The following is a 67,757-nucleotide window of genomic DNA, read 5'->3' as shown; positions in this document are numbered from 1 at the left end:
AGATAGTTCAAAATGTGACACAAGTTCCTTTGCCTAGACTAATTTCGGATCATTCTCCAATTATGTTAGATGAAAGTAGAAGCAGCCACATGAAACCCCCTTCTAGATTCTAGAACACGTACTGAAAACAATAAATTTTGGAGACAGAGTGACATGATGGGTTGAACATTTACTCCATCACAGGAAAACCTTCATTTTGCCTAGCAAAAATCAAGAACCAACACCAAACTTTTAGAAAAATAGAACCGTTACAGAATCGAAGAACCGTATCCATAGAACTGAAGAATTCAGTCTTTTTTTTTTACATTTATGCCCAGCCTTAGCTCGCACTATGAAGAGAGGTGATAGGGAAAAATATGGAATTATGGAAGGGTGGTGGAGAGGTAGAAACATTACTTCTTTTTTTTTGAGAATGTAACGATTTGTATTCTGTTTCCACAAAAACAGAACCTGCCACGACAAGTTAAGGTTTCCTAATTACAATTGAGGAGAAGTATCTAGAAGATCTTCAACCCTTTTAACAAAACAATAATCCTAAGACATCCCTTATTGATTCTAGATCTTCCCTATACTCCTGTTTACACCAAAAATGTAAAATTGAACAAATCAAAACACTTCATCTTCATCTTCTGGATATTGTTGCTCTTGTTCTGATGGCACCTGAGGTTACTACTCCTTTTGGGTGTGGGCTTTGTGGAAATATCTTGCAGGGGTGTGAGGAATTTAGTGGTAACAAATTCAGAAGATACCAGAAGGAAATGTTCGTTGGGATCTTCAGTTGAGGAGAAATCTTCAAGATCGAGAGAAGGAGAAATCGTAAGAATTGCTTGAGACGCTGTACAAACAAACTCCTTCCTTAGAAATATGTTTCTTGGAGATGAAAGTTAGGGAATGGTGTTTGCTTTGCAGTAAAGTCTCTTTATGCTAAGATGCTAGGAATGGTGTTTGCTTTGCAGTAAAGTCTCTTTATGCTAAGATGCTCACAAGAGACGAGACAATTATCCCACACGATACAATATGGATTCCATGGATTCCCAGTGCACTAAGAAAGGTATTTTTTATTTGGCAACCAGAGGAGTGATTTTGGCAGCCGAGAATATGAGGAAATGGAGGATTAGATATGTTAGTTGGTGCTTTATGTGCAAAAACTCGAGAGAGGATATGGATCACCTTCTACTAGATTGTCAGGTTGCTTGAAGGTTATGGTGAGTGATTCTGAGATTGTTTGGACTACTGTGGTACAGAGCATGAGACATCACTCCTTTAGCTCCTATCTAGGTAGTGTGGAGAGAGAAATAAGAGAGCTTTTGTGTAGCTTCTCTTTTTTGGTATATACTACTTGTATACAGGAGTTTTCCCCTATTGTTAATGAAATTATTGCTTCCTTGATTAATAAAAACAACACCAAGTTGACTGTCAATTAAGTAACTTCTTATCTTATTGATATGGACAAACAAACTTCGATTGTTTGTTCCCATGCCAAAAAGATCTTTCTAAGTTTATCTATTTGCTTTAGGACGAAAGCTGGGCAGGAGAAAGGCATAGTGTTCCTTCTCTATAAAATGAATATTACTTTTGAAACATGTGGTACATGAGGATACCCCAACCAAACACATATATAACTTATCAAAAGGAAAAAGCACAGAAACACAAAATACAACGAATTGTTCTCTTTTTGATAAAATACAGAACGACATGTTCTAGTTAGACAGCAAAAGGTGTGGTCTAATCAAGAGAACAACAACTCTGTATATGTGCCTCTTCAGTGTCACCTGATCGATATCCGTCTTGAAGTCTAATATTTGGTAAACATGTATTGGTTCTCAACAATTAGAGATGTTGGGGTGTTACTATGTAAGAATGCCATGTAGTTAGACCCGGAAAGTCTGATGTCTCCAAAAAGAAGACTGAGAGCTAATAAGGATAAAATGAGAGGTGGCAATGACCAGAACCTGTTTCGATACTCAAACAAGATGAGAAGTTACTTGACTAACAGTCAACTTAAACAGAGAACAAAACAGTAGCTTCGAAGTTCTTATTGTAGTATCTTTAATTTTGATTTTTTCCCTTTTAGGATAATCATTCTTCTCTTTCAGGACTTGCACAACTGTGTCCTGGACATTCCGCATTTTCTATGAGAAGGTAATAAACCCAAGAACCCTTTGGTAGCTATTAGTATATTTTTATCATTTTTGTCCATTAAGTGTAGCTTGTAAAATGATTTTTTGGCACCTTGAATAATCTTTCCAATGTGGATTGTTTGTGAAGAGCTTGGTAAAATTACACAGTGGCAGTAATGATATTCTTTTTTCCTGTTGATGGTCTGTAAATGCCGCTACCTCCCTCCACAATATTGTTTTGCTTCTCGGGCCTTCTTTAAACGGAAACCTTTACTATTGACTCTATTATTTTTAATATTGCTCTGCATCAAGAGTTACCCAGAATCCAATTTCATTCTTATATAATTTTTTTGAAATTAGTAATGTTAATTTCATTCTTATATAATTTCTAACCTGTTAATAACCTTTTCATTCCGGTTTGGACTCACTTATCTTTAGTCTATTATCCAACTTTAAACTAATGATAAGATGCATGCTTACTCAAAGTAATAGAGGCAAAATGGAGAAATAATGTGGTATATTATTCCTATTTCTATTTATGTGGAGAATAGTTGGTGATAAGGCAGCTGAATCTTCTTTGGCTTCCTTGCAATTTAATCACTAGCTAGCATATCACCATTCTACTGTCTAGCCAATTTAAACCAAATTCAGATTTTTAAGCCTGATTTAACAACACCTTTTGCTCTGCATATTTGGTTGTTTTTCTTCTCATAGTTCTATTATCTGGAAAACCTATTCATCCTTACTTTAACTTTCTATACCTTCTTTTGTTATGCAATGTTTTCTGCATTATAGGCTCTTTTAGAATATGAAAGGCATAAGATGCAAAGCGGCAAGCTTCAACTTCCTATTGCTGCTCTTCCTGAAGCAGGTGTTGATAATGAGGTAAGCTTGAGTTTACATTCAGCTCCTCATTTGTACTAACTATGTATCTTCTAATAATTGAAACACTAGTCAAGTCAACTGGCAATTGACTCTATCGCCAAAAAAAAAAACCAGCACCACTTAAGCACTAATCTGTACAAAGATTGAATGACTACAGATTCTATCTATTGGAAGGACATACGGTTAAGCCATGTATTAAAATGATACATTTAAAATTTCACCACAAAGCCCAAAAGCTCTAGCCTTTTGAACTTCATGCAAGAAATGCCGTTTTTCCTTCAATACATCCAGAATTTGCTTTTCTCACATTGTCCTCCGTCCGGCCTGGAGCTGCTTTTCATTCTTTGTCCTTGCAAACTGCTAATAGCCTCTTTTAAGCTTCTTGGCACTACCCATTTTACTCCAAAAGGGCAAGTAAATATGAACCAAGTCATAGGGGATGCAAAAATTATAAGTTAGGTACATTGGGACTTCTTCTCTTGAAGATTCACACATGTAACATTACTACTGATTGCTAATGGAGCCTCTTTTTTTTTTCCTCCTTCTACTCTAAAGATAAATCTGGTTGGTTTTTTAGTTGATAGCTGAGAATAATAGATTGCAGTATCAAAGTGAATACATGTTGGCTTGTGATCAACAGGGGAATTAGAAAGCACATTTTTTGGAGTGACATTAATGTCTAGGCATTAACATACCATACTGAGATGTTTACTTTTATTTTATTAAATCTTGAGCCAATAGAAAATGCAATATTTTGGAATGAATGAAATACAATTATGAAGTATTAAGATATAAATTCCTTTGCCCCAGCAACATCATGCCCCACAGCTTAATGTCAAACTCACTAGAAAGATCACAGGACCTGTATGAAAACAAATATTTTTCCTTTTATTATCTAACTTGAATATCAAGTAATTGTTTTCCAATTTCCTAGAAAGAGCATCTTGCCTAAGCTATTCATTATTCCCATACATAATTTCTTTAAAGGTCTTACTCTTGGTATAAATATCTAATTTATTCTCTACTAATTTATTCCACGTATTTGTGACTGAAGAAGTTTTTGAAGTTTTGATGTCTTTAGTTCTCAGCAGCTTTTGATAAAGTCTGCTTCACCCCTAACCCCCCAAAACGCTTCGGTGAGTCTTATAAATAGATTTGTGTCTCGAGTTCTCTACATCTTTTAATAATTCTGCTTCACCCTTACCCCCTAAAAATGCTTTGGTGAGAGTTATAAATAGAGTCTTGTCTGCTTTGATGGACATAGGTTCATGTAGATCATCTTTCCTTTATATTAATCAACTAGTTGACCTCTTAGGCATATAAAGATGTATAAAATAAACCATCTTGAAATAATTCTGTAGGGAAATGGTAATCAAACTCCTGGATCAGGCAGGGCGAGAAGAGATGCTGCTGCTCGTGCCATGCAAGGATGGCATGAGCAACGTCTTCTTGGTTGTGGCGAGGTTGGGGAGCCAATTGTAAAGGTCTGCTGAAATTATAGAACTCAACAAACATTTATTGGTTGTGTTTACCTTTGACCAATGTCTCTTGACATGTATTACTATTTTTGTTATGGATCTCTTGATAGGACAAGAATGCCAAACATACGCCAAAGCGTGAGAAGAATTTCAAAAGCATTGGTAATTGTTATTTCTGTTTTTTTTTTTACCAACCTTAACCTTTATATTTCTTTAGATTATTCGTCTCTGGTTATGATTTTTAAATTTGAAGTATCATATCCAGCAAATCGCTGGTTGGTTTGTGGGCCTAGTGGCTATCAAGGAGATGATAGTATGATACGGGACACGATAGAACGGATGATATCTGTTTCCTTAAGAAGTCAGATAATTTTGATCTTGTACTTGCATTCAGGTTCTATAAAACACAAGAGACCAAATGAAATGGAACATCCTTCGAAAGTGGCACGAACAGAAACATCTAAGCAGTTAAGTCGTTCTTTGTGTTGATTCTCTCATGTAACAATTTTCTTTGTCAAAATTAGTGCATCTTGTCATAAGGCGCTTGGTTTAAAAATCTTAGTTCAATGTAGCTACTCAAACTCCACAATTTGCAATGTTGGTTTCATCTCCATGCCTGTTTTTATTGTTTATTTTTTTCATTTGTAAAAACATGTCAATTTTCAATTTTGTCCTTGCAGCATCCAGACATGTTCATTTTTGAGTAGTCATATCATTTCACCGGATGTGTTGATCCCACATAGTTTCTTTTCTGGAAAAACTAATTATCATAGGCTTCTGAGATTTGATCTTTTAGTTTGAGATATATATGCCTTTACTGCTACTTTGGAGCGTGGGTTGTAAATTGATGTTGCTGTATGATTGAGCAGTATTGCTCTGCCATTTCTTTTCTTCTTTCCTCTTGCCCAGTTGTGAAAACTAAATTAATTTTATTTGCCAGGTTGGTTACAACAGTTGTTGATTTGGGACCTCCAGCTGATTGGGTAAAAATCAACGTGCGAGAAACAGTAAGTTCCTCTAAGATTCCAAGTATTTCTACTTTATGTTTACTCGCTCTTCCGTTGACTCGTAATGTTTCTTCACAAACAGAAAGATTGTTTTGAGATCTATGCTCTGGTGCCTGGGCTTTTGAGAGAGGAGGTATGTACCTCTCGCACCGCGTGTTCTGTTGCTATGTTTTATTGTACACAAATTCCCCTCCCCCCAAACCCCCCACCCACCACCCACCCCCAGGTAAAAGTGGAAGTGTACAAATGTCATCTTTATGATAGTTTTCTAAAACATATGGATTTCCGAATTAGACTACATACCGTCTGTGTTATGTAAATCACATATCATTTGGAAGCACTTTAAAGGAATCCATGCGAACATTGTGCTTCTGTTTCATATGGGTGCTTGACCTTCACCGCAAGCTTTGTCTAGGTAAAAAAGCAAAGCGGCCTCCTTAAAATGATAAAACCCAGGGGAGGAAAATTGTTCATTTTGGAAAGGAATGAGGTTCTGAACAAAGACGGTAGTCTATGCACTTCGGCCTATGCTATACACAAAATAAGGACTTATTTGTGAACCATATTTTTCATATCCTCCACACATCATATTTAAGCGAATGCTGTTTTTATTGTTGCTATTTTTGGGCATAGAACTGTTTCCATTTTATCTGATTGCTTCAAGGGATGGATTAACTAAGTGAGCGGGAAAGACACGTGCATATCATCGATAAAATCCTCGTTTTCACATTTGCAGTTGTGAAGTAGTGAAAGAAAATATTTTCAAGCTTCATTGAAGCTGGCCACCTTTTTAAAAGAGATTTTCCTTTATGCACCGGTAGTTTTGTAGAATATGATATATGGCTGATGCAATTCTTAGTGCTTACTATTCAAACTCTGACAAGTATAAGATGTTCATTTTCGTTAAATCATCCATGTTATATTTCCGAGGACAAAAATGTAGTGGCTATTGATTGATCTGAGTCATTATTATTTAGCATATTCTTGCAGTGAATTCTGGTGTATATTGATCCAAAAGTTTTCATTCCTTATTTCTTGGGTGACCAGGTGCGCGTTCAATCTGATCCTGCTGGCCGTCTGGTCATAACTGGTCAGCCGGAACAACTTGACAACCCTTGGGGTATTACCGCCTTCAAAAAGGTAAGTTTGGTTATTTTATTGATCTACTTCAATATGAATTCTTGTTCTACAACTATCGTGATTTTGCATCATCTGTGCCTTTCTGCTGGAAGTTTAAGACTGATGATATCTAAGGAAAAGAGAAACTAGTGCGTGTTTGTGCCAAGAGAAGACAGAAAAAAAGTTCTTTGTTGAAGTTCCTCCATTATTATTTCTTGGAATGGAGTCTAATTTTTTTCAGAATAGGAGAGCTATTTACTTTTCTGAGATAACGGATATAATCTAAATGCTGTTCCAATTTATAAATGGCTTGCCAACTGGTGTGCATGTCATGTTCACAGTCCTTTTCTATTTTACTATCCCTTTTATTGGCATGGGATAAAATATTAAAGGTTATATAACCAACAAGTGCCCATGAGGTTTCTGGTTGTTCAGTTGCTATATGTTTGATCTAACCAAATAATGTAATCTTGGTCTTCTGATATCCAAACTATACATAGAGATGTAAATACTTGAATTATGACTTGCATTGGTTTTCTCAGGTAGTAAGCCTGCCAGCTAGAATCGATCCACTTCAGACTTCTGCTGTTGTTACCCTCCATGGACAGCTCTTTGTTCGTGTACCATTTGCGTAGTGAAATATTTGACTCAAGAGGGAGTTTTGAACGTTTGGATGAACTTAATTGACAAAGCATGGATGCTGATAGTTGACCAACATTGATAGTCAGATTGTGAATGCTAGGGCCTTAGATTGTGGATCTGTGTATGATGATTAGTTTGATCAAATTAGTTTTTGACGTTCTGTGGGTCAAAATTTTAAAGCAAAAGGAGGCATGTCCTGCTGCTGACACATTTTTTTACTCTGGGAATTTAGCTAGAACCTTTTTGTTTCTGAGATAAATATTTATACTCAATTATTTCTAGTTAGCATTTGACTGTACATCTGATGTCCAGCTTGACCTGAGGTCACACATTTGCTAGTGTGTGTGTGTGTGTGTGTGGAAGAGAGAGAGATATATCACGGGGAGGGGACTAGCATTTTTTGTCGAAAAAACAGTTCATTGTACGTAAGATGAGTTAATGGTGTATAGATAAGTGAGGGATGCTCTCGTGATTGATCACTCCACCATGAGGTGATAAAGCTGAGGGTATCCATTGAGGTTTCAAGTCCCCAGAAAAATAAAAAATTGTGGAGTGTTAATAATGTCCAAGTAAATAGTGGTTGATTGTGGAGGTGCTCAAGTGTTTGTCCTGTGTCTTGTGAAATCAGTAAAGACTGGAGTGTTTTTGAGTATGTGTGTTGAATTTCCGTTGCAGATGTAGTCAGAAAATTGCAGATATTCTCATCACTTTCTCTTTCTCAATAACAAAACCCAAATGTTGTTTTGGTTTTGCCTCGCTATTCTCCGTTCAACACATTGAATATAAACATAAATTTAGTATAATACTTCTCGTCTCCCAACTCATAGACTAATACCTTTTTATTATTCCATTTTGCAATTAATTTATTTTATACATACAAATACAATGCATGCAGTCAATATTATATTGGTTCCTCGATGCCTGGTTTCTTCTTTCTTTACTTAACTTACTTTATCATCTCAATATTGATCTCAGTTTGATTTTCAGTTTCTCCAACGCAACTCTGATTAATTAATGAATTGATATCACAAGAGTAGATCTACTCTTTATGCTTGCCAGTTGCCAGCCGTTAGCTTCCACTTACAATATGATAAGCATATTACAATACATAGCATAATATACATACATGTATGTCTAATTAATCACTCAAAATAAATTAATCAACGCAACCTCTATTGTCATAGAAGCATGATTGTTCATTATCTTCAACAGAAATTACGTATTGGTATACACCGAACTCCAGTGACAAAAGAATTAGGGAGGAGCAACAAACACCACATATAACGAAGATGTTCTTCACAGCAATATGATAAAAATCAGTATGTCAAGTTCAATCCCAGACAAGGGATCAGTCAATATCTGAAAACTCACACTCAAAGCTCTAGTTTATCTTGTAAAAGATACTAGTAATTTGCATACTTAAGTAGTAGTACCTAGTAATCTAAGATTACAAAATTTATCACAAGTTTAGACAATGAAGATGAGCATTGTTATATAGTACTTGTACAAACACTATATATATTTATATATATACATGAAACTCACCTTGCTTTCAAGTTTTCTTCCGTTGGTGGAATTGGTGTTTGTTAACCACAACTGGCTATTTTCTGCACCAGTTACTCTCTAACATTTTGAGTAATTTGAAAATCTCATGATCACGATGGTATATACTAGCTAAAATGGGGGCCTTTCATTTGCAGCATTGCCACCCCATCCAAGCAACTCAGCTGAGAATGAGTAATTATTCCCAAAAGCCATATTTCCTTGGGCAGGATGGGCAGTACCGGCCTCTCCACCACCGGTTACTCCTGATGACTGTGAGGCAGCTGGCTGTACCTATTCAAATTCATACTAAGGCTCTTTGGTAAAATATATTTATTTATTATTGGCGTACTAATTTACAAACAATAGGTTCCATTTTTTTGGTAACAGGTAGTGATATTCATTGAAAATTAATTCATTCACTATACCTGTGTAGTAGGAACATTAGCAGGAGCAGTAGCCTCATCATCTTCCTCCAAGGGAAGTCGTTCAAATACAGCATTAGCAAAAGAGGCAGCCATTAAGACGACTGGACCTGATGCGATCAAAGGCCCTACAACGGATCCTCCAACCACTTGTCCTTGTCCACCTGATAAAAATATAGAGATCCCACTGGAGGCGGGCGGTGCAGGCGGAGGAAGCACCGTACCTGAGAGGCTAAGTATTTCGAAACGTCCGTGGAGTGTGACTACACTTGCAGCAGGCTGACGAAGGTTGACGTTGGTAACTGTGCCGCTACCACTAAGAATACAAACACCTCTCCCTCTCCGCCTTGCGTAATTGGAGATACTTTCCATGATATCAACATCGGTCGAAACTTCAAGCACGTGAGATCGGAGTGCGTTAGGCGTATCTCTCGTCACGATGATTGGAGGCTTGGGCTTATTTTTAGATCCAGGCGGACGGCCTCTAGGACGCCGATTTGGAGCTCCGCCTCCCGAACTTGCACCAGCATCACTGTCAGATTCACCGCGCATCAATCCCAAACTATAATTATTAAAATCCATTCTATTCTAAATTCCGTTCAAATGCTTACTAAATTACTTACAAATTAAAAAGAAGAGAGAGAGAGAGAGAGTAATTTTATTATTTTTTTTTGAAAAAGAAACAAAGGAGAGAAATATTAGTAAAAAATTAAAGGAGATATGACGGGCGGGTCAATATATTAAACAAATAGACAAAATGTGATGCGATTGAGTATAATTTAATTCTTCCCGGCCGTAGCTATACTAATGAGACATTCTAGAGAGTGTGTTGAATGGGTGCCATGCCACGTGCGGTCAAAATAGGCGACGTGGTGTCACCCACGTCGATTTATGGGTACTTGTTCTTTACTCGAACCCCTCCTTTTTCTTATTTTTTTTATATAATAAATTAAATAGTTTAACGAAAGAATGTGTTAGCTTTAGTAGTTAAATGGAATAATAATTAACTAGTCGGATTCTTGTATATATAATATAATAACAAAAGAAAGAAATGAATGGATAGGGTCTTCTCAGAAAGGAAAAAAAAAACATATAATTAATATAAATAAACCAGAAAAATAAAAGACTAGCACTTGAGGAGGGTAATGATGCATGCCAGCACATAATTTGAAACATGCACATAATTATTTTTCAAAAAAAAAAAAACAACCATTTTTTATATGCGTTAATTTGAGTTGAAGTGAGAAAAATTAATATCTGTAAGTTGAAATTACGAAATCTGCTCCTCATGAAACGAATGGTACGGTTTATTTTATTTTGTTTTCAGGAGAAAAAAACGATCCTATTATGATTCATGACTTTTTATATAAGAAGTAACGGTTACAATATTATTAAGAACTAATGATGTCCTATTATTAGTGCAGACGACAAGTAGTGGTTTAATAAAGTATATTACATATAATACTAAGGACTAATTATAATAATTTAATAATATATGTTTGGTATATATCCATATTCACTTAGTAGATTATATTTAAAAACTAAGTTGGGAGTAGTATATGCTTATGTGCAGTGCCCTTGTTTATAAAAAAAAATGGAATTGTTTGAGTTCCAGGCCAATCACGAAACCTCAAACTTGTTCTTTTCTCACTTAGAAAATGTACTAATAAGAAATGTGCATTAGGCCTTCACCAACTATAATAGCTTAGGCAAGCAATCACAGATTGCCATTTCACTCAATATATATATAGTAGTTATAATAATGCTCTAACTATATTAAACTATGGAAATTAATTTTTCTGCATATTGAATTATTTATTTATTCATGCAATCACGTCCACCTCTTCCGTTCAGACCTCAGAAGCTCTTTTTTTTTATTGTTTTAAAACCTTATTACGAAGAAAGCCACAAATCATGTCAAATATATATATACCTCAAAAAGATACTCTATACTGTATTACGTGCTAAATGGTATATTCTTTAACAAAAGAAAAGATACATGCTATAATTAAACATTAAAATACGTTGATTTTTTTAATAATTTTTTTCAAAAAGAAACACTTGTATTTATATATGAACTTCAATATATATATAAAAATATATACTATTCTCGTTCAACCAAATCAATCCTTTAAAGAAAATCTATATATGATTCACTACATTTGAATAATGTTGGGAAACCAAATAAGATGATATGACAGCAATATATGTTATGGAATTGGGAAGTGACGTTTGCTAGGCTAGCTAAGAAGAAAAGAATTAACATTCTTTCTCAATATAAAATTAAAAAAAAGGATAAAGCAAGTTGCACTTGATATATTTTTGTTTCTTGTCGGCTTGTTTTCTCAAATATTTATTCCTCTCCTTTTACCTTTTTTTTCTTTTCCATAAGTAAAATTTTAGGTTATTCTTTCCTATAGAAACATGTTTTAGGTCATTAACATAATACAACTTAGGACATTATTATTTGCTTTACATCTTCTTTCAATTGTTATGATGGGTTTACGATCGCTCCCTAGGATTCCATTTTATTATCAATTCAACCTCCAATCCCTATACTGTCTCGTATATTATATTTCATCATGTCAATCGCAGTTTTGTTTCCACCCCAGACTAGCATCGATACATCTTATTAAAAGACAACTTTGCTTCATGTGACATCTTTATATTACATCCAATGATCCATCTCAATTCTCATTTTGTAAACTTCAATCATCACATCTATGGATATAAAATATAGTGTTTTGAAACAAACATAACTAAGCCATTCAAAACACAACCATACTAACTTCGAACAAAAATTGTGACAACTTGTACGAATTTCTTTCATACAAAGTTGCTCTTTTGTTGAGCGGGAGCTCAGTGAATGAGGCTTCCATTTCATATTTATTTTTTTTTCAAACATTTTTGGTCTATTTAGGACGATGGGACCATGCATAAGTCAAGATGTAACTCAAATATACTTACTCCTATTAGAGATATGATAATGGCACAAGCATTTATCAGATGCACAAAAGGTCAAAGTTAGATATAATGCGAATCTACTCATTCACTCACCTAACTGCATTAAAATTCAAAATGAATTGAGTGAGATCCAAAATAGAAAACACCAATTCTGACAAATCTGAACAAGGAAATTTATCTGTTTCTTCATCATTTTTTCAGCTCACCTTAATTGTGGTTAGGTAATTCCACCTGTCTAATCATTCTCTCTGCATTTCCTTCAAAATCAACCAACCAGGTAATAATTGTTTACCTCTGTAACTTCTTGACCAACAATCGCTTTATGCAAAATGTGAGAGGAGACATTCATTGAACAAACTAAACATGTATTAAGCTGAAAAGGTAACACATCTATTACCCTGACATCCAATCTAGCTACTAATCAGAAGCAGTTTTAAGCTCAAGCAGTGAAACACGAAAATATAACAAATACAAACTCAGAACAAAAAGAGCACGAAATTCCAATCTCCATAAACAGAAGGTCCGCGCTCCTTCGTACAACAGGGAGTATTATAGTTCCCAAGAAAATACTTTGTCCAGATGGAGTACTGGACCAGATATAGACCATTCAAATCAAATTCTAGCAGAGACTCAGTCATAATATCATCAAAAAGTAAGGTCCCAACATCCCAATATTAAGGATAGATAATTGGGTTACGAAAGAACAAGGAAAACCAAAGAGCAGATGTCAAAATTTTAGAGTCTAAAGGAAGCTATGACCAACAATTCGGGTGAACACAGAGAGCATGACTTGGCTCAAAGACACTAAACCCAATCCATCACCGCCATAAACACAACATATAAGCATGTTCATCTATATTAGGCTTCAGATATCTACTGCAGAATTGCAGAGGATTTTCCACCTAAAACGGCCAACAATTTCATATCAGCAAATTGCAGGACCAACATTCAGCAAGAATGGCCGTCCATTATATATCTGTTATACTCTATGACTATTAATAATAAGCTATTTGAAGCAAGCAGAAAGAAATATGCAATTAGGAAAATCACTGAGATTCTAATTAACAGTAAAGTTTTTCTTTAAAAAAAACAAACTTCGTATACAGGCTTTCGCTCTTTGTTGAGTATAGATTTCACGACTCTATAAAAGCTTTTTGCAATATGGACAAGCTTCATAAAGCAACTCTATGCCAACAAAGATGGTAAACTCTAGCTCAATATTAAGAAACACTCAACTACCTGAGATTCACACTTCACATGAATGATTCATTATGGAGAAACCAGAGCAATACCTCGTCAGTATCACAATAGATATGGATGGTGAACTGGCTGAAATCAGATAAATTTAAGCAAAATTATAATAATGCCACCATCGTACGGTGTCCTTCCTTCTCCATTGCACATCTTCCTATTTCTTGATTAGTCTTAGACAGTGTGACTACATCATTGTTTCGACAATTCGTCAAACTCCAGATTTGATTTAATGTCAATGGCAGAACTAATTAGCTCTGTAGGCCATAAATGACATGTATCTCTCTTTTCAGCCAAGTCTGGCTACCTCGGTATCTAAAGAGTACTTGTCCTCTCACCATTCCTTTGACTTAGGAATTTAAGACATCCCTTTTTCACCATGGTTTTATCATCTTCTTTTTCTGACATTTTAAATGCCAACTTATATGATTGTGATATCTTTATATTCTCCCTCCGTCCCGATTTTTCCTCTCAAAATAGGTTTTACCTTTCTCCAACAAGAATAACACCTTTCTATATTTAAAACAATTTAACTTTAGATTTACTAATTTACCATTTATGAAATGACTTATAGCCACACAAATGTTTTAGATCACAAGTTTCAAAACGCTCTAATTTTTGTTATACTCCATGCCAGGTCAAAAAATGTGACATGGAAGGAATAATTCTCTAGCTTTATATTTGGAAAAAGAAAACTAATCAATTACTGCCTAACCTAGACCAACTCAATCAATTTTATCCACAATACAGAATTAGGTGATTCTTTTTTTGGATGAAGGTAGTATTCTCTACGTAATAGAATCACTGGGTATGATTACACATTTTTCTGTTGAAAGAAGCACAGATGCACATAAATACAATCTTATAAGATAATAAAAGAAACTATTTATTAAAATGTTTGGATGGAATTTGACTTAACTTAAATGGAAGACCACAGCCCCAGGGCTACAAAGAGAATGATACAGAAATTTGCTAAGTATAACATTCAAGTCATTCACGTTGATAAAATATTAAAGTGTAAAAACGAAGGAGTAAATGTACGCAAGGAAATTCTAAGATAAATACATACAGAACGAGCCTGCACTTCATTAAAGTCATGTAATATCAAAAAGGGTACATAATTTTCCAGCATCAAACCAGTCAACACTTTGAAATAAATAAGTTGGGATAGTTTCCTAAACCAGTCAAAACTTTGAAATATATCAGAAGTAAAACATAAAATCACAACCTAAACATCTCAATACTAATGTGATATCAAGATAAACTAAGAATCTTGAGGTCTAAGGTTGACATACCTCAGAAGTAATTAGAAGCAAATACTACAGGTACCCTTTATTGAAGTGTGTGATCCTCTCTCCAAAAGTTTGAGTTGTTAGAAAGAACCCACATCTAGTTACATAATTATGTCTCAACATACCCTTTCACGTGCAGTCTGAGTATTTTTCATGGGCCAAGCACATGGAATTTCTTGTTGATAATGGGTGAAGCTGAGATTGAACATAGGACCTCTACTTGCCTGTAATAACATGTCGACGTGTCTAGCCATCTCATTTAAAAGTTCAAAATGTTAGACACTGCACGCCTTTATTTACTTAAATAATTATATCCCGACATCCTTCATAATTTATCTACATAAGATGTCAATTTTTAAGCATACGTACTGTAGAAGCAGAAATGATACACTTCTAGTACTAGTTCAAGATAATGGGCATGAATCCTACTAATAATAATACCTCTTAAACAAATAAAACTTAGATATTTACCCTACAAGTATACGATTCATTATCCATCAAATATATTGACTGTTTCTGGGAACTCTTGAAGAGAAAAGGCTTTGACTTCACCAAATCTCAACTAAAGCAGGCTGTCCCCCTCCATTATCGCAAATTGAAATTGGGAATTCAAAATAGCAAGATTCTTAAAATTTGATGACCGTTAATACAAAATCCTTATGGAGTAATTAACATAAGAATAGAAGTTAGTCGAACCAATACATAGAAACTTTGAACAATTAACAAAAATGTTCATGTAGAGCTAAGATAAAAGGAAATAAAACATCATGCTGATAAACCAGTAAATGCTATTCAAGAACCTCACCTTGAAAACAAAAAACATGCTACATTATATCCACAAAAACTTAAAGCTTACATGATTTCCTTTTCTAGGTATAGATAATTATTTGGCCCTATAAAGAAAATGAGTTCAGAAGTATAAGTATATAAGGTCCCTATACGCCAATGAGCAGCAGAAACTCCATAAGGATTTACAATTCCCTGAGCATTCATTAAACTTACAGAACGGCATGGAATTCTCGCGAAGCTCTATTCTTCAGCTCTTTTAGCTTTGTTCTTGTTACCGTATATCAATCCAGTTTCCTGCCAAAATTCATGAAATGGATAAGACTAATACTGAATACAGCACAAACACCCCTTAATGGAAATGAAAAGGGCAAAGTACCTGCGGATCAGGAACGGGTTTTCGCTTCTCAACATAGCGATAAGCATCTGATGCAGCCGCCAAAGCGGCCTTTTCCTGTCACCCAAAAATTAACAATAATTGAGGGCTTATCAATTGATTGACTTGTAAATACAAAAATGAGAAATACCTCTTGCTGCCTCTTGAGTTCCTGAGATGGCTTGACCCATAGAAAGTAAGCTAAAGTACCGGCGACAACCCAAGATGCCAAATTGCTTCCACCCCTTAAACCTCCGGTTAAGTTTCCGACGAAGGATCTAACATTACCCACCGATTTCCTCCAATCACTCGCCATTCCAATTTCTTCCTTCTCCTGAACAAAAATCAGTTTTTCCCCTAAATTAACTGAAGCAGCTCATGCAGAATCCACAGTTGATTGTTACTGGGAATTTGTTCTGGTAAACTGGGTTTAACTTAACGGCCCATCGAGTTACGGGCTCAATTGGATCGGATTTCTGCCTAAGCCTGCTCCATTAACCAAGTTATACTTCCCAAATGAAATCAACCTGAAAGCCCATTCCATTAGTTTGAGTGTTTACCAAAGGTTACGTAACTCGGATGATTCATTATCGAGATACTTTTTATTTGTTATTGTATTGAGCAATACTATAATAAATCTATTAAAAGTTAATTATATATGCAATATATATTAATTATGATTGTTTAATAAGAAATTGACACATGATATTAAAATGTGTTATTCATTAATTAAATTTTATTATATGTGCTCTATAACTTGCTCTCTGTAATATGTATATGTATTTAAAATGTATTATAAACATTTTAAAATGATCAAGTGAAAGAAAATAGCATTGCTATAAATGATAATATTTTCTTAATATAGTATATTTATGTAAGTTTTTCAAAAAAAAATTGCATGGCTACATTACTTGGATATCTATATTTGGAATTAAAAAGATGAAATAATTCAAATTCACTTATATGATACTTCAGATATTATATTTTAGAGAGAGAATCTTAAATAGTCTATTGTTTTTGGGTTAAAATTCAAAATCATTTTTGAATTATGGAGCAGTAATATATAATTTTTCATGTTTGCAATATTGATGCACTTTTGATCCTCTCCCAAATTATTGTCTATTTATTAACATGTTTTGTCTACAATTATATGTATGGAATGCTCAATCGTTTTGTTAATATATTTAATAGAGATAATAAATTCATGTGAAAGAAGGTGAGAAGAAGAGTATCTTGTTTTGCTTGGTGGAAATATTATGACATCTAAACTATGTACACTTTGACATATAACGTTGCAAACAAAAAAAATATACTATTACATGTAAAAACGACATAATATACCTCTTAATTAAGTTGTAATAATATTTCTACCGAACAGAACAAGGTGGTCTTCTTTATTTTTTCTCCACGTGAGAAATGAAGGATAAGACGTGAAAATAAAAAAGATCAAATTAATGAGGGATAAGTAGTAAATATAAAATAAATAATACATTTAAATCATCTGTTTTTCGAAAGAAAAAAAATTCTCGCCATAAAAATAATAGTAATAGATAAGGTGGAGGGACTTGAACATATTGGTATTTGTCAATCTGTATGAAAATAAGATGATTAATTCGCGGTTCCAGAGACTATTATTAAATAGATTAAGAGAATCTACAAGAGTCTAAAAAAGCAAATAATTAATTAATTGTAATCCATTAACTTTGAATTTTAAGTTATATAACTATATGGAGTACAAAAAGAAGGTGTGTGTCACATTGGCCCCATAAGGGACAATGACATACATTCAAAAGATTTGGAAGTTACTAGTATGTTGTATATGAGTAATCAAGTCTTAAAATAATAATTATAGGGTGAGAGCATATTAATTTTCTTCTTAATCATGGATGGATTTAAACCACCGTAGTAGATATGGTCGTATCAGCTAACTTTAATTTAATAATTACAATAGCTCTAATTTTATTATTTATTTCTTAGATGACGATGCTGATGATGATACAGCACAACATGAGCAGTTGGAATTGGTAAAAATGAATAACTTTGGTTCCACCAATGAATGTTGGCACCAACAAAGGGTCTAACACCACATGTTTATATTATTATCAAGTGTCAACTAGTCCTTATAGTTTTGAATTTGTCTGTCAAAGCGAACAAAATTCATATTTGAGATAATTGTATATAATGACAAATTAATAATATAAAATAAATATAGTAGCTATCGTTTAATTTATTTGTGTTTCATAGCAAATTGTTTGTCAGTCCCTCTCTCCCTCATACTCTCACTCGCCACTCTCCCTCTCTCGCTCGTCTCTCTCATTTTATACAATAGAATTGTATAAATTGTGTTTCTAATTGTATAAAACGAGAGAAAATTGTATATACACATGCAAATACATATATCTCCGTCTTATACACTTATAATTATACAATAAAGTATTTTCCTGCCCAAGTCTCTTTTGTCTTTCTCTCTTTTTCGTTTTATACAAATTCAAATTGTATATAATTTCTCTCTTTCTCGTTTTATACAATTCGATTCAATTGTATATTTCCTACCCAAGTTTCTTTTGCCTTTCTCCCTTTTCCGTTTAATACAAATTCAAATTGTATATAATCGTCCTATACACTTATAATCATACAATTCGTTTTATATACTTCGTTTTATACAATTCTCTGCCAAGTATCTTTTTCTTTCTCGTTCTCATTTTATACACTTCGTTTTATACAATTCGATTCAATTACATATGTATAGCGAATACAAGAAGGTTGTTTGAATGATTGATGAGGCTGACTCGAATACAAGAAGTTTGTTGGGCTTTTAAAAAATAATCATATGTAAGTAAATGAAGATACACTACTGCCGGATGCTAATATATCATAAAACAAGAAAACACAATTTATTTTACATATTTAATGCAATAATTTGAAAGAAGAGAATAAGAAGCATGGCGGATAGTATTTTATCTATAGCCATCATGTTTCAATAGTGATATTCACAAAGATACCATGATCCAAAATATAAGAAAGGACAGAGTGACAAACAGCGGCGAAGTTATAAAAATTATAAATGGTGTCATTTTTACTTTTTAAGCTTTCAATTACGATACCTTAATCAAAATTAGGTGTTTTCTGTTCGCTTTTAGCATTTTATAGTGGTATGCTCGCTTTGACCCACTCTCTCATATACAGAATCGTCAAATCTTAGATGCTTTGTCGGAGAATTGAGATTTGACTACTAACTATGACATTACTTGCAGATTTAAGCATGAGAGTCTCACATCGTTGAGGCACAACATCTTGATGTGTTAGGGGTGGGGGGTATTAGATTTAGTCATTACAAATAGTATTTTATTTATATATACAATATTATTTTTCGGTGAAGGGTGTTCAATTGGATACCCTCGAGGCACTGTAGCTCCACCACTGTTTACAAGTTGCAACCTTCCTAGAAGGAAGTGGTGATACTGGATGTTGTTTAATTTCGTAAATGGTTCTTATTGTAATGATAATATTTCCCAGTTATAACCAAAAGAATTATAATGTTAAATTACAGAGACAATTTAAAAAAATATTGAGGACATTGTATCATTTCCATAGTTATTAACTTATTATCAATATTATATCATTTTTTTAAAAGAAAAATGATTTGAAAAATACTTAACTTTGATCGAAATTGTCGATATTATATCAAACCTTATGAAGAACCTTTACCCTGCACTATTTAATAGTTTATTTTGAAGGTATATATATGCCCACGTGAACACATTAATATTTATAATAATGTAATATTTTTGATGTTAACTTGGCACACATATACTTTTTAAAATACATTATTAAATAATTTAGGGATAAAAATACTTACAAAAGTTTGAATATATTTTAGACTTTTATTTTCTTTTTATATAAAACTATTTATTGAGACAAATATTATATTTATATTTAAATATAAATAAAAATAGATTTAAAATAACAATATCAAGAGTCCCTAAATTTGTGGAATAAAAAACTCTGTGGTGAATAATTTCTCAAAATAAACTCTTACCAGGATTAAAACTAGCGTCAGGCTGAAGCAACGCTGCCACATATATATAATATTTACATCTCCTCTACTGACATTTTACTTTTTGCTGCCACAACTCCAATGGCCGACGCTTCCTTTACCTCCACTGCCACCAGTAGCACCGCCGCTTCTACGACAGCAAACCCACCCGAATCCAAAAGTTGGGCAGACCAAGCCGACGAGATCGATCAAGCTGAGCAGTCTTCCGCTTCTAATGAGGACGCTGCTGCCGAGATAAATATCGGATCTCTACAAGTCGATGAGTCCAAAAGAGACAACTCCACTCTCTCTGATCCGGAAGATTCCAGCATAGAAGCGGTACGTTTTTCCTCACTCTTTATTGTTTTGTTTTTGGATTTGATTCACTCTTTGGAGCTTGAATAAGCTGATTTTGCTGTATTTTTAGCTAAATTAGGGTTTTATCAATGAAATATATAGGTTACGTCTGGCGATACTATGTACAAATCAGCGAAGAGATTTGAGGATTTGAACTTATCTCCTGAGCTATTGAAGGGATTATATGTACAAATGCAGTTTGAGCGTCCTAGCAAGATTCAGGAAATTAGTTTGCCTATGATTCTTACGCCTCCGTACAAGAATCTTATTGCTCAGGCTCATAACGGTTCTGGTAAAACTACTTGCTTTGTGCTTGGGATGTTGAGTCGAATTGATCCAAAGCTTGCTGCCCCTCAAGCTCTCTGTATCTGTCCAACCAGAGAATTGGCTATTCAGGTATGATATAAGATGCGAATACCTTTTTCTTCTTCTTTTTGTTGTTGATTTTTGTTTTCGCCTGCGCCTGGATCTTGTTACCGGTAAAGAATTTCCTTAAACTTAGTAAGGCTTAGGCAGATGGAAAGAAATCAAGTTTTCTGCTTAGGCAGATGGAAAGAAATCAAGTTCGCCTTGTTGGCAACCAGGGGTGTGGCCAAGTTATCAATCAAGTGGTTGAGAGCGCGGCATCTTAGGTTCAAAACACTAGGTGACTCTTCTTATCTGTGGTGAGAGGTTAAATTAGTCGAGGTAGTCTCCTAGATCTTTGATCAACATCATTGACCTAGGCCTATCTTTGGGTGTAACAATAATGTTGGCATTGGAGAGTTAATTTCTTGCAGGATCAATTACTTCACAACTCCAATGCGTAGCTAAATAGAAAGTTTTGCGCAACATTATGAGTGTCAGATTATGCATGCGTTTTAGTTTTCTATATGCTTCACTGATATCTATTTCCAGAAAGGTATATGCTACACGACATATCTATGTTATAGAAACTTTACCTACATTGCTTGTATATAATGTTGCCTGTATGGTTATGTTTTATGTGTTCATGCATATAGTTTTTGAGATGGCCAGACATCCGCGAAGTATTTCATATTTGATTTGATTGTTTGCCATCTGCAGCGGTGGTTTAAGCTGTTTTTATGGGGAATTGTAGAATCAAAAAGGAACTTGAGGAAAGAATGATATTTTTTAGCGTTTTTACATTTTAAAGAAGAATTAAGACTTCTCTTCATTATTCAACAAACAAAAAAATACTTTAGAAGGTTTAGTTTTAAATGGTTGATAATGTTACAGAATATGGAAGTGCTATTGAAGATGGGGAAGTTCACTGGCATAACATCAGAGTTAGGTATCCCAGCAGATTCTGCCAACTATATTCCAATCTCAAAACGTCCGCCTGTTACGGCACAAGTAGTGATTGGCACACCTGGGACTATAAACAAGTGGGTGACGGGAAGGAAACTGGGCATGAGTTGCATGAGAATTCTTGTGTTTGATGAAGCGGACCACATGTTGGCAGAGGTAATTCGTTCTCTATCCGCATTTGCTAGTGTGCCTTTGGTTTTTTCCCCCTTCTGTTGATGTTTATTGTTGTTATACATGTAGTTTCTGAATTATTTAAATCACTTTTGTTTTGTGTTTGTTGGTGTAAAAAATGAATTTAACCTTTGCTTTCTAAGATGAACGGTAGTGTTGAGCATAATGAGCTAGTTTTCTAGTTTCCAGTCTCATATTTAGGGATTTTGCTTCAAATGTTAAGAGTTTGTGCTTTCAGTCTGAAATGATTTTTTTTCTGTGCATGCACAGAGCGGTTTTCAGGATGATTCCATAAGAATAATGAAGGCAATTGTTAAAGCCAGCGCTAACTGCCAGGTTGGTTAAAGTTGGCCTTTGTGCTTTTTAAATTTTCAGTTCACCTGATGATGGAATTCTCTTTGAGTTTTTTGCTGCTGTAAATTGCTTAGTTTGTAATAAGAGTCTGATAAACTTCATTGGCCACATGCAAAGTTGAGTCTCTCAAATGGGTTGAGCCTTAGAGTGGCACATTACATTTTTCCTGATACAAAAGTGAACAGAGAAACTTTTGCAGCATACCTAAAATTTAGCATGTCAGAATTACAAATCAAATTGTATACTTAGTTTTCTTATGATGGTGGTTCCGGGACAGCTTACCTGCACTTATAATAGTTTACCTCCTAAGTAAATCTTTTTACGGAAGGCTTAGACAGATATAGGAAGAGACCTTCCTCAGTGGTTGTTCGGTCATACCTTTGGTGCATCAAATTATTTTTTACAACAGTAGTAACTACGCCTCAGTCGCTACTTAAGTTGAGGGTGAATCAAGACTCTGATTATGTCACTTAATTTTTCTTGAAACTGGTAAAGTTGCATTCTCTAATGATGGAGACCTTCAAAAAATTGTTAAGAACAAGCCTAAGGTACTTACTCAGCTTCTTCTATGCAATGTTCTGTTGTATACTCGAGCATAGTCTTTTTGATCTCTGTTAGACAGAAGAAGAAAAAAGAAAGAGATGGTTATTGGTCTCTTTTTTCTCACAGTCATGTCACTCCATTTAAACTCATCTCAGGCCTATACTATATAAAATCAATGTACGAAGTAGTAAAATTTCTTTGTATTTTCTACTGACGTATAAAACTTTTATCTCTGTAAGGAAGAACAACTCCTAGAGAAGTATAGGACGCAAAATAGAAGTGCTGGTGCTAACATGAATAGAACACATTTCCTCATTCAGTAGGTATGTCCTTCATGGAGCATTTGCCAAATTCAGTGTTCCAAAACTAACCAACTAAATTTGCTTTGAAGTATAAGTGACAATGAACATAGTACTCATAGCTGCAAACAATAAAGAGAAGCAAAATCGCTGCTAGTCTTTATCTCACTAGTAAAAAGGAATAGGGGGAGTAGAATATCAAGCAATATCTAAAATCTAAAAAAAGCTTCACTGTTTTCATTTAGTGAGTACCGAGTATAGCCTGAGGCTTAAATTAAGGTGCATTTCATAGAGTACCTGAGTTTATTTTCTGCAAAAAAGGGGATGTGGTGAGGGCTGCAAATGGGTCTGTAAGTTGTTGGTTATAATACATTCTTCCTGATAAGCTTCCCCAATTGGACGATTATTTGGAAAAGAATTGATGTTGAACTTTTCTTTTTCATCATCTCCAATTTGCAGGTGCTTCTCTTTTCTGCAACTTTTGGGGAAAATGTCAAAGCATTTGTGACAAAAATTGTTCAAGATCTTTTCGTGCAAGATTACAACCAAATGTTTGTGAAGAAAGAAGAACTTTCGCTGGATTCAGTGAAGCAGTATAAAGTGCAGTGTCCAGATGAACTTTCAAAAATCATGGTTATTAAAGACAGAATACTTGAACTAGGACAGAAGGTGGGGCAAACAATTATATTCGTTCGTACCAGAAACAGTGCAAGTATGTTGCATAAGTCATTGGTTGACTATGGCTATGAAGTGACAACAATTCAAGGTGCTCTTAGGCAAGAAGACAGAGACAAAATAATCAAGGAGTTCAAAGATGGATTGACACAAATTCTTATATCAACTGATCTTCTTGCTCGGGGATTTGACCAATCACAGGTAACTTTAGATTTGAGGCTTCCAGTTGCCAACCTTATATATGCTATACAAAGTTGTTTCTTCTTCTGAATGTGAAGCTTGTTGTGTAGCTATAATATTTAATCTCTTTTCTTTCTTGATTTCTGTCTTGGTGGCTAATATTTGGAAAATCTTAAAAGATATGATACTGTTTGCAGGTTAATTTGGTGGTTAATTATGACCTCCCTGTGAGACATGAGAGTCCAACAGAGCCAGATCATGAGGTATACCTGCATCGGATTGGTAGAGCAGGACGTTTTGGACGCAAAGGTAATTTGTTGTCACTTTCTTATGCATGCTTCCATGATAGATTAATGGCTGAAAATGAGCCACATATATATGTTGTGAACTTTATGCAACCTTTCCCTCGTCTTGAGCAGGTGCGATATTCAACTTGCTGTGCAGTGACCGAGACACCATGCTAATGTCAAAGATTGAGAACCATTTCAACCATCAAGTGGCTGAGGCATGTATCTATTGTTTATGTTACTGCATTTTGGACTTTTCTTTATTTTTGACCCTTAGGATCTTTATTTTTGACGCTTAGGTAACATGATTAACTATATACGGGGTTGGTAATTTGTGGCCTGAAATTAGTTTAAAGTATATACCCCCAGTTAAGATGGAACAAACTTACCTATTTAAAATTTCATCATTGTGTGTGTGAGGAGGGGAGTGGAGGTGCAAATTCACACTAGAGTAAAAACTAAAAACTTGTAATACAATTCCGAGTGAAATGCAGATGTGATTTAAGATAAAGATAAGATGAACAAACATTTAGGATTATGGTCGAATGCAACATTTGTAGTATGCTGCTATTCACAGGAAAAAGGATCTAGGCAATATCTAGTTCAATTTGGTATTTATCCATGGGACATAACATTAGGCTCAAGTTAGTTGTTTCATGTTGGTTATGCAGATTCCCTCATGGAATAGTGAAGACGACTTTGAAAATGCTCTGAAGATAGCTGGCTTGCTGTAAGCCGAGTATGAATGTTGGTTATATTCATAGACTTCGAGTAGAACTACACTGGCGGGTGATGACATTTGTATCGTTGACAGAGCAGCGCTCCGGGGAGGCTTTTCTTCTTGATTGCTCTCATGCTTCACTTACCATTTCTAGTGTTATAACTTCCCAAAAACATGCCTAATCTCCCCATGCTAAATAGTATCAACACTTCTAAAAGGAACATGTAAAGAAAAACAATTATATTTTAAACACAACAGTGCAAATGATTGAAGAACTTCGCTATCCAGTGAGTGAGCAAAAACAGCAGCCAAAGTGACCTCAAACTCCGGTGGGGCTCAAAGAACCAATGGCAGAAATACCAATCACAACCGGTAACCCAAATCGTCCCTAACCCCTTATAATTTGTTTCTCTTCTACTGTATTAGGTATTTGCTTCTTTTACTTTCTGCCTTTATGACTGTATTATTTCACTTCCTATTTAATTTATTAAGTTATTTTGGTGTCTTCTGGAATCTAGTTGCTCTAAATTAGTAGTCACGAATTGTAATACTATTATTGGTGCTAAGTTCATTCTTATAATATGTTGACAGTTGCTACTGTTCCTAAAGGTTTGTTATTTTATGATTTTTTCTTTCAATCTTTATTATTAAGTCTTGTTTATATTGTCAAGTTAAAATTGACCAATGAGAAAATTTCTTTTTTCGATTTTAGAGGTCTTTCCATTGTAAAAATTTTACTTTAGATTTATATATTTTGTATGTTAAAATTAATCGATGAAGAAATTACTTTTGAATTTTAAGGTCTCCCATGTTAGTAAGATGAGTTTCTATTTTTAAGTTATTATTTGATTTATTCATTTTCATTTACTGTTGTTTTATGTTATTACTTTTTCTTTTGTTTTTCTCTTTCTTTACTCCAAATAGCTTTTCTGGCTGGAACCTTCACACTATAAGGTGAACTACCTTTAAATCCGTATCTTATTTATTAAAATTTGACAAATTTTTTTTTATCAGAAATCAATTAGAAGCAAGATAACAAATCAAATGAGCCATATAAATGATTTCATAAATTCCATCTTGCTAGAAAAGAATACTTCTATATTGTCGAATAAATCAAGAGTTTCAGATGACAATAAATAAAACTATGAAACGTATTCTAAATCAAGAACTTTATATATAAATGATATATGATTGTTTAATTTACTATCAAATTATGGATTAAATCATTTGAATAAAATTCTCAAGAATCAATAACCTGATAAAAAAAATAAAAATAGTTAAATTAATAACCTATTGGCGATTAACAGCGAGTCTAACTCAAATCAGACCTAACAATTAGATTAAAATCAATGAATATATATTCTAATTTAGAGACTAAAAATAAGTAAAAAGACTAAATTTAATAAGTTTTGAATAAATTAAAGGATTAAATATGATAAAAATATTTTATCGGTACATTATCAAAAGTTCAAATGTAAATTAAATTAAGATTAATTTGATATTTTGAATAAAAAGTTTGATATATATAAATTGTGATTTTTTCTATATATGGGTATGAGAAAAAAAATAAGTATCTTGTAAAAATTCTATAATGGGTAAAAAAATAAATTATGAGAATTAAAATTAAAGGTCATTAAGATAAGTAGTCCACCGTTTAGTGTGGATGAGGCATGGCGTTGATGGGAGAGAAATGTCGAGTGTGCGTAACTGGAGCAGGTGGATACGTGGCTTCATCGCTAGTGAAGCTTCTCCTTTCTAAAGACTACATAGTTCATGGCACCGTCAGAGATCCTTGTAAAAAACACCTCTTTAATTTGTTTTCCTACAAATTTTAGACCTCAGATTCCTGAGAAATGATTCTTAATTTGCCGTGCAGCTGATGACAAGTATGCTCATTTGAATAACCTTGATAAAGCTGCTGACAACCTTAAGCTATTCAAGGCAGACTTGCTAGATCCCAACTCACTTGCTGGAGCCATCAAAGGATGCGATGGAGTATTTCATGTTGCTAGTCCTGTTCCTTCCGGCTCTGTACCAAATCCCGAGGTATGAATCTGCTATTACCTAATAACTTATTTCCTCTTGCTCTAAAACTAAGTAAACTGGGACAACCCAAATCTCACTAGGTCCAAAAAATACTTTGGTGATTTTTTCCACCTGGTATGGGTCACAGTGGGAGGTACAAGTGTTAGGACCGAAAATAAGCAGCTGTGAACGCGGAAGCTAGCAATGCAAACCTCAAAAGACTACAAGTAAGAAGACAACGAGAAATATACCAAAAGACACAAAGTTTAACGTGGTTCGGTCAATCGACCTACGTCCACAAAGGAGATGAGCAATCCACTATAAATATGAGAGTACAAAATACAGAGGGAAACAACCTCAACCAATTCACTCGGAATACATGGGAGGTTCACACAAGTGATAACGTATCAAACTTGTGATCCATAAATTCTTTCCCTAACCAAAACTCTCAAAGTCCTTAAGACTACATTGTGAATTCTGATTAAGTTAGAAGGAACATGCCTCTATTTATAGAGTCCTAAACCTTTTCCTACAAGAAAATGATTAGTCAATCCAAAACCTTTTCCTAAAAGGAAAACCTATTTATGGTAAGAAATCAAGGCAAATAAAACCCAACAAATCTTCCCTTTGGCCTGAATTTCTGACAACACAGAAATTCATAATCTCCTTTGTAAAATTTATGTGTCAACACAGAGAACCTCTCTGAAACAATTTCTCCAACAAAAATCTTCATTACTGTCAAAAAGGTTGCGGCTAGAACTACACCCGTCAAGATGAACACCTCTTTCTAACCTGGTTCAATCATCGATTATCGAACCACTCAACCTGACTCCATCATTGAATCTGGCTCTGATACCACTTGTTAGGACCGAAAATAAGCAGGTGTGAACGTGGAAGCTAGCAATGTAAACTTCAAAAGACTACGAGTAAGAAGACAACGAGAAATATACCAAAAGACACAAAGTTTAACGTGGTTTGGTCAATCGACCTACGTCCACAAAGGAGATGAGCAATCCACTATAAATATGAGAGTACAAAATGCAGAGGGAAACAACCTCAACCAATTCACTCGGAATACATGGGAGGTTCACACAAGTGATAACGTATCAAGCTTGTGACCCATAAATTCTCCCCCTAATCAAAACTCTCAAAGTCCTTAAGACTACATTGTGAATGCTGATTAAGTTAGAAGGAACATGCCTCTATTTATAGAGTCCTAAACCTTTTCCTACAAGAAAAGAATTAGTCAATCCAAAACCTTTTCCTAAAAGGAAAACCTATTTATGGTAAGAAATTAAGGCAAATAAAACCCAACAACAAGGTACCCCGTGGAAAAGTCCAAATGCACACAAGTTGGCCCGGACACCATACATTTCCAGTGGTTTAGATATTATCAGCTTATTCACTTTGTTGATATTAATCACATCCTGCGGTTTCAGTTTGTAAACTCTCCAGATAGCAGTGGAATCTTTATAAACAGTCTAGAATGCACATGTTATTACTTGTTGAAAGCTATTAGAGGTGCGTTTCTACTAAATGAAGGACGAGATAGTGAATTTATATTGGGATTTTATATGATGTACTGTTCAAAAAGATCTTTTCATTAAGAGACACGCTTCCCTATTTGAGAGCCTAAGACATTGAGAAATCCAGTGCATCCAGGAGACATTGTATTGTGATCAAACATTCTGCATTTCTAGGTTGCTTTCGGAACAACTATTCCCAATGTGCTCTAGTTCTGCACCAAAAAAAAGTAAAATTCTTCATATGTTCAATGTCTTGATTGCAGGTAGAACTTGTTGAGCCTGCTGTGAACGGCACACTTAATGTTCTCAAGGCATGCTATGAAGAAAACATCAAGAGAGTTGTGTTTGTGTCTTCTGTTGCTGCTTCTGCCTTGGACCCCAACTGGCCAGAAGGCCAAGTGAAGGACGAGACTTGTTGGTCGGACGGTGAATTCTGCAAAGCAACTAATGTAGCTTCTTTTACCTATGCTAGTTTGCGAATTTGACTTCTCTGTAAATTTATGATTATTAGCCATGTTTCTTACATATGATACGTACTGTTGGTAATGTAATATATGATCTTTATCTTGAATACTTAATTTACTTGAGGAGTGTCCTTTTTGGTTGGCTTAGTTTTTGTAAGATAAATTTGGATTTGATTCTTGAAGGCTTATTTTGCCAGATCAGCTTCCTATCTGTCTGATTGCGTTTTGTGGTTCCAAATGCATGCAGAACTGGTACTGTTTTTCTAAAACGGTGGCTGAGAAAGAAGCTTGGTCATATGCAAAGCAAAATGGACTTGATTTGGTAACTGTGCTCCCAACACTTGTTATAGGGCCAATGTTGCAGAAGACAAAAAACTCCAGTAGTTTGGTACTCATTAAGCTGCTGAAAGGTACCAAGAAACCATAGTTATACTTGACTCTTAAATGTTTCTGCATTATTTCTTCTACTTCTACATTTCTGCTTGTGCGAGTTGCTCATTGGGGAATAATCAGAATTCACTTTTCCCCACAAGCTACTTTCTTTGTTTTCCGTGCGAGCATGAACATACATTTAACATTTTGTATTTTGTTATTGTTAAGTTCTTCCTTATGCATACTTTCACTTTATACCCCCAGATGCTTTGGACAACTGCCTGAAGCCCTTCTATTTTTTACTTACTTTGCTCAACTATATGATATGACAGAGAGACGGTGCCAATCTAGGTTATGTGTTATATAGGTTATTTGATAAAAGTTTAGTAGGCCAGTTTATGATAGTTCTGGTTGTAGAAGCATTTCTCAGGTGCTCTTTTTGTCATCCTTCTACTCTAGTGTTTCAAGCATTGCTTTTGCCATGGATTCTCAAGTGTATTTGCCTCGTTAGATAGAGACTTCCTAGCTACTGTGCACCAACAGTTACTAAGCTTTTTGCTTAATGGTAGTAAATGTTAATTTAATTTCTGTGTATAACGAGTTGGCCTTTAGTCATTGATATTATAAATAACTGGTTCAGAGTCTAGGAATATATGACCAACCATTCACTAAAATAAAGAAAGTTTCACCTAAAGGGCTTTATCCCATTTCATACCCATTTTTCTATTTCATTGCAAAAAAAAACAAAGTTCACCTTAAAGGGATATACCCCACTCCACCCCTCCATACCCATTTTTTCTATTTCAGTGCAAACTAGGTGTGTGCTCTTTCGCCGTTCACCTCAAGGTATATTATCTAAAAGGAGCACAAACACTTAAATACTATATCTGCTTATTTTTGTATCATCTGAGTTGCTTAGCATTCTTTATGCTAAAGAAGGCTTCATCTGTTGTTTCTGTGCTTTCATGTATATCGAGGGTGTCCTTTCCTTCTTTCACTTGAAGTGACTGGTGCCCCTTTCTTCTCTTTCTGTTGTTGATACAGAAGGATACGAAGAGCTGGAAAACAAGAAACGGTTTTTGGTAGACGTACGTGATTTAGCTGATGCTTTACTGCTAGTCTATGAGAGACCTGAAGCTGAAGGTAGATACTTGTGCATGGCTCATGCAGTGAAATCAGAAGATTTAGTTGCCATGCTAAAGAAACACTATCCCAACTACAACTATCCTAAACGGTGAATTTCTCTCCTTTTCACTTTATGCTTCTTTAATGGGAATATAGTGTCCTATTTCCCGTGTATGGTTTAAGAGTTGCAGGGAAAAAAAGCAGCTTAAGGAAATTGGGACTTGTCTTATCGGTATTTCATTTCGTATTTCCAGTGTGTCTGGTTAAGAATTTGGTCTATTTGATCAGGTGTATTGATAAATATTCTTGTAACAAACCTTGCCCACTAGTGAATGGGCCTAGGAGCACACGACTTTAAAATTCATTACCTAGAGAGATTCTTGAAGAACCGTTAGACCCTAAGTGAGCATTTCTAAGCCATACAAGCCTAGACTCAAATCAGATATCAATAGTGGACCGGGCTCTCTTACCCTTCTGCAAAGAAGTTACTCAGTTATCTAAAATCTGTTGTGCTAAAGTACCTTCTATTTTACAGTTTTACTGATGTGACGGAGGATGGTGGTTTTAGTTCAGAGAAGCTGCAGAAGTTGGGTTGGCAATATAGGGCACTGGAGGAAACTCTAGTTGATGCAGTTGAAAGTTTCAAACAAAAGGGCTTTCTTGATTGAAGAAAAGACCTTTTTTTTTCTTGTTGTAATACGTTGTTGTACTAAATAATTGCTCTGTATGTTTTTCAAGTTTTCACACTTGCAAACTAGTCTGGAATAAGGAGGTTACACTATGGTACCTTTTGAGTTCTATTTAGTTGTTTTGTTTTGCTCTCAGTTGGGGTACAGATTGACTCTACTCATTCAAGTATTTCTATTCCTAAAGCTTAGTAGCTGGAGTTTCAATGAAGGTGGTTGGCGGATTTGTTTATGGTTACTTGACGTGTAGAGCGAGCTTTTGTTCAATTCAACATTTGGACAAGCTATTGCCTATAAACTGAACATCAAGACAAATTAAAGAACCTTCCCTAGAGAAAAGGTACGATAGCACACATTTCTGTTGTGTGACAGAGAACGAGTAAGTTGTAGTAAACATTACTCCACTATTGAACATCATTTGAGTGACACTATAAATTGAAATTTTGAAAATTGCTACAGTTGGCATACTTCTATAAATCATAAAAATTTAAAAAGAATGACAAATTAGAGGAACACCATTTACAAATAATCATATAGATAGATAGATATACCTTCAAATGATCGATGCTTACTTATCGGCTGAATAATTAGTGAATTCGGATTTATGTTACCAAAAAAAAAAAAAGAGGAACTCGTTTAAAGCTGACCTGCCACTGCCATGCTAAAAAAGGAGAGTATAAAGCCGTTATAAGGAGATGTTTTTTTTTCTTTTGACAGTATACGATGATGATTGCTTCTCCTCCTTCTATACCTCTTCTACTATGCTCTGTTTTTCTCTCTCTCCATCATTTCTCACCAATTCCAATTCCAATTCTTCAAAATCCTTTCTTTTTTTACTCTTAGGATCCACCATGAATGCTTATTACCCTCTGTTTTTTTCATAACCTTTTTTTTCTCTCTCTCTCTTCTTGTATCATCATGACCCAGTTTCTTCACCTTTTTACCCCACCCACCCCTTCTTCTGCTTCTTCTTACTCTGCTCTCTTGTACAGCTGATCCACACACCCCCTCCTCTCCAAAACCCCACCTTGACCCCCTTCTGCCTTTTGACCTACTCTCTCTTTTTTTCCACCCACAGTTCTAGGGTTTCCTATTTTTTTTTCTCTCTTTATCCTTTGTGTTCCGCTCTTCCTCTTCCTCTTCCTGCTGCTGCTCCTATAGCTCTCTCCTTAAACATCCTTTTCTTGTTTTGTGAATACATGTACCATCTTTTCTGCCATTTTAGGGGGGTTTTCTGTTTATAAGAGGTCGGTTTTTCACTGGATCAACTTTAGTATAACGTGAATAGCTTCTGTTTTTTGGTCTACTTACTTCTCCTGTATATTCTTAATCAAATTGGGTAGTGGGTTATGGCGTATCAACAGCAGCCACCAGCTCAAGGTTCAGGTTCCTCTGCTGCTGGCAGTGGGGTTCCATTCTTTAATTCTCCTTTTGGGGACACCACCTTCACTAAGGTCTTTGTTGGAGGTCTTGCTTGGGAAACTCAGAGTGACACCCTCAGACGATTCTTTGAGCAGTTTGGTGAAATCCTCGAGGCTGTTGTCATCACTGATAAAAATACTGGCCGATCCAAAGGCTATGGCTTTGTGAGTGTCCTTCAATGAATTATAGTACTACTTGTTTACTCAATTTGAAAAGGATGCAGTTTCTTTTTACTATCTTTTGTTTTCTTTCCGTTTTATGGATAAAAAAATGGTTCTTTTTTCAAATTCCATCTTAATCTCCCATTTTTTTTTACAACCAGGTGATATAACATCCCTTATTTGCACTGTCTATTGTCTTTCCCTTCTGGTTAAATAATTTATGTTGTCTGTCTTTTACTTTGCCTGCATCTATGAATTTGGATAACTGAATGACATAATTTCCGCATGGTATTTTTTTGGAGGGTTTAGGTGACTTTCCGGGACCCTGAGTCTACAAGGAGGGCATGTGCTGATCCTGCTCCAATTATCGATGGAAGGCGGGCAAATTGTAATTTGGCTTCGTTAGGGCGACCTCGTCCTTCTGTGCAATTTGGTATTGTAGCTTAATTTGGTTGAATGCTCTATCATATTTCTATAACAATAATAATGGTGTTGGACCATGGAGTTGCCTTTGCATACCTTGGGAGTCTGATGAGCTCTATATTATATGAAGCGTTGTTGGATGGCTTGTTCTCCCTTCATTTTCAATTGTATTAATCTCGTAGATTGCTTTTAATTTGTGCACATTTGCATGCACTCCCAGCTAATACAAGATAATGTATGATCCATCTTAAGCTATGAGCTATCATTGGTGGAGATTTTTTTTTTGATGACCGTGGTGTCCAGGCCAGCTTTTGTGCACCTTGACTAAATCCACGGGATACCTGCTATCTCCCACCAGCAACAACATTGGTGGAGATAATATTGAGATGGTGAAATAGAAAATTGAGGGAGAAAGATAAGAAAATGCATTTAAGTTTTTACAAGTAAAAATTTGAGAAGATAAGCCTTAGGATTGATACACAGTGGTGGAATGATGACAGTAGGAGGAGTAATAAGATGCTAAGATCTGGAAAATAGAGTTGAAGTTCTGTATTGTGATAATCTCTCATCAAACTGAAGTAGACAATGCATTAAACATGTCTGCTTTTTGGATATTTTGTATAATTTTATCTTTAAGAGATTGTGGTACATGGTTTAAAATGAGAAATAAAGTGATGTGGATAGGTCTCCTTGATCAGAGAACTGAACATCATGAAGTGCACGTAATCACAAACTGTGCTTCAGAACACTCTCTAGTCTTTTCTCCTGAAGTTACAAGAATTCATCCCTCATCACAAAGTGACACAATGATCTTTGCCCCTTCAATAATTTCCTTGTTTGCATGGCTGTTTTTTTTTTTGGTATCATAACAGGTGCAGTATGTTTTGACAACCTTTTGGCTTGGCCCTATACCATCTACCTTCTTGGTGGATGGCGAGATCTACCTTCTTGGTGGATGGCGGTGATCTTCTCTTCGACTTCTCCAAAATTGATTGTGTGGAAAAGAATACATTGCTAGCACACTTAATCAATTACTTATGTGACCTTTTGCATAATCAATGTGGAGAGCTGTTTCCTTGGCTTCTCTCGAACACATTGATAATCTTTGAAACTAGAAGCTGCAAAGTTCCTTTACAGGCCCTTTATATGAGAAATTGTAAAGCTGCCTGAGAATTGTTGTAAAAACATCTATAAGGATCACCTCCTTTTCTAAGGATCCTGCAAATATCGATTAATGGCTGGTTATGTGTTTGACTGAGATCTCAGATGTTCAGCTTAAGATAATGTCACCTAGCCATTTTATACCTTTTCAGGGCACATCCTACCCTGATAAAAGGGAAAGAACTGAAAGGAAAAAGTATGCTCGTTCTTTGAAGTGCATGAGCTTACTTCCACTTTATTTGGTACAGGACGTCTGAGGTCACCGACTCCATTTCCAGCAGGGCTACCAGCTGCTCGGGGTGCTTATGCTGGAAGTTTTGGCTACCAGCAACCGGTTTCTTATGGCTACCAACAAGGCTTGATGTATTCTCCTTATGGGTAAGCTGTGTGTCACAGACATTTATAAACTAGGCAAGCACTGATTCATTTATGGGTTATAGTAAAATCATAGAGGAAAACATCAAATGACAAGGAGAAAGGAAGGTTCAATTAGTTGACGTTGGAGCATACTGTCTCCTAATTTTTGCTATCGATTCTTGAAATGTCGTTGCATTTAGGATTATAAGTTTGTGGGAGGCCCAAGCTTGAGTCCCTTCATTATTGAATTTCATGAGTTTCTTATTTGCATGCGAACAAGTAGTTCCTCTCTTTTCACTGAGAAACAGGAAAAATTTCATCCTATTCACTGAGAGACAACCATGTTACTTAATTTGCTGAATCTACTTTAAAAATAGTTAATTTAATTGATAGACCTTAGGACTTCATGTCAATCAGTCATTTGTTTGTACATTTTACCACGTACCTTATTTGTGTGTATTGCATTTAAAAGCACAACTTTTAGAAGATACAGTTACCTCTGTATTACTAATGCAGGTACGCGACATATGGTGCGGATTACGTTTACCCTCAGGTTAGTAGCACTGCATAAATGGAGACATTACAATACATCCCTTTCTTTTTGCTGCAGTAAAAAGGTTCAAGTGTCCTTTGTCTTGACTATGAGGACTCATTTTTGATGCATACTGTAATTTTATCCGATAGGGTGTTTACAATCCTTATGGAGGTCAACAGTACCTTCCTATATATGGTGTACCTGGAACTGTTAACGCAACAATGTATCCTTACGGCCAGCTAAGTCAGGCTGTTCCTGGAAGTCACAGTTATACGACATTGCAGGGTTATGCAGTGCCAGGACATCAGATTCTTCAGTTTGGTGGGCCCGGTGTCAATGCAATGACAGCTTCATCCGTTCCAACTATTCAAGCACCATACCAAACAGGCAGATTTCTTTTATTTGTATCTTATATATGCATGCATGGTAGCCTTGCATAACATCTTATCATTGACATTTATCTGCATTCCAAGTTTATCAAGATGTCTGACATCTAGAAAAAACAGTCTCCCACAAAGATAGGGGTAAGGGGCTGCATATACCCCACCCACCCCAGACCCCACTCGTGGGATCACACTGGGTATGTTTTTGCTGTATGACATGATTGACATCTAGAAAACATGCTGGAACCTCATCTACTTCTGTAGCCTCAGTTCCAAGTCTTGCATAAGATTGCAAGTATGAAGTTGGCAGTATCATAATGCAACTGTTCTTTTATTTTTAGGTGTCGGAGCGCCTGTTACACCGCAGCCACAGTTTATACTACCTACTCATTCCCCTCAATTTATGCAAGGTAGCGGTTCTGACCAAAATGCAGGGTGAGATTTTATCAAGGTAAGTGGTAATTCAGACCCGACTGATGAAATAGCCGCGACATATTTGTTTCTGCAAGTTGCAACCACAATTTATCTGTTGATGTTCGTGTTCTACTTTTGACCTTTAGGTACTAGATTGCAGCAGGACTAACAGCAGCAGTATTGCTACTTGAGAGGCAGGCTTTTAATCTAGCCTGGCAAATTATTCACTTTGCATTCTAGAGGTACTAGATTTGGCTTTGTTTTAACCTCTTTTGTTTCCCTTGAGTTTGTCCGTGCTCCCCTACCCCCCTTCTGCATCTTTATCGATTATTCTTTTTTTTTTTTTTGGGTGTGTGTGTGTGTGGTGGCGGTGGTTAAGTTCAATTGCTTGTATGAGGTAATATGAGGACCAAAACAGAAAGCAGGTATCTTCTCTATGCAAATGACCGTATGTTAAAATCATTACATGGCTTCACTTATCCAAAATGAAAAAAGAAAGCATCATTATAGGGCCTCTTTCTTGGTGGGTGGACCTTCTTTGCCTGATTAAGAATACTGGGTTTAGGCTAACATGTTACCTGTGTTTACAAGAACTCCCAAAGATGGTTTTGAATTTTCATTAAATTCGTGATGATGATGTTCCTCGGAAAATGTTTTTTTTGCAACCTACTATGTCTGGCAGGTATGATTACTGTCTGACAGGTATAATTACACATCAGATGGAGATGACAGATACTTGGCAGTTCTTTCTCGTTGTTGTCTTTATCTTGCTACGCACATTATTTGATTTTTGAAGTGTTTAATAGTAGTCAATGTCTTATCTTCTTATCATATTGATTTTAACAATCTCTTATGGCGTCCAAAGAAGTAGTCTCTTTCATGATTAGTTCAATTAATTTTTTCATTTGGTGCCAGCTTATATTTGCAATACTTGAGTATTTGAATTTGCTTAAAGGTTCTTTATGTGGTAAGCAGTCCCGTTTCAGTGCCATTTGCATGTCATCAATATGAATTGAAGCTGCTGAGGAGAATTAATGGAACTCTGAAATAATCTACTAATTTGATATGCAGCCCTTTAAAAAAAGGAAAAAGAAACTAAAAAGTAATTTGGTGTATGTAGATTATGTAGCAAGGTTATCCTTCTCCTAGATATCACATATTAAAAAGCTATCAAACCTTTTCTACTATTTGTAGTCTTAACGTCATTTGCGTTGATGCAGGTTATAAAAAGTCATACCCACCATGAGAGCTCAATGTCTGAGTCGCTCCTGATGATTGAGTGAGGAAACATGGAAGTTGCGGATTGCACTTCCTTCAACATCATGTATCTAGGCCCTTGCATTCTGCTGGTGTCAGGATCACTGGCAGAGAGTCAGTGTCATCATGCATTTGAGGGATACTGGAATAGGTTTCTGGCTCCCTCCTTGTAGCAATAAACTTTGTAAAAAATTCATATCAGAATCAACCTGTGATTCAGTTATAGTAAAAAACTCCCAGAATATGCTTTTGGGTGTGTAGATAGTCATTGTCTTGCGTGCTGGTGCACCATGCACCGTGTTTAAAAGTCTTGTGCATAAAAAACAAACAAGCTTTAGTCTTAAACTTGAGATTCATTCTGTAATTTGGATGTTTTATTGATGATTCTTGAAGCAAGAAGCTTCAGTTATTATCACCAAGGTTGGTGTGACATGACCATAATTTGCATCATTTATTTGTGTTTGCTACTGAATACAACAATGCAATAATAATCCTCTGAAGTTTATATTATTCATTCCCCTTTAACCTATTCTGTTGAATATTACATCAACCATGTCAATGTCTCAACTCTCAAATTTGTGTTTGCTGTTCCTTTTCCTATATATTCAAATATAGTGTTGTTTTTATGATTCAAGTGTAGTGATTTAGTTGTCTTTCGTAAGGACTGCAAATCTCTTTCATACAAGGTATTATTCTTGTTTATAGGAATCAATCGGTCGATCCGGCAATGTAAAACAAAAATTAATAGGACGTTTGAGTTGTAATTTAGACATCAATAATTAAGTGTGTTTTGATTTATTGATTTATTTATTTAAAAAGGACACAAGCAAACCTATTAATAATTATTGAGAAACTAAGCTATTGGTCAAAATAAAATTGGCCCTTAGTATAAATAAAACCTTATAATTCTGTTGATAGACCGGTTGTGCGTTGAGATTACACTTGTCTAAATTCTAACGCTTCAACATGCCCGAATCAGGCGAAATCAAGTCACAGGCAGCTAAATCTGACCCTCAAACTACCTCTCCGCCACCGCCGCAGCAACCTCAGACGGCTGCTTTGCCACTAAAGCGTCCCCAACAACTGGAATCGTCCCCAAACCCAACAACTCCTTCAGTCACCGATCCCAAAGACGTCACTCCCACCACTATCTCCTCCCGTATTACTGAACCTGATTTCATCTATATTCCCAGTTATTCCCGTAAGTCCCATCTACTTTTCAGCTTTTCTTTTAAAATTTGCTTCTGTATTTTTAGGGTGGAATGGATGGATATAGATGATTCGTAATAGTTAATTAGTTCTTCTTCTTTTAGGTTGGTTTTCATGGAATAGCATTCATGAATGTGAGGTTCGCTTTCTTCCTGAATTCTTTGATGGAAGGTCGCCTTCTAAGAACCCTAAGACATACAAATACTATAGGAATACTATTATTCGTAGATTCAGAGATAACCCCACTAAAAAGATAACCTTTACTGAGGCTCGCAAGACCATTGTTGGAGACGTGGGCTCAATTCGTAGGGTTTTCGATTTCTCAGAGACATGGGGTTTGATCAATTACACTGCTAACTCTTCCAAGTCTCTGATCAAGTGGGAAGAAAAAGAGTCAAAGTCAACATCTGCCTCAGCTCCGCAAAATGCTGACGCCAATGGAACGTCCACTGATTTTACTCTCCCCAAGAAAAGAATCTGCAATCTCTGCAAAACAGTTTGCAGGATTGCTTGTTTCGCTTCTGATAAGGTGATTGCAACAGTCCTCTATTTTAGAGTGTTTGCTTTATCTTGTTTATTCGTAAGTTAGAAGGACTAATTGGTATCTAACAACTCTTTTGAATCAAGTTTGAATCTTTTAGCTTCTCCTCAGTTGGTCATGCTTACCTTAGCTCTCACATCTCAGTCTATAGATTCATACTTTTCATAGCTCATGGTTTCTATTTAAAAAGTTCTCTTCTTTTTTCTTTTTTTTGCTTAATCCTAAATGGCAGTTTACTTGAGGTGTTGGTAGGGCTTGTTGCTATTGTCGAAAATGAGTTTACTTCAATTTTGTTTGTTTTAAATGCAGTATGATTTGACTCTTTGTGCAAGATGCTATGTTAGTAATGATAATAGAGTTGGCGTGAATAATTCAGAGCTTCGACGGGTTGAGATTAGTGAGGAAGTTAAGACAGATTGGACTGACAAAGAGACTTTGCACCTTTTAGAAGCTCTTATGCATTATGGCGATGATTGGAAGAAGGTTGCTGAGCATGTTGGTGGCAGAAGCACTAAGGAATGTGTGGCTAGATTTGTCAAGCTTCCTTTCGGTGAGCAGTTTATGGGCCCTCCTGAATCTGCAGAAGTGGATAGTGAATCCAGGTCTGAAACTATGTATCTTCAGTCTAAGAGAAGGCGCCTCACACCCTTTGCTGATACAAGCAACCCAATTATAGCACAGGTACTAAAGTCACATTTCTTATTACATGGATGTTTTAGGATGTTAGATCAGTGTTTGGGAAGCAAGAAGCGAAAAACAGCGACAAGGGTTCGCTTTACAGAAGCGAGAAGCGTGAAGTTTTCGCACACTTTTTTCAGATAAAGCGGTATTTAGTATAAAAATAATAAAAAATATTAAATAAGAGGTAACATATTTCTAGATTAGAAAGTAAATAGATTGTCAATAATCCTCATGAGTCATAACATATAAAACAAATACATAACCAAATCACAAAGGATCAAACTCTTATTCTTCATTGTGACCGGTGTTGTGGACGGCGAGAGGCGACAAAAGGCGACAAGGGCCTGCCTCGCCACGCGGCGAGGCGAGCGGCGAGGCGCTTGCCTTTTTGAATAAAGGCGTCAATTAATACCAAAAATTTAAAATATTTAATTGCATATTTAATCCAAAATCTTAATAGCAATAACACATATTAGCAAATATTCAGCGATGGAGAAGCCGACAGCGATGGAGAAGCCAAGAAGAGAACTGGAGAAGAGACAGATGGAGAAGCCGAGAAGAGAGCCAATCGAGAGAGAGAGTAGTGATGGAGAAAGCAGAAATTTCAAAAGTATAAAAAAAAAACCTAATTTTGACTAACATTGTTAAGTCAAATATTTTTAATTAAAAAGGCGGCGCCTTCTGTGTCGCCATTGTGTCGCCACACCTCGCCATACCTCGCCATTTTGATCTCGCCTCGCCTCAGTAGAGAATGGCTAGGACCCATCGCCTCGCCTCGCCTCTCGCCAAAGGCGAGGAGGCGCTCGCCTTTTGTAACACTGATTGTGACATTGAATAAGAAAATACAACTTACTACAAGCAAAGATAAAAGAGTAACTCAGTAACAGAACAACAAAAATACTGTAGAAAAAAATATAGAGACAGAACAGATCAGCAGCCAGCAAAAAAAAAAAAAGAAGAAGAAAAAAACAGAGCAGCAGTAACTCAGTTAGAGATACATGTTCTATTTAGTATTGTGGACCTTGAATAGTAAAAAGAAGCTGCACATCTGTTAAGTGCTTGTGCATCCAATATTCCCTTGGATACTTTGCAAGTTCAATGTAGTTGCTGAAGAAATTCCAATTTCTACGCGATCAAGGGAACTTCACTTCCCATCTGACTTTGAATTATTTACGTAGATCTTAAGACGTTCTGCTGAAGCAATTCTAATTTCTACACAATCAAGGAAACTTTGCTTCTCATCTTACTTGATATGTTATATAGATCTAGGGTCATTCTTCTTCCTTATTGACTAAGAGTCTTTTGGGCTGCTGATTTCTTGAAGTAGACAAGTTGATTAATTAGGTCTTTAATATTAGTCAAGTCAGACTTCAACTGATTCCTCTTGTTTTTGATTCTTGCTGCAGGCTGCTTTCCTCTCTGCTCTTGCTGGAAAAGAAGTTGCTGAATTAGCAGCACATGCCGCTGTTACTGCTTTGTCTGAGATTGGTGAAGGAATAACAACAGGGAGTCTAGAATCTCTACTCTGTGGTGCGGAGCGGCAAGGTATCCCTATTATTTGTTGTGGTTTCGACAGAGAAATCCCTATTACTGCAAACTTTTTTGATAAGAGTACTACTGCAAACTTTAGACACATGGGGTATCAGCTTCATAAGAAAGGAGTTTGTTTAAAGTGAAATCTGATGCAACTCTTGTCTCTTGGTTTGTGCAGTAGTATTAGCGCATTTGCAATGTTAATTAATGTGTCTTCTTGGTGCATTGTTTGCTGCATTCTTTCTGGGAGTGTCTGACAACAACTTTTGGAATGTAAAATGCCAAGGGCCATCTTTACTGACATCCTTGTTTCATTTACAAGGATGTATTGTGAAATTTTTGTCTAGCCTCTTTGTTCCAACAGGATTGGCGGGCATTAATGACCTTGATACTCAATTAACTTAGAATGATTAAACTACATGAGAACTTCATCGATAACAAGACCAAGATAAGAGGGGCTTTTACCCCCCTCCCCCCCCCCCTCCCTTTATTTTTATTTTTTTGTCTTTTTTATTTGGCTTCACCCCAAACAGTACCTACCAAAAGACTGGTTTATGGATTTTTCACTTGGTACTTGAATGTCCATTGGCCTTTTAGCAAACTTCCTCTAATTGCAAAGCGAATAATCTCTCTCATAGCAGAATTGTTGGCAAATGAAGCAGATCTTCGGGGAACTATGTTAAAATAAAATAGTGAGAAGGAAGATGAGATATTCATTTTCCAACTTTACAACATACTTCCTTCATAAAAGACACGGTCTTGTACTATGCAGAATTGGATGGCAAGGATAAACTCGAAAGACCTCTTGTTGAAGCAATGGCTCAGTTTGAGAAGGAGGCATTGGACCTGGAGAGAGCCGTCTCTGATGTGGCAATTGAGGTATACTCTTACATGAAATTGAGTGCTAAATCTTCCATAATTCTTTTGATGAGGTCATCAGTGCTAATCAATTATTATATGTTTCCTTTCTCAGACAAAGGAAATTGAGGACAGAATTGCTCATTTTGAGGAACGTGATTTACAGATGGAGAAGGAGTGGCAACAGCTGATGCAACTTAAGAACCTGATCTTCATTGATCAACTTACTTTACTAGTAAATAAATCTGGTGCTCCAAGAGCTGGGGAAACCATTAGGGAGGAGGTGATAGATGTTAAGGCAGAATGACAAATCCCTTTGGCATAATCTGGTCTCTTAGGTATTTGTCAAATATTAAGCAGTAGCAAATTCAGAGGAATCATATAGCAGAAGGTATTTATTTATTGGGCTTCTAACCCCCCTGTGTGCTCTCCCTACCTTATATTTCCTTCCTTACATGTATTAGAACTTGTAATTTACATTTTTATTGTGTTTAATGGTAACTGTTACTGCAGTACCTTTATGTCCAGTTCCTCCTTGGCATGCATGCGCTCTTTAGCATTCTGTCTTGGCCTTTTCACTACTGTTATTTTCTTTTTCTTGAACTGTTTTATTATGTTTTTACTTTGAGCCGAGGATTTAGCGGCAACAACCATGAGAGATAGTTGGTTGTTTGAAATGTAAAAGAAACAATACTTGTGAAGTAAAAAGGATAACTTGTTAGTAAAGGGTTATGGCATTGCAACAAAAAGAGAGTTGATGTGTTTTTGAAAACTCTAAATTCCCATACATGTATATATATATTCTGGTACAACATATATTGTATTAGACCAAACTTTGGTAAAATAAGCACATCCTGCAGTGTGAAACTGAAGATCATCATTGTTGGACAGAGAGACTAAATCTATGTTTAGCTACAGATGAATTGGTTTTAGCAAGTTGTGTGACTATCGTCCGTCCAAATTGGTTAAGTAAAAAAGAAAAAAGCCAAAGAATTTTGTACAAGATCATAAGTTAATTAATTAACATATTTAAATATAAAAATTCAGTTCTTGATTAAAAAAAAGGAAAAACCAAGAGGATTGAAATAAAAGAAAAATATATTTGTTGACTTTATGATATATCACGCCGTCTAAATTAATGGGAAACAAAGAAGATAAATATAGTGAAAAGAATGAATCTTTGACCAAACAATTATGCCACATCATTAATTTTTTATACTACAAATCTATTTCATTATATGTATTTCAAATTATATCCAAAATTTTGTAGTATGACTTTACCATTGATTTTTGGTATGTATTAAAAATACTTAATCATTTATGCCAAACTAATCAATATATATTAAGTAATTTCATCCAGATATTGACTTTTTTTTTTTCTAATTATAAATAGGCATTTGATACCAATAAAGCAATTTTTCTCTTGGACTTTGTCAGTCCTTGTATACTGCTATCTTCCGGTTCTTCACTATTTTCAGTAAGAAAAAATCACCTTTTTAATTATGTTTTTCTTATTATGTTGTATTTATATAGATCTATTTATGCTTTTTCTATAAGAAGAAGAAAAAAAGAAAGCACAGGACTAATTTTGGAATGATTGATTGTTTAATTTAAACAAATTTTACTCTATGTTTTTGTAATTTTTTTAGTCATGAGATTTAAACAAAAAAATTATAGGTATCAGTAGGATTGAAAGATTATTAAGTTTATTTAATAAGATAAATATAATTTTCTATCTAGTAGACTAAGAAAATTGTAGGTAAAAATGCAAGAAGAGTGAATGGATAACACACACACACCTACCTATACCTTGTTGATGCATGAATGAATTGTGACAGAGCCAAAAAGAGGGATGAAGTTGAAGGTCAGTTTGGTGGTCCATTATCATCTTTAGCAACGGATTATGGAATATCTAGTCACAGGGTTCTAACTGATGCATCATTACACTTCCAACTTGTATGCGCTTGCTCTTTTTTCTTTAGGTTACTGTTAGTTACTTCAGTCATGTCCACATTTTTACCATAAATACATTCATCTTTCCTATTCCTTTTTCTTTTTCATATCCATTTCAGTATTGTCTTACCTTTACCATTTACTTGCTTACGATAATACAATAATTATAACCTTACCTTCACTTTCCTGTCCAGGAGATGCAAAGGAATGAACCAGTACAAGATTAGGATGACAACTTAAACTCGTTTATTATAAAAAATTTAAAAAAAAAACTTGTTTGATGTGACATGCTTCATATTTTTTTAAAGAGAAATATGGCCGCTAATCCCTACTTTTTAGCTCTCTTCAGAAGTAATCGTAGGGAAAATATCCCCAAAGCAAATGTCTGCCAAAACCATCCTCTTGCATTTGCAGGATCTATTGTTTTTGCAACATTCCATGCATATATAGCTTCACCTACATGTGCAGCAGCTGCTAGAACAAATATCACTTTCAATGCCAATATAGAGCGAAAGAAGAAGAGGTGAACTGCTCTAATTAAGGGGATGGGCCCATAGTCGGGCAGATATGCAGCAGCAAACAACCCCAACATTCCAATCACACAAAACAGCCATGCCCATATTGTAGGTCCGTCCAAACTCCTCCGTTTTCTTTCTTGCCAATATGCAATAGTTGCAGCCATGCCCTCCTTACAACTTACCATTGGGACGTAACCAAGTTCCTCTTTTGCTTTTAGGAAAGAAAAGTAATGAGTGACACCAACCTAGCACAACCAGAAAACCAAATATCAACTACAATTCTGCCTCTTATACAATTGTTGTCTCCATGACCAGAGAGAGTTCACTATTGCTTGATATCAATACAGGTGTGAACAGGGACAAGTAACGACTTAAGGGAACAAGTCTTGACGCAAGGTCAAACAATTAAGGTATTTAACCATTTGACAGTTATTCACCAATAAAGACCATCTTCGTAACAAAAAGAAAAAAGAATCTGTTACATTTGCCCAATTAGATATGCACAAGGTATAGATATATTATCAATTCCACAGTAGTAAGAAATGCCATAAACTGAGTAAAAGCCGGTGGAAAGATATATAGTATACAAAACTGGTTTCTGATAATGCCAGTGAAGCCTATCCATTTGAATAAAAGAAGCAAACATAGATTCAAATATGAAGCACTAACCTTGTAGACTTCAGCAGGAAGGATCAGAGGTTGAGGAAGCCACCTACTATTCAACCAAGGATACAGCAAGGAGTAGAAAGCCCAGAAAATTCTTCCCAGAAGAAGTGCATGAGAGACAGCTAGTGATGTCTTTGGTAGATCATAATCCAGGCTTTCCAGTAAAGGGCGAAGGAACTCGAAACTGTTGATAGGAGAACCTGCAACAGAAGATCATTGATGAAGGAAGGTGATGCAGTAAGTAGCAAGTAAAAACTGCTCTGCTTATAGAAACATTTTTTACTCCGATAAAAGCAATTAGATTCTAAAGTCTATGGAGAATGCTAAAAGAATAATCTTAATTAGAAATTAGTAATTACACCTCTACTTGGTCCAAAGCAAGATTCCACATTCCTACTCAACAAAGATAAGCCAATGAGTATTTACCATCTGATATAAAATAAGGTTGACCAGCAGCAATTGGATGCCCTTCTCTGCCAGGGATGTCATCCAAAAGTCCCATGCTAGCCAATAAAAGTGCCAATACAAGATTGTCGACGTACACCCAATCTGATTTTACATTTGGTGAACCGATTTTAAAGGGAAACAGACCTAGCTTTGTAAGAGTTATGATCCTCGGCAGGTGCCTTTCTTCACCTGGACCATATATAGCAGCTGGACGAATTGCGCAGGTGTAAAGGCATTCGCCATTCTTCTTACTGTCCAATGAAGATACATGCCAAGAAGAGAGAAAACAACCATATAAAATTATGTCAATACAATATCAAGTAGCAGTTCTTGCTGTAAACAATCATAAATATACATATACACACGCAGAGCTGAAAAGGCCAAACAGCTATTGAGGGGTTACTAGCATCACTACAAAGGGTTTTGGCAGTTTTTTGTCATACGTGTTTGACTTGGAGAAACTGATTAAAAAAAGTTTGCACTAGCAAAGGAAAGCCGAAGAGATTTTGCTCATTTTGTATTTTCTATGAAAAGGAAACTTATCTTCCAGTAAAAACAATCTTGCAAATGCAACTATTTAGTCTAGACATCAGCTATTTTCTATAGTATGTAGCATATGGTACAAAATGATAGGTCACTGCAGTAGATTGTATAAAGAGCATACATTTACAGGATATATTACAGTGGATTGTGAATGAAAAGTTGATATAAAAAATAACTTACGTGAAGGGACGACGGTTGCTCTTTAGGACCAATTGTTCAGCAATTGATTTGCTTCGTCCATATGGATCAACATGGTCATCTATTGGGAAATAAGGTAGGTTCTCATTGCCATTAAGAATTTCCTTACCACCATAAACAACATTAGGTGTGCTGACATAAACAAGCCTCTTAATGTGATGGTGAAGGCAAGCATCAATAATGTGGCAGGTTCCATTAATATTAACCTCATCAACACGACTATACTGAAGCATTTCTTTCCCGGACATGCCATAAGAAGCAAGATGGAAAACACAATCTGACCCTTGTAGTGCTTTCTGGACATGTTGTTTGTCTGTTATATCCCCTGACCATTGAGCAGAAAGGAACGAGTATAATAGTGAATATATATATATATATCATCAGTTTCTGGAATCATAGGAAGAGGAGTGACAAGTTCCTTAATAATCAATCAATCAATCAATAAAGCTGGCACCTTATATTAATCGGAATTGGGATTCTAGTCAATCCGCCAAATGTTGAATTAAACAGAATATTTTGAGCAAGAACGAGTGAAATGTAAACTGAATCAGAAAAGTTGAGTTGAATGAGAAATGTGGATAAGGGATACCTTGAATGATTTGAACCCCATACTGACGGAGTTGAGATGACCAAGGAGAATGGGTTCTAAGATCAAATGCTTTGACAAGACGAGCACCCCTTCTGACGAGTTCAACACAAAGTGCGGCGCCTATAAAACCAAGTCCACCGGTAACCACGAAACTCTTCTTCTCTATCCCTTCGTTTTCGCTCAGATGCATTTTTCTCTCCTTCCCCACAACTTAACCTAGTTTTGCAAACACAACACAATACTCTTACTAGTAATCAGTTCACTGTTCACCGCCCCTCCCATACATTGATTTCCTCTATTCTATTAGTATTAAAAATCATTTACCATACCTATATTAGTCCATTTTTGAAGAAAAAAAAATACTAGTCTTCTTTTGACTATAATTATGGCAAGTTATTGTTTCCTCAACCTATAAATAATTACTATTTTGGGGGATCATAAATTTTGAAGAAAATATTTAGATTTTTTAAAATATATAATTTATATTTATAATTTTTAAAAATTATTAAAATAAAATTTTTGTGATATCATTTTATAATAAATATGTTCTATTAAAGAATTGAAAAGGAGTCAAAAATATCTTTTAAAAATATAAGGATATTTTTAGATCAAAAGATGAATGAAGGATATTTTTAAATCTTTTGAATATTTTTGACCCTTTTTTCGTTATAAAATTAACATTTTAACAACAATAAACCCTAAACCTCTTAGAAATTTTGAAATCAAGTGATGATGTAAAATTAATAAAAAAAACTCATTATGTGTTTCTTTTGTTAAGATATAAAAACCATCTTGCTTGCGTGCTTATTCATTAAATCATTTATTTATCGATCATGGGAGACGCTAATCCATTACTCGTTGCTCTCACGTATTGAACAAAATATTAAAATCAATTTTTTTATCTTCTTATGTTATACATTGTTCACTTTATAGGGAGTATATTCTTTATAATATTATTTTGTCCTACAATATCTCATAATAGAGAAATTTTACAATACTAGATAATGAAAGGCTTGTTTGGGCCTATTATTTTAATCTTATAATAGAAATTTGATTAGTTTTTTTAAAAAAAAAATTATTATAATATTTCAAATAAACATGATAAGGAAATAACAATAACACATAATAAGTTTTTAACAAACAAAATAATGACCCACTTGATGAAAATTATAATGAATCATCTCATTCTTTAAAAATTGAAAAATGATGCAAAAAAGTTATGACTTTGTGTCTTAATATTTATTAAAATTAGGAGAACAATTTTGTATAGTAAAAAATGATTTTTTTCTAAAGTAATTAATATACATGATGAATAAATGTTTTATCTCAATAAAGAGGACTTAAAAATATCAGCAATAATTGATATAATATATACTGTAGTAATTTAACATGAAGTAGTTAACATAATAATTCATATAACTTGCTTAAAATGATTTTAACTATGATAAAATAATAGTAATAAATAAATATATATTTTCAATAAATTATATAATGACATATATGTTATGAGAAGTTTTGAGATTATACATAAAAAGAAATATCAAGTAAATTAGATACTTCAAAAATTATTTTTACAATCTAAAAAAAACGCCATGACTTTGAAAAGTCTAAAGAGAACCAAAGGAAAGGACATAACATGCTTCTGAAATTGTTGAAAATTTTGTTCTTGAAGAGCTTGCTCACTGATTGCATTCCTTTGAATTAGCATTTTGATAAAATCAATTGTGACTGATATTGAATTTAACATGTTAATTGATTCATTGTGTGTTTGAAAAGTGTGGAGCAGATGAATTTTGCTGAAAATTGACTATATGGACAAGTCTCAAAAGTGACGTTTCCACTAAGAAATAGTGAATTTTTACTTTTGTCTTATAATTATTTTACAAAAGTAGGGTCATTACATAGAGAATTGATAAAAAATGTAGTTCTTAATGTTGAAAAGAAAAATTAAATTATTGGTTCTCCTAATAAGAGATCCTATGCCGGAGTGTATACTATTTAGGACGCAAAAAAAAAAAGAGAAATTTATTGATATAAGACATGAGAGGGGAGAGAATTGAGGAGTGAATAAGTGGAGATTGAGTGAATGTCTATTTGTTTGTGTCATAGATTTAATTCTAAAAAAATCTTATGTTTACAGTTTTTAGAAAAGTTATATGTCTTGTGGCGGAAATTTACCACTAACAAAAATATTTTAATAAAGGTTAAAAATACAATTTATAGATTTTTAAAATGAAATAATATAAAAATGATCATATTATTCTAGATTGTCCTCAAGTTTTTAAATCAAACTTACATCAATTCACATATTTAGATTAATATGTTTGAAATCAAGTAAAAGTATAAACTTGATTATAGTAAACATTTTTAGTTTATTCTAAATACAAATATATATATATATATATATATATATATATATATATATCATCCTATTCATTTTATTTGTAAAGTTATTTTTTAACATCTTTTAAAATATACATTTTTTAAGTAATAATTTTTATGTTAAAGTAGACAATTTTAGTAAGCGTAATAAATATAAAAATATTAGGAATTAATTAAAGTAATAGTTAAATAGAGTAATAAATAGATATCACAATAACTCCTAAAAAGAAGGGTGAAGTAATAACAAGATGAGTTGAAAGAAATAATATTAACCAAAGATGTTTCTAGAACTGTTTAATTTCTAGAACTATTATTCTTCGTAGGTTTTTGTTAGTGTGAATTACATTTTACCCTTGATCATCATTCACTTTATATACAAAGAGATGTTTATAGAATTATTTGTTTCTCTTGCTATCTTTCTTAATAGAAATAGATTTTTGCTAGTATAAAATTACATTTTTATCCTTGATCGTCCAACCACTTCACTCTTTATATAATAATAAAATAAAAAATGTGTCACGTTCAGAATGAATCCGTCCATTGTTGTGTTGTCCTCTTTAACTTTAAGAAAAAGTTAGAGTAATTAATTAAAAATTTTGAGTTTGATAATTCTAACAAAAATAGAATCTCATCTTTTTTTTACAAGTGAAGGACCTTAAATGTGCAAAATCAAACATATGTATAACTCAAAAATAATTACTCAAAAACTGATGCAACCACGTAGGTACGTACAAGATTATGTAACAAAAAGTAGATGCATGAAATTCAATGAAGAAATTTGTTAAAAGTGAAATTAGCAGCGTAAGCTTGAAGGAGTTCATTTTGAGGTGACCAAAAATCAGCTTTAAGACCACTTCTCCTTATTGCTTTTAGTATTCTGTTTTTGTGTGCATAACCCATCACTACCACTTTCTCACTCTTAGCTTCCACTTCTACTTTATCTATTCCTGCAATAATAATTAAACATATATATATATCTCAACATAATAATAATAATTAATCATTAGTACCGTACCTTTTAATTTAGATAGACATTTCCTCACTCTTTTCTCATGTATTCCGACCATCTCTACCTTCAATTCAACTGTCTGCATGCCATAAAATTACATTATTAATTATTGCTAGCTAATGTTGTGTTGTAGGTACTAAATATATTGTAGAAAATTAGAAAGGAGATAAGTGATGAGTGTACAAACCTCCATGTTCATGATGATATATGGACTAATTAATTAAGCAAATGGATGGTCTGTAGCTAGCAACAAATTATACAGTTGGAAAATGGCACAAATTAAGGGGCTAGGTAGAATAATGGATAAAAGAATTTGCAAGAGAGGCAACCTATTTATATGTAGACAAAATTAAAGTAGGTAGCTATATATGGGGAATAAACGTCAAAGTGAATCTTGGTGATGGGAATATTATCATCTGCTTTTTTTGTGCTTTATTAAAAGGATCAGTAGATTGCTAGGAAAACCATTTAACAGAATCACACCTTTTAATTTCTTATTTTGTTTGATTGGCCTCGATCTGTCTTTAATTTGTGAATGTGCCTAAAAGCAATGTGGGCGTTAGTTCCCAATGATTAGCCTTTGACGAGTCCAACTTTGCTTTTTCTGTCTTATCTAATATATAATACTTATAATATAATTAAAACTATCCCTTTTAATTATTATATTATGACCTATATATATTATACTCCTATGTTATGGTTTATTACTTAAGGCATCTAGCTGTTTCTCTTTATTATATACGTGACTTCACTTAGGTTAACGGGTTGTTTGAGCAATAATTAGTTATTTACTGTATAATATTATTTATGTACAATAAATAAATGTTCATCTATAGTTTCCAACAAACTAAGCTCAAGACATGTCCAGATATAAGTGAACAAGACAAAAGCTATATGTGCAGGAAGACAGAAGATCCCATTGGGTCTTTCCATGCATCTTTGATAGCTAGCTATGTGTAATGTGTGTGGGGATTACTCTATTAACAATCGTTCATGACATACTCTTTATAGAATATATAATAAATAGAATCCAATTTCGGCACTTCTTTTGGTCAATGTTTCTCCTTATATCCTCGATAATTTCAATATTTGCTTTGTGTAAATATCAAATTTGATTCTTCCAATCTCATTTCAATTTGATTCGTTTGTTTTCCCTGGCTACTCTTGTTGTAAAAGAAAGTTAAAACAATATTATCAACACTTGCTGTAGACAAGTTAGTTAACTGCGTTGAACCTATTTCTTTAACATGCTTCAGTCGTGAATTTCCTTCTTCTTCAACAAATTCGACCAATATGAAGATCACTTAATATCCTTCCTATGAAAAATAACATAATATAAAGATTAACTATATATATATATATATATATATTTATTTTTTGGTTGTTCTGAAGCTTGCTGTAGAAAGAAAAAAAGGAAGCAATATGGGGGTAGTAATTTATGAAGAGTTTCGGTCCATAATGAAGTAGAGTAATTAATTTAACAAAGAACAACAGCTACAAGTGTCAAGGCGAAAAAAAGGCATAGACAAGTAGCAGAGGATGTGAAACAGAAGCAAGAATGAACAAAGGGAGTGAGAAGAAAAGAGAATTCCACATATATACTTATGACAAGAACCTCAGGTAGACGACTGTCTTTTGCTTTTTTATACCTCAGATTAGATAGACAGACTTGATTATTATTTTATTATTTATTTATTAAAAAGAAATACTCTAGTTGTTTATTTATCAAAAATAAAAAATAATACTCCTCCTCTAAAAATTGACACGTACTTCACCTCCTCCATTAAAGAAAGAAAAATCCAATGCAATTTTTGATTCTCTGCTTTTGGGTTTAGGTTATTGCATAAAACATGGCTGTTGCAACATAAAGTTTGAAAAAGCTTTTCTGCTTGGGTGTTCAATGAATAGGGTTAAAAAGCTCGTACTCTTTTGCTTAGTATAAAACTTAGTTTATATCTTTGTTTTAGATTTTCTGTGAACTTATTCTGTTTGTCAAGTTACTGAGTTAAATTCTGTTTATGCTGATTTATGTTCTGAACTAACTAATAGTAATGAGAAGTTGGTTGATGATAGGGAGATTTGAACATGAAGTGGCTCATGCTTGCAGTTATAGGTAGTCGCTGATTTTGTTAACGTTCCAATTGTAACCAGAAAATCCCATTCCCTAGGGCACACTAGACCTGTTTTTGACCCAAGTAGTTTTTGTCCCACTCAGGCTAGGCATGTGGATTGAACAAATAACTGATTTCCCTATTGTTTTAGTGCCAGTAATTAAATGTATATGTCTATTATGATGTCACGAACTTACTTACTTCTCCAATTTCCTCTTATTCATGTTTTCAACTGTTAGTAAGGTTGACACCAGCCTAGGAGTTAGTTTCTTCTATTTGAATCCCTCCTCTCCAAATGTGCTGGTGACATGTGTGTAAACCAGGGATTAATGGCTTATAGAACATCTAGGGATTTGGTTAATGCTTTACATTTAGTAGCTTGCTTATGCTCAGTGGTTTAATAGCTTGTAGAACATCTGTTGATCCTGGAGGTTCAGTTAATGCTTTACACTAAGTAGCTTGCTTATGTTCAGGGTCAGTTCCAAACGTGTCAGTAAACTCACTTCATCTCTCTTTTCTTTATTTTATCGGCCTCTTGACACTGGGTAGTACCATAGCATATAGCTACTAATAGCACATCTCCTAGGTATTTGCACATACTGTAATGGACTTGCTTATAGATTCTATGAAGTAGTATAACTTGCATATTACAGTATTTTCTCTGAATTTCTTTTGTGCCCGAGGGTTCTTTCTTTTTCCCAGTTTAAACCTTTTTTGGTAGTTGTTCTTTTTGACCTTTTTCCTACCTGAGTTCTTCTTGCTTCTTTTGATGGCAGAATTAGTTTTGGAGTTGGATAACTGTTGAATGCTTACAGTATGTTTCTGATGAAAGATATGGTGAACATGGAAAGTCAGTAAACATGGAATGCTTACATCCTAAAAAGAAGGTTAAGAGAATACTTTGGAAGCGGTCCAAGGAGAAATCGAATGGGGAAGACTCTGCTGAAAATGGTACATCATTGATGAAGATGGAACACAATGTGAAAAAGAGGCATCATTCTGATTCAATGACCAGTGGTGTAGACAGGCCTTGCATGATGTCACTTCTCCCTCTTCCCAACTTGGAAGAATGTAACTCGGGGGGCCCTGCTATCTTGACTGGAACGGCATGCAAAGGGGTAGCTGGACCACCTGTTGGAGTTGTTGATATTGGTGTTAGCATATCTGCTTACTATTTTCGTATTGCTCTACCTGGAGTCAAGAAAGATCCTGGTTTGTTACTTTGCCTTTTACTTTGTTGCCTTTCCTTAATCTGTTTGGATGTGCTAATTTGCTTTAAGGTCTTAGTCAGCAGAGATCTTGGTAATAATTTATGTGGATCAGATATTACAGAACTGATATTACCAAGCTGTTACTGCAGAAGGACCTAAAGCAAAGAGTAGTTCATGAAGCTTGTGCTTTTGACCAATCACATATGGTTGCCCTTTGACTGATTTACTCTATTATATGACTAAGGCCTTGTGAGTCAATGGTCCCACAGATATTCATGGAAGTATCGCATAACATCTATGTTGCTGATCTTTTTCTACCACTGACCATCAGCCGAGGAACTTATCATATTGCATGCAATGAAATCCACATCCAGTCACAATATAGAGAGTTGGAAGCATGCCGAATGTGAGGAATATGGCTTGAATTGGGAAGTTCATTATGCTGCATGTCTCTGATTGCAGTTATGGGATGTGGATGAGTCTGATATGAATTTAATTTTGTGCATTTAATGTTTTCAATGATGATAGGATACCATTTCGACAGAAATTAAAACAAATAGATGGGAATTTCTATGTGTAACTTGTTCATTTTCCTAATGCACACTCAGCTAGGATTGGTTGATGGATGTAGTCCATTATAAACAAAAAGATAAATCTAACAACCATATTCCTGTGTTAAGCTTGTAACGCTACCTCATGATGTCTATTTGAGAAAGAAATATATGGGCAATTATTATGTGGAGATGCTTCTGAATTTACTCAGTATTGGCCTGTCTATGATCCTTATATAGTTTTGTTTCGATGTCTAGCAATCACGACATTATCATAGAAAAACTGCTATCCTGATAGAATTCTTGTATGTCAGATTTCTCTGCCTAGCACTCAGAAAAACGAGATTGGCTGATACCGTTTAAGTTCTTGCTCTCCATATTGACTGATCCTGTTTTCTGATTTTACTACAGAGTAAAGACTGCATCCATTGGTGCAAGTAGTTTCACAAACTTCCCTGACTATGTTGGTATCTTCATCATATTTACTAAATGAACACTTTAACCCCTTGTTGCAGGTGAGTTCAACTGTGAGATTGAAAAAGATGGGAAGGTCCTTATTCGGGGGGTGACATCAACTGGTGGAAGAACCATATCAAGATATTCTCGGGTCTTTGATATGAAAATTCAGCAACAATGTCAATCTGGTCCTTTCACCGTCTCCTTTAGTTTGCCCGGGCCTGTCGATCCGAGGTTGTTTTCACCAAATTTCAGATCAGATGGCATTTTTGAAGCTGTTGTAATGAAATACGAACAGTAGCTAGTTCATGTAAAAAAACATTTAAGCCAGAACCCACCACAGAAAGCTGTCTGCTCTTGGATTTCTTGTTATGATTAGTGGTGGGCTGAAGGCTAATGTGCTGTTTTTACTAAACTTGTAGATTATGTATGGTTCAGACAATTACATGTTTTGACATGTAAATAGAGCAAGTACAGTTTAAATTATTCCCTATTTCATCTTGGTCCAAATGAAGAAATAATCCACTTATGAAGATCTTCTTTTCATAATTGATACCTAATTTTTCTGAAGAAAAAAAAAACTAAAAGAGCAGTTTATATTGTCCAAGTTTCCTTCTTGATTTATTCTGAAGAGGCTATCTTCTTCAAGATGTTGTTAGAAGAAAATAAATGAAAAGTAGAAATGAATTTGCTGTATGGAGAAATGCAAAAATGAATTTGAGGGGTCCTACTAGAATTTGTTTTACCTAGAAAAGTAATATTGGCATTTAGTGCTATTATGTCATGTGCAATGAAAGATACATGACAGGTTTAAACAGTCAAAGGGCAGCAGAAATGTGTGTTTTCATCTCAAGGTTGATTTATAATGTCAGTCCTAGCTGGAACACCTGCTTTCACATGCCCTCATCAGCTGCTGTAAGGGTAAGAGCACACTCACTTGACACTCTGCTTTGTGTGAATTGTGAATTCTACTAGGTATGTTCTGCTCAGCTGCTATAAGAGTAAGGGCACGCTCACTTGATACTCTTCTTTGTGTGAATTCTACTAGGTATGTTCTGCTCTTTTTATCCCTTTAATTCACTAAGTTTTTGCTTTACTCTACCTAGTGCTTCATTCTCACTTGCCTTTGAATTTGAGTTTTCTCTTTTTGCTTTCTTATCATTTATCTGATTAACTGTTTTGGTCTGTTATAACTAAATGTAAATTGCAGACCTTAAGAATGAGATTACAATTCTTTAGTAAGTAAATCCTCTTTGAAACGTACAAATAAGTGCTGATTGGTATGTTGAAGTATTAATGTCTGTTGTACTTCTGATAACAGTGCATGACTGCTGCTAACTTGAGGTATAAACAAGACTACTCATGACTCATAATGAAATTATGTCGACAGTTTTGCTTTTTGGGAAAATTTGCATGTGCTTCCCTGTAAAACTAGGTAAAAAACATAATTGGAAAAACCCAACCCTCCTGCCATTCAACAGGTATGTGCTCCAGTTGAATGAATGGGCTGATCTGGAACCAGACTGTTCCTCTTTCATGGACAAGAATCACAACTTGTAAAAAACAGAGAGTTGGTTCGGATAGGAAATCTTTCTTGGAAGTTAAGTCTAACCTTATTCGCTTCAAGGGTTTATTGTATATCAACTACGAATAGTACAAAGGTTGTATCTGTACTGAATCATACTGGAAGAAGTTTTAAGCATTAGAAAACTGATACTCATAATACTGAAAATATTATTATTATATTTAAGAGAAATGGACAGTTGTATTGCAGGCAATGTGTCAGTTGATGTTCTTCCTAATGGGAATGTCAAGTTAGAAGGGATAGTAAGAGCAAGCAGTACGGCGCCAACTATATGCAACAGAAGAACTCGACGGATATTTCCTCTAGGCCGTCACTTCACCATCAATTTCACCTTGCCAGGAACTGCTGATCCCACGATTGTAAGGGCCAAGTTAGACACAAATGGTGTTTTGAAAGGAACCGCGTTTAAACGTTGGATTGGTAGGTCTGGTTAAATTGATGAGCTGCCCGAGTCGTCTGTCTGATTAATTGGACATGGTTAGCTTGTAATTTTTAATTAAAACCATCTTCCTACTCTGGGAACTGAAACTCTGTTCTGTATTTTCCTTTCTTGCATCAATATCAACTACCTGATATTGCAACATTGTCTATTATTCAGCCAGTTTCTGTTGCATTTTATATACTAAACTTTTTTTGTTACGTTAGCTGCTTATGGACACCATGCAAAGGGATTCTTGTATGTTAGTTAGATACTTATAATTGCTTATACTTGTATATATCTGGATGATTCTTGCAGCTTTTGAAAATATTACAATAACTTTGTTTCTCTAGTGTTGTTAATTTATTTGGCACACATTGGAAATCAAGCTGGTGAGTTGATGGAAGCAACGCTGCAAAGTTGAATTTTATATATACGAGTATAGTAGCTTTGAGGCTGATTCAAGCACAAAAAACTAATCAGATGATGTTGTTTTTCCATCTCCGAGTAGGCCATCAGTGCCTGGTCTGTTTGTACCAGCCAATTGGAGGCAAGAAACTGATTGAAAATTTTGACTTTCTTATTGCTCTTTGTAAAGGAACACAGGGTATGTTGAACAGATCAGACTTGAGGTGGTTCCAGTTTTGTATGTGGACATGGTTAGCTTGTAATCATAATTAAAACCAATTTCCTATTCTGAAAAATCCCTACTTATAACTCTTGTATGTATCTTTCTTTTTTGCATAAATTCAGCTGAGGTTATCTGGAACTCTTGTAATCAGTCAATTTCTGTTGCTTTTGATATATAATAGTGAAACTTTTGTTGGGTCATTCAAAGAAATTCTTAATATGAGTCTATAGGCCATATTGTTTGTGATTGTTACTTTTTCACAATTTCTTTCAAGTTAATATGTCTTGATTGGAATCCAAGAGTCCCGCCCATTTCTGTATGTAAATAATTAACAAAATATTTAAAACAGTTTGGGAGGATTAAAAGTGCACCAATATTATAAACATGAGGACTATTATTATACTATATGAAAATAGATGGGATGACTTTGAATATTTATGTAAAATAAGGGAGTATTTTGGACATTTTCTCATGTCATTATATTAGAAGAAAGAAGGTCACTCTAGAAAGTTCACCTGCAGAAGCTGAAGTAGAGCGGCGTTCAATTTTGGCTACGAATCTCTTCAAAGCAGAGGGCTTCAGTGAGGCAAGTTTATCTCTTTCAATTTTTGTTTGCTAGATATTTTTTTTTAATTAGGGTTTTTTTCTGGGATTTTACATTAGTGGATTTGTATTTCTGTGTGATGTTTTTGGTTCTCCTACTTTGGTGCTACTGATTAGGCAAATGCTGGAGTTTTTTTTTTCAGAAAAGAGCCATACTTGATGTGATGCTGCCCTTTTCATGTTAAAGACTGATATAAGAGTGTTAAAAATCCTATCTTTCATGATTGTTTTCTCATCTTTGGCTTAGGCTGTCCTAATGAGTGAAATGGGGGAATAACCTTATGATTTAATTGTTTGCTCGACGGCAGTGTGTTTCATCAACGTTAAAATGGTCAGCACAGTAAATTTCCCGTCTTTGTGTGGCTTGTTTGTATTTACAAGACTTTGCAGAAAAAATCTGTTGTCTTTAAACTAACATAAATTTGAAATGTCCAGTTCCTACCTGCTACGGCTAAACACTTCGTGATTATGATGGTCAGCTGTAGGTGGTGTCTCTTTTGTTTGAAGAATGTAATCGAGTCTTTAGGTTAAGTCAGTGGAGATTCCCTCAAATAGGGATAGGAACTTTTTCTGGAGTAAATAAATCAACTTATATATTAGATCTGTAGCATCTTTTAGCCTCTATATATATGTAAACATGGACTTGCAGATTGATGTTATATATATTAAGGACCCTGCAGCTTGTTCCACTTCTGATTTCTCTTGAGGAGTTGATGCATGTAAAACTGTTGTACTTTGTGGAGGTGTTGAGGAGGATCGAGCCCTGCAATTATTTTGTAGCAGACTTCATTAAGTTTCATGCAATGTCTGTCAGGAGTCTTGGTTTTGTTAGAAATTTGTTTGTAAGGGTAATGGACAAAATCTATGGAACTTAAAGCTTATTAGTACTCCCTCTGTCCCAAAGTAGATGAGCACTTTCTATTTTACATGGTGATTAAGAAGTCATTAGTAGATTGATCAACTTTACTATTACCCTTTGTTCATATTAATTAGCCTCTTGAAAAAAGAAATTCTTGGATCTTTAAAATATGGGACAAATACTTTTAGTAAGCTGCCCTACTAATATGGGACAGTGGAAGTACTAATTTTCCATATAGGCAAAATATTTTAGGAGTGGAATGAAAACACTGTTGAATAGGATAGAATAAATACATATGATTCAAACAACTAGGACCAACTAATATCGGATTTGAAGCATATTTGAATGATTGGGGCTATTTCTTTTTTCTTGTCAAAATCACACTCATCCGCAGATCTTTTTTTTTTATTCAATCCTACAAAGTGAATGTGAACTTTAATACATATGTAAATGCATCAGTAGTCAAATTCTCTATGCTCTAATCCCTGAGGCTAATTCTCTGTCTTATAGCCTGCAGGAAGATCTTGCTTGACACATGTTTAAGCAAGAATTTAGAAATATCTGCAGAGCCACCTCACACTTTTTCCCCTGAAGCTAAAGTCGTTATCTTATAAACTGCAGGGAGCTTACTTGCTTGGTACAGCTGTAAAACATGAATCCAAATGAATCTGCAAAGTCTCATGCCAAACCCGATATCATTCTGACTGGGACTGCAAAAACATGTCCAATTGGACCGCCACTTGGTTTGGTTGACATAGGCAGTAGTGATAATGCATATATTTTTCGTGTTGCGCTTCCTGGTGTAAGGCATAAATGTAAGTACTTTTAAAAGAATTTATCTATAGGTTAATTGTCGCTATTGTCTATTTTTTAGAGTGGTTATAGTTAATGGGTGCAACTAGGATGGCAATGGTGGCGGTGCGGGGTGGATTGAGCTTGCCCCACATCTGCTCTGCCCCATTTCCATCTCTAGGGGCAACACTGATTATTTGATGCATACACATACTTAAATCTCTTTGATCATAATATGATGATTCTGAAATGAGTCATTCCTAGAAATTGGAATATAAGAATGTATTACAAACACTTGCTATCAATCAATCAAAAGTCAGCTACACGGCTACATTAAGTAATTGGGGTTGGTTGAGTAAGTCCCCTGAATTATAAGCACTTGCTATGCAGTGGTAAAATGATTGTAACATTAGGCTTTCGTAAAGTAGTGTTTGCAAATTTCGTGCAGGAGTATCATCTATATTTTATATTAAAAGCAAGAGTCCTCAAATTATTAAAACTTTAGATTCTAAAATCGATTACAGTTTTATCAACTTATAGCAATTCCGTACACTTGACTAGTATACTTAATGTGAAGAAGGTAAGCAAAAATTTTATTTTCTGGAATTTAACAATCAATTGATGTGTATATACTGTACAGGTAATATCCAATTTGACATACAGAGAGAAGGGAGAGTCCGGATAGAAGGTGTGATTACAGAGAGTGAGGCTTTGAAAAACTCACTCAAGGGTTATGAGATGAAAGTTCAGCAGCTTCCTTCCCCTGGGCCTTTTACCATATCGTTCAATTTGCCAGGACCTGTTGATCCCAGATTATGTTCCCCGCAGTTTAGAACAGATGGCATTTTGGAAGTCATCGTGATGAAATATCAGATACCTTTGGTTTCAGCAGAAGGTTTGCCTGAGAATTGGTACAATGGCTCTTTCCCAGCTCCTTGAATTCTATTTGGTCCACAATCCCTATGACACATGAGAATCCTACTTATTCCACAACTCTTGTAATGAATATAACATGGCATCAGCAACGACTTCTCAACTTCTAGGTAACCATACCTGTACACCAAGGGATTTTGCATTATATGTTCCATTTTGGCAATGTTGACTTGTTTTTTGAATCAAGTGTACTTTATGGCAAAAAAAACAAACTTGGGAGTATTGAATCCATCTTTATTATGGTCTATGTTTTCTGTCTTTTCATCAACTTATTGTGAGTCCCCTATTTGCCTGAATACTGGGAAAACCATGAATGTAAGTCTGTTGATGTCTCGAGCAAAGTATACTTTGTTTTCTCATTACAAAGAGCTTATATGCAAATTGGAAAGCAACATCACATCCTTAAATGATTATGTGATTGGCGACCTGCTGTTTTTACTGTGCAACCATGCTGTCAAATGTAATAGTGAGAGTGTGTTTGCCAAGAGCAAGAAATACTAATCTCCTTTTGTAATTGTTAGTATATTTAGTGTAACAAGCATCTAATATAAGTTTGTGAACAATGATACAAGATTAGTCCATTTGACTTGCTGTTAAAGCAACAAATATGTTATCAAATATGTGAGTAATATAATAGTCAAAGGGCAAGATCCTTAGTTTTCCATATCAGTTGGGGACAACAATTGTTAGGTGTGAAGCGAGTGCATAAATTATATTATATCTTGTATATATACTTTGACCTTTCCACCCTAAATCAAGTCTCAACTCTCAACTATGATTGGAATTCTGTTTTTTCTTTAAGGGCCCAGCTTTAATTAAGAATTTGCAACCAATGAAAAAGGGAATGTTTGTAAAGTCATTACAAATGTTATTTTGCTTGCACAAGTCACTGGTAAAAGCTAACACCAAGATCGATCTCCTATAGGGTTATTTTCTTCCATTTAAACTCTAACTGTTGAGGTTCGGGATGGAGCTACTCATGTGAACATTCTTTTTCTCTATATTTTGAAGAAAATATGGGCTTCACCATGGGGGGGTCAAGCATGATGTAATATAGATACGTATCATCACATTTCTATATTATATTTCTCTATTTGAAAGTCTTCACTTTTCGGACGACGCAAAGTCTCTAATGATTATGGTGTTGAGCTCATTTGGATGTGGACACTCAATATGTACGTCTAGGACTTGTGTTTTACTAAGTCTTGGATTTTTTAGGTTTTTATTGGGAATTGGGATTGGTGGAGATTTAGCCACAATTATGACTGAATTTGCTGATAGAAAAACTAGAAGTGCTGGAGTTTTTTCAATGCAAGGATTTGGTATACTTGCTACTTCAACTGTCACAATGGTTGTTTGTTCAATTTTTATATCGTGCTAATAGAGCAAGTCATGGTGCTGATTTGGCTTGGAGATTAATACTTACTATTGGCGCATGATGATGACAACTTTCAACATGTGCACTATTAATTAACTTTGACTAAATTGAAATTAATGTCTATTTCATCCATTAAAATAAAAATTCATGTAAGAATGTATTTTTTTTAAAAAAAAAAAAAAATACTATATAAAGTAGAGTTAAATCCAAACAAAAACAAATTTATTACATCATATGTTGTAGTACATAAAACATGAATTCTTCAGAAAAACTTGTATCATTTCACTTGTTTTTGAGTGGGAAAGAGACCATTTTGTTAATACCACAAAGTCCTTCGGGCTTGGCTGTGTTTCTCTTGATCCTAATAAAACCCTTTTCTCCCCATTTGGGCCCCCATGAATTCTTCACAATTATGTAATCTGCTCCTCCTTTTGTGGATCCATATCCTACTGCTGACACTCCATGATCCAAATCTGTTCCACAATGCCCATCAAACACACCCTGCAATTCAATTCAATGCGTTATACTGTTAACATTTTATTGTAAGGAGAATGAATAAATTAGGATGTTTACCCCACTATAGAATTGGAAATCTCTAGTAGAAGCCTCAATGGCCACACTCAAAGGTTGGTTTGCAAGTGCTTTCAATAGACTTTGTTCATCATTGGCTGGCACATCATGGTAACCATCAATAGTAACCACCTCCGACTCATCCTAAAAACATTTAACTATATCCTCAATCAATAGTACTAAGGAAAGTAAATAATCCAGTATATTTACTCACTCACTCTTTTTTCATCACAAGTGCCTTCTTCCATGAGGTAAGGATAATCATCCTCTTTGTGAAGACCACCATTCGATACAATGAATTGAAATGCATAATCCATTAGGCCTCCATTGCAACCATTGTTATAAGTTGTATCACAGTCTATCAACTCTTGTTCAGACAACGATGTCAAATTCCCTGTTTTTATTTGGTTAATTCCCTCTACTGCAGCCACCGTTGAAAATGCCCAACAACTCCCTACATACATACATACAGTCACACTAATTATCACTTTATATGTCAAACATAATTATTGTGAAACCAAAATACGCAACTTACCACATTGACCCTGGTTCTTCACAGGGGTAACAGCACCTTTTTTCCTCCAATCCACCGACTTAGGCAAATCAACAAAATCTCTATACGCAAATTCTTCTTGAGACAATTTCTCTCTTTTATTAAGATCAACTTTCAGTCCTAAATACATTTTCTTAAACTCATCATGGCTCAAATCAGAGAACTCATTAAGACCAAGCCAATAGTTGGTAACCATTTTATTCGTTTCATCAATATGCTTCAAATTTTCCTTGAAAATCTCAAACCTATGTAATTTCTCTTCAATGCTCTTATAAATCTTTCCGTGTTTATCCATCCATTTATCAAAGAGATTTATGAGCTTATCGATACAAGTCAAGTCATCAGAGGAGTATCCAACGATGGAATGATCGCGAGCCAATGAGGTGCAGGCCAGGAGACAAATTGAAAATAAAACAAGTAGTGAAAATTTTGTAAAAGAGAAAAGAGCCATTTGAATAGTATTGTGTTGTGTTTACGATGAATGAGAGGGGGAGAGTTGGGTTCTTATAGGGTATGTAAGTTTGCTTTGAAGCAAAGTTTTTATTTTATTAATTGTATTGTATAGTAAGTAGGAATAAAAATTCAGTGCACGCTGAGACTTAAAGCATGCTGCTTTATTAGCTTTGGATTAAAACGAAAGTTACGTTTGTTTTTCTTTTGAATAATATTCAAAATTCTGACGATACATGTGATGTTTATAGTCTTTACATTGCAATTCTTAAATGCTGCTTAGTGCTAATGATATATATGGGCCCTGTGGTTACAGTCATGTATTTTCACATTCATAAGGCCCAAAAAACGGTTTGGGCTTGAGCCCAATCAACATTATGATTGCAATTCACCGGCCACTAGATATCATCATATCATGCGGTGATTAAATCAGTCACCAATCTCTTATAGGCAACTTTCACATATAGCAAACAAAAAATTCATATTTGTATGCTATAGCATAGTTTGCATAATTGCGCTCCATAGCAAACATAAAAATGTATAATTCGCTATACATATACAATTGTATAATTCGCTGGCCCAAATTGTATAATTCGCTGGCCTATTTCGCTGCAATTGTATAATTCGCTATCCTATTTCACTGCAATTGTATAACTCGCAGCAATATTTTTATAAAATTTGCTTTGCATACAATTGAATCGAATTAAAATGTATGTATTGCATAATTATAAGTGTATAGCAAGAAGATATATGTTTTTCTCTCGCTTTATACAAAAACAGAAACACAATCTATACACTTCTGTTGTATAAAGCTAGAGAAAAATTATATTTCACTGCAATTGTATAATTCGTTGGCCTTTTTCTCTGCAATATTTGTATAAAATTTGCATTTGTTTACAATTGAATTGAAGTAAAATATTTGTAAATTGTATAATTAAGTGTATAACACGAAGATATATATTTTTTCATGTGTATATACAATTTTCTCTCGCTTTATACAAACAGAAACAGAATTTATACACTTGTGTGTATAAAGCAAGAGAGGCGAGAATGAGAGAGTGGAGAGCGAGATTTTTGGGAGAGAGACGCCTGGCAAACTTTGGCTAACGTTTGCTATGGAGCACAATTAGATCAAACCCTAGCTACTCCATTTATTTTAGATTATTAGTTTGCTATTATATATACAATTAGCAACCTGGAATTAATAATTACATATATAGCCAAAGAGTAGCTGTTTATAATAATAGAGAGAAGGGATGACATAATAATTAATTATAGTAGTATCGTACTAGAGAAAGATTCAGCAGCAATTATTAAAATAATACTCCATTCCCGCTAAACTACTACTCCAATCGTGACATCATAAAAGCATTTTGATCATTATTATAACATAACGGAGAAGATGATGACTTCAACATTGTGCAAGTGCAAATTTGTTGATTATTGTTTGTCATGATAACCTCTTGTTTGTATCTTTTGGTTGGTAATAGGTTTGCTGTTTGGGAAACATTAAAGCGTAGGTCATTTTCATGAAATAGATAAAGGTTAGTATTATGTGATGTTTTTGGATTTGTTTGAATCATTCACTGACCCACCACCAACACCTGCTCCTTGATATATGCTGCATTGTTCTTCTCCCCTACTTTGTGTAGTATTCTTCATCCCAACAAGTGCTCCGTTCGTCCTTAAGGGTCCCTCAAGCTTTCACCCATCGATCTCTACATATTATTCAAACAATTCATATGACTTTCATGTAATCATCATACCTGGAAGTTCACATGTGTTGAGATCAACCTGAGCAATTTGAGCATGTCAGATCTTATTTATTTTTGCTGGGCAGATGGCCTACATACATACATAGCAAAACGACCTTATATATGCATGATATCACTCCTATTCAAATTATCATCCTAAATATTCGTGGGTTCGAGAAATTAGTTAAACAGGACATGATTTATATTTATAAGAATTTGAAGGTCACAAATCAATTAGTATATACATAAAAGGAAAAAAGCTGGATCTCTCACGTAAGCCTCATTCTTAAGTTAACTATGGACATTACTTAACACACTAGATTCTATCTACAACAATTAATATATAAATAATGTTTTATCACTATTACGATATGTAAGAAATTAAAATAGATTAAAAAAAATAAATCATATAAATTGAATTTGGGAAAAGCGATGTTACCCTGCATTTAATGTCTCTAACAGACCTCTTTTCTTTCACAAACTTGAAAAATATGACCACTAATAACACAGACAACTTCTGCAGCATAAATGCTTTAAAAAATTTCAGAAAATAAAAACGATTTTTCAAAATATATTGTATTCGTACGGAAGTGAAATTTATTAGCAAATTACATTTTTTTGTATACATGCTATTCCATTGCCACACATGCCAAAAATCACTTGTATGCCATTGTATTTTACATTTTTGAAAGAAGGAGATATATGTATTGACCGTGTTTCGTGAGTGTATTTTCTACTAAATTCAAATCCTAGCTATATATCATTTTAAATCAGTAATACTTTTATTTCAAGTTAATTTAAGGGTTATGTTTGTTGTATCGCATAATTTTTCCCACATACTTTTGGATTACCAATTGGACCATTAGTTGGCCCATAATGTGGAGCTAATAATGAAAAGCCCAGATGGAGTCATGGACCATCTAATTCATGCCCTGTGGGCTATGGTTTTCATGGCGGATGATATACATGTATAGTTATTAGAGCAACTTTCACATATAACAAACGCAAAATTTATATTTATATGATATAGTAAAGTTTACATAATTGCGCTCCATAGCAAATATATATATGTATAATTCGCTATACATATACAATTGAAGCAAATTGTATAAAACGAGAAAGAGAGAAATTATATACAATTTGAATTTGTATAAAACGAGAAAAAGAGAAAGGCAAAAGAGACTTAGGCAGGGAAATATTTGTTTTAAATTATAAGTATATAGGACGATTATATACAATTTGAATTTGTATAAAATGAGAAAGAGAGAAAGGCAAAAGATATTTAGGCAGGAAATATACAATTGAATCGAATTGTATAAAACGAGAAAGAGAGAAATTATATACAATTTGAATTGTATAAAACAAAAAAGAGAGAAAGGCAAAAGCAACTGTGCAGGGGAGTACTTTTATTGTATAATTATAAGTGTATAGGACGAAAGTATATACATTTGCATGTGTATATGCAATTTTCTCCCGCTTTATACAAACAGAAACGTAGTTTATACATTTCGTTTATGTTTTTATAAGTGAGAGAGGCGAGCGAGATTAGGGAGAGTGAGAGCGAGATCTGGGAGAGGGGAGAGAGGGAAACGAAATTATATGTTGTTTTATACAAACACAAACACATTTTATACATTTGTATTTGTATAAAAAGCGAGAGAGGCGAGCGAGACTGGCACCAAACGAGAGTGGCGAACAAGATTCCACTAAAGAGAGCGGTGAAAATAGCTATAGTTTGCTATAGGGTATAATTAAATCAAAGTATATTTATAGCTTTTAATTTCAATTAATAATTTCTATCATATATAATTTTTCCTGGTTATTTTAAACTAATAATATGCACTTATAATATTTATTGGATAATTGTTAATCGATGAAATAATACTCAATTCTCATTAACTTAAATGCTAAATTCGCCTACGATAACTTCAAACAACAACACGAAGCTATTCACTATGGGGACATGTACCTACCAAAGCCTACTTAGCTAAATTATTGAGAGTTCTTTCCATGTTTTCTCAACTATGAGATCATTAATAGTATTTTTTTTTAGAGAGAATATCAACAAAATTTCAAAATTTATTTCACCATCTAATAAGGATGTATGTCTTCTTAATTGACGTGTCATCCACCTTTTTAGTTGAGACTTAGATATTACCTATCAATAAATTCTTAAATTCATGTTTCTTAATGTTTAAATGTTGATTCAATAATAAAATAACTCAAAATACCTAAGGAATATTAAATGTATCTATCCAATTATTTATGAATCTAGTAATATTCCAGCTTGGATATTATGGAAGAAAATAAAACTGATCCATCAAAGTAGTCATGCTAAGACCTTTTTTTAGAAAAAGTGTAACACAGCCTGAGATTCCCAAGATTGGAAAAATATACAAAATATACATTATGTCTACTTTTTATTACATTAACACTTTGATTGATTAATCAAGGGTTCAATGAGAAACAAAAACGAATTTAAATTTGACAGACAAAAATTAATAGAGTTGTCAAGTTCATTAGTGGTTGAATAGAGTTGTCAAAGTTTATTAGTAGTTGATTAAATAAAAAATGAATCGATGGAGCTAAAAGTCTGAATATGAGTTTGATCGAAATCAGTAACTTTTGTTCATCTAGTATTTT

General features: G+C 34.6%; 12 protein-coding genes across 18 annotated transcripts in view; 7 read left to right on the top strand and 5 right to left on the bottom strand.

Moving 5' to 3' along the window:
- LOC107018023 (AT-rich interactive domain-containing protein 5) overlaps window positions 1-7,549 on the top strand; it is an 11,643-nt gene extending 4,094 nt beyond the window's left edge. For both annotated transcript variants that reach the window (XM_015218360.1, XM_015218361.2), the window contains exons 6-14: window positions 2,097-2,142; window positions 2,916-3,005; window positions 4,367-4,489; window positions 4,594-4,645; window positions 4,878-4,950; window positions 5,424-5,490; window positions 5,573-5,623; window positions 6,538-6,630; window positions 7,152-7,549. In XM_015218360.1, coding sequence (XP_015073846.1) covers window positions 2,097-2,142; window positions 2,916-3,005; window positions 4,367-4,489; window positions 4,594-4,645; window positions 4,878-4,950; window positions 5,424-5,490; window positions 5,573-5,623; window positions 6,538-6,630; window positions 7,152-7,244 — 688 coding nt within the window. In that variant the 3' untranslated portion in view covers window positions 7,245-7,549. The remainder of the gene's footprint in view (window positions 1-2,096; window positions 2,143-2,915; window positions 3,006-4,366; window positions 4,490-4,593; window positions 4,646-4,877; window positions 4,951-5,423; window positions 5,491-5,572; window positions 5,624-6,537; window positions 6,631-7,151) is intronic.
- A 983-nt stretch (window positions 7,550-8,532) lies between these two features.
- Window positions 8,533-9,962, bottom strand: LOC107017150 (AT-hook motif nuclear-localized protein 27). Of its 2 annotated transcripts, none has more exons than XM_015217424.2 (2): window positions 9,222-9,962; window positions 8,533-9,081 (listed from the first exon to the last, which is right to left on the bottom strand). In XM_015217424.2, exons 1-2 carry the CDS (start codon window positions 9,798-9,800, stop codon window positions 8,926-8,928), a joined length of 735 nt encoding a protein of 244 aa, XP_015072910.1. In that variant the 5' UTR covers window positions 9,801-9,962; the 3' UTR covers window positions 8,533-8,925. The 2 variants fall into 2 exon arrangements, with proteins under 2 accessions (XP_015072910.1, XP_015072909.1); XM_015217423.2 differs by having other exon boundaries at window positions 8,533-9,087; window positions 9,222-9,952.
- A 5,398-nt stretch (window positions 9,963-15,360) lies between these two features.
- LOC107016243 lies at window positions 15,361-16,370 on the bottom strand. Its single transcript, XM_015216731.2, has 3 exons — window positions 16,039-16,370; window positions 15,891-15,965; window positions 15,361-15,808 (listed from the first exon to the last, which is right to left on the bottom strand). Exons 1-3 carry the CDS (start codon window positions 16,201-16,203, stop codon window positions 15,755-15,757), a joined length of 294 nt encoding a protein of 97 aa, XP_015072217.1. The 5' UTR covers window positions 16,204-16,370; the 3' UTR covers window positions 15,361-15,754.
- A 3,615-nt stretch (window positions 16,371-19,985) lies between these two features.
- LOC107018060 (DEAD-box ATP-dependent RNA helicase 38-like) lies at window positions 19,986-25,429 on the top strand. Its single transcript, XM_015218423.2, has 8 exons — window positions 19,986-20,262; window positions 20,383-20,676; window positions 21,520-21,747; window positions 22,033-22,098; window positions 23,418-23,834; window positions 24,011-24,122; window positions 24,233-24,318; window positions 24,772-25,429. The coding sequence occupies exons 1-8, from the start codon at window positions 20,026-20,028 to the stop codon at window positions 24,832-24,834; spliced, it is 1,503 nt and encodes a 500-aa protein (XP_015073909.1). The 5' UTR covers window positions 19,986-20,025; the 3' UTR covers window positions 24,835-25,429.
- Window positions 25,430-26,454: 1,025 nt separating this feature from the next.
- On the top strand, window positions 26,455-31,166 carry LOC107017661 (cinnamoyl-CoA reductase 1-like). Its single transcript, XM_015217860.2, has 6 exons — window positions 26,455-26,615; window positions 26,698-26,867; window positions 28,636-28,821; window positions 29,084-29,246; window positions 30,253-30,442; window positions 30,869-31,166. The coding sequence occupies exons 1-6, from the start codon at window positions 26,492-26,494 to the stop codon at window positions 30,999-31,001; spliced, it is 966 nt and encodes a 321-aa protein (XP_015073346.1). The 5' UTR covers window positions 26,455-26,491; the 3' UTR covers window positions 31,002-31,166.
- A 493-nt stretch (window positions 31,167-31,659) lies between these two features.
- LOC107017662 (RNA-binding protein 24-B) lies at window positions 31,660-37,642 on the top strand. Of its 2 annotated transcripts, none has more exons than XM_015217862.2 (8): window positions 31,660-32,605; window positions 32,912-33,035; window positions 34,435-34,564; window positions 35,060-35,096; window positions 35,363-35,465; window positions 35,803-35,912; window positions 36,022-36,117; window positions 37,096-37,642. In XM_015217862.2, the coding sequence occupies exons 1-6, from the start codon at window positions 32,369-32,371 to the stop codon at window positions 35,898-35,900; spliced, it is 729 nt and encodes a 242-aa protein (XP_015073348.1). In that variant the 5' UTR covers window positions 31,660-32,368; the 3' UTR covers window positions 35,901-35,912; window positions 36,022-36,117; window positions 37,096-37,642. The 2 variants fall into 2 exon arrangements, with proteins under 2 accessions (XP_015073348.1, XP_015073347.1); XM_015217861.2 differs by having other exon boundaries at window positions 31,673-32,605; window positions 35,228-35,465.
- A 389-nt stretch (window positions 37,643-38,031) lies between these two features.
- Window positions 38,032-42,516, top strand: LOC107015569 (SWI/SNF complex subunit SWI3B). The gene is made up of 6 exons (XM_015215881.2): window positions 38,032-38,333; window positions 38,446-38,870; window positions 39,192-39,563; window positions 40,970-41,108; window positions 41,869-41,975; window positions 42,070-42,516. Exons 1-6 carry the CDS (start codon window positions 38,099-38,101, stop codon window positions 42,259-42,261), a joined length of 1,470 nt encoding a protein of 489 aa, XP_015071367.1. The 5' UTR covers window positions 38,032-38,098; the 3' UTR covers window positions 42,262-42,516.
- Window positions 42,517-44,105: 1,589 nt separating this feature from the next.
- LOC107015707 (short-chain dehydrogenase/reductase family 42E member 1) lies at window positions 44,106-47,187 on the bottom strand. Its single transcript, XM_015216064.2, has 5 exons — window positions 46,869-47,187; window positions 46,262-46,604; window positions 45,518-45,789; window positions 45,095-45,291; window positions 44,106-44,670 (listed from the first exon to the last, which is right to left on the bottom strand). Exons 1-5 carry the CDS (start codon window positions 47,056-47,058, stop codon window positions 44,236-44,238), a joined length of 1,437 nt encoding a protein of 478 aa, XP_015071550.1. The 5' UTR covers window positions 47,059-47,187; the 3' UTR covers window positions 44,106-44,235.
- Window positions 47,188-49,930: 2,743 nt separating this feature from the next.
- Window positions 49,931-50,626, bottom strand: LOC114076734 (heavy metal-associated isoprenylated plant protein 30-like). Its single transcript, XM_027916073.1, has 3 exons — window positions 50,447-50,626; window positions 50,266-50,338; window positions 49,931-50,197 (listed from the first exon to the last, which is right to left on the bottom strand). Exons 1-3 carry the CDS (start codon window positions 50,456-50,458, stop codon window positions 50,016-50,018), a joined length of 267 nt encoding a protein of 88 aa, XP_027771874.1. The 5' UTR covers window positions 50,459-50,626; the 3' UTR covers window positions 49,931-50,015.
- Window positions 50,627-51,672: 1,046 nt separating this feature from the next.
- Window positions 51,673-56,812, top strand: LOC107016340 (increased DNA methylation 3-like). Of its 4 annotated transcripts, none has more exons than XM_015216831.2 (3): window positions 51,673-51,879; window positions 53,147-53,582; window positions 54,648-56,812. In XM_015216831.2, exons 2-3 carry the CDS (start codon window positions 53,231-53,233, stop codon window positions 54,887-54,889), a joined length of 594 nt encoding a protein of 197 aa, XP_015072317.1. In that variant the 5' UTR covers window positions 51,673-51,879; window positions 53,147-53,230; the 3' UTR covers window positions 54,890-56,812. The 4 variants fall into 4 exon arrangements, 3 of the variants coding, with proteins under 3 accessions (XP_015072317.1, XP_015072313.1, XP_015072314.1); XM_015216827.2 differs by lacking the exon at window positions 51,673-51,879 and adding an exon at window positions 52,012-52,168; XR_003577753.1 differs by lacking the exon at window positions 51,673-51,879 and having other exon boundaries at window positions 52,175-53,582; window positions 54,648-55,636; window positions 56,363-56,812.
- A 901-nt stretch (window positions 56,813-57,713) lies between these two features.
- On the top strand, window positions 57,714-60,750 carry LOC107015951 (increased DNA methylation 3-like). Its single transcript, XM_015216404.2, has 3 exons — window positions 57,714-57,808; window positions 59,306-59,499; window positions 60,117-60,750. The coding sequence occupies exons 2-3, from the start codon at window positions 59,337-59,339 to the stop codon at window positions 60,413-60,415; spliced, it is 462 nt and encodes a 153-aa protein (XP_015071890.1). The 5' UTR covers window positions 57,714-57,808; window positions 59,306-59,336; the 3' UTR covers window positions 60,416-60,750.
- Window positions 60,751-61,970: 1,220 nt separating this feature from the next.
- LOC107015677 (cysteine protease XCP1) lies at window positions 61,971-63,402 on the bottom strand. The gene is made up of 4 exons (XM_015216010.2): window positions 62,893-63,402; window positions 62,576-62,811; window positions 62,361-62,501; window positions 61,971-62,288 (listed from the first exon to the last, which is right to left on the bottom strand). Exons 1-4 carry the CDS (start codon window positions 63,359-63,361, stop codon window positions 62,070-62,072), a joined length of 1,065 nt encoding a protein of 354 aa, XP_015071496.1. The 5' UTR covers window positions 63,362-63,402; the 3' UTR covers window positions 61,971-62,069.
- Window positions 63,403-67,757: the final 4,355 nt, after the last annotated feature.

Source organism: Solanum pennellii, chromosome 4 (assembly GCF_001406875.1).
Source record: "Solanum pennellii chromosome 4, SPENNV200".
Taxonomy (NCBI): Eukaryota; Viridiplantae; Streptophyta; class Magnoliopsida; order Solanales; family Solanaceae; genus Solanum; species Solanum pennellii.
This window is presented reverse-complemented; position numbering and strand designations above follow the sequence as displayed.

Excerpts from the sequence above, each read along its gene's own strand:
- LOC107015569 (XM_015215881.2), top strand. The coding sequence starts at position 38,099 with ATGCCCGAATCAGGCGAAATCAAGTCACAGGCAGCTAAATCTGACCCT. Across the intron at positions 38,334-38,445 it reads CTATATTCCCAGTTATTCCC|GTTGGTTTTCATGGAATAGC; the intron begins GTAAGTCCCATC and ends TTCTTCTTTTAG. Across the intron at positions 39,564-40,969 it reads GCAACCCAATTATAGCACAG|GCTGCTTTCCTCTCTGCTCT; the intron begins GTACTAAAGTCA and ends TTCTTGCTGCAG.
- LOC107016340 (XM_015216831.2), top strand. The coding sequence starts at position 53,231 with ATGGAATGCTTACATCCTAAAAAGAAGGTTAAGAGAATACTTTGGAAG. Across the intron at positions 53,583-54,647 it reads TGGAGTCAAGAAAGATCCTG|GTGAGTTCAACTGTGAGATT; the intron begins GTTTGTTACTTT and ends CCCTTGTTGCAG.
- LOC107017661 (XM_015217860.2), top strand. The coding sequence starts at position 26,492 with ATGGCGTTGATGGGAGAGAAATGTCGAGTGTGCGTAACTGGAGCAGGT. Across the intron at positions 26,868-28,635 it reads GCTCTGTACCAAATCCCGAG|GTAGAACTTGTTGAGCCTGC; the intron begins GTATGAATCTGC and ends TCTTGATTGCAG. Across the intron at positions 29,247-30,252 it reads ACTCATTAAGCTGCTGAAAG|AAGGATACGAAGAGCTGGAA; the intron begins GTACCAAGAAAC and ends TTGTTGATACAG.
- LOC107017662 (XM_015217861.2), top strand. The coding sequence starts at position 32,369 with ATGGCGTATCAACAGCAGCCACCAGCTCAAGGTTCAGGTTCCTCTGCT. Across the intron at positions 33,036-34,434 it reads TCGTCCTTCTGTGCAATTTG|GACGTCTGAGGTCACCGACT; the intron begins GTATTGTAGCTT and ends TATTTGGTACAG. Across the intron at positions 35,466-35,802 it reads TCAAGCACCATACCAAACAG|GTGTCGGAGCGCCTGTTACA; the intron begins GCAGATTTCTTT and ends TTTTATTTTTAG.
- LOC107015707 (XM_015216064.2), bottom strand. The coding sequence starts at position 47,058 with ATGCATCTGAGCGAAAACGAAGGGATAGAGAAGAAGAGTTTCGTGGTT. Across the intron at positions 46,605-46,868 it reads TGGGGTTCAAATCATTCAAG|GGGATATAACAGACAAACAA; the intron begins GTATCCCTTATC and ends CTCAATGGTCAG. Across the intron at positions 44,671-45,094 it reads TTCCTGCTGAAGTCTACAAG|GTTGGTGTCACTCATTACTT; the intron begins GTTAGTGCTTCA and ends TGGTTGTGCTAG.
- LOC107015677 (XM_015216010.2), bottom strand. The coding sequence starts at position 63,361 with ATGGCTCTTTTCTCTTTTACAAAATTTTCACTACTTGTTTTATTTTCA. Across the intron at positions 62,812-62,892 it reads GAAGAACCAGGGTCAATGTG|GGAGTTGTTGGGCATTTTCA; the intron begins GTAAGTTGCGTA and ends GTATGTATGTAG. Across the intron at positions 62,289-62,360 it reads ATTTCCAATTCTATAGTGGG|GGTGTGTTTGATGGGCATTG; the intron begins GTAAACATCCTA and ends ATTGAATTGCAG.
- LOC114076734 (XM_027916073.1), bottom strand. Across the intron at positions 50,198-50,265 it reads ATGTCTATCTAAATTAAAAG|GAATAGATAAAGTAGAAGTG; the intron begins GTACGGTACTAA and ends TTATTATTGCAG.
- LOC107016243 (XM_015216731.2), bottom strand. The coding sequence starts at position 16,203 with ATGGCGAGTGATTGGAGGAAATCGGTGGGTAATGTTAGATCCTTCGTC. Across the intron at positions 15,966-16,038 it reads AACTCAAGAGGCAGCAAGAG|GAAAAGGCCGCTTTGGCGGC; the intron begins GTATTTCTCATT and ends TTTGGGTGACAG. Across the intron at positions 15,809-15,890 it reads AACCCGTTCCTGATCCGCAG|GAAACTGGATTGATATACGG; the intron begins GTACTTTGCCCT and ends GAATTTTGGCAG.
- LOC107015951 (XM_015216404.2), top strand. The coding sequence starts at position 59,337 with ATGAATCCAAATGAATCTGCAAAGTCTCATGCCAAACCCGATATCATT. Across the intron at positions 59,500-60,116 it reads TCCTGGTGTAAGGCATAAAT|GTAATATCCAATTTGACATA; the intron begins GTAAGTACTTTT and ends TATACTGTACAG.
- LOC107017150 (XM_015217423.2), bottom strand. The coding sequence starts at position 9,800 with ATGGATTTTAATAATTATAGTTTGGGATTGATGCGCGGTGAATCTGAC. Across the intron at positions 9,088-9,221 it reads CTAATGTTCCTACTACACAG|GTACAGCCAGCTGCCTCACA; the intron begins GTATAGTGAATG and ends GAATTTGAATAG.
- LOC107018060 (XM_015218423.2), top strand. The coding sequence starts at position 20,026 with ATGGCCGACGCTTCCTTTACCTCCACTGCCACCAGTAGCACCGCCGCT. Across the intron at positions 20,677-21,519 it reads CCAGAGAATTGGCTATTCAG|AATATGGAAGTGCTATTGAA; the intron begins GTATGATATAAG and ends ATAATGTTACAG. Across the intron at positions 23,835-24,010 it reads GGGGATTTGACCAATCACAG|GTTAATTTGGTGGTTAATTA; the intron begins GTAACTTTAGAT and ends TACTGTTTGCAG.